The sequence below is a fragment of the Microchirus variegatus genome (assembly GCF_963457635.1).
Source record: "Microchirus variegatus genome assembly, chromosome: 17".
In the NCBI taxonomy this organism is placed as follows: domain Eukaryota; kingdom Metazoa; phylum Chordata; class Actinopteri; order Pleuronectiformes; family Soleidae; genus Microchirus; species Microchirus variegatus.
The window spans coordinates 5492372-5547596 of NC_139818.1; the positions used below are offsets into that span (position 1 = coordinate 5492372).

General features: G+C 39.9%; 2 protein-coding genes across 2 annotated transcripts; one reads left to right on the top strand and one right to left on the bottom strand.

The window, feature by feature from the left end:
- The first annotated feature begins 19795 nt into the window (after positions 1 to 19795).
- Positions 19796 to 31276, top strand: sult1st6 (sulfotransferase family 1, cytosolic sulfotransferase 6). Its single transcript, XM_083904301.1, has 8 exons — positions 19796 to 19886; positions 20032 to 20230; positions 21239 to 21367; positions 21885 to 21982; positions 22147 to 22273; positions 29237 to 29331; positions 30206 to 30386; positions 31046 to 31276. Exons 2-8 carry the CDS (start codon positions 20044 to 20046, stop codon positions 31156 to 31158), a joined length of 930 nt encoding a protein of 309 aa, XP_083760427.1. The 5' UTR covers positions 19796 to 19886; positions 20032 to 20043; the 3' UTR covers positions 31159 to 31276.
- Positions 31277 to 31672: 396 nt separating this feature from the next.
- Positions 31673 to 47805, bottom strand: atp2a1l (ATPase sarcoplasmic/endoplasmic reticulum Ca2+ transporting 1, like). Its single transcript, XM_083904052.1, has 23 exons — positions 47530 to 47805; positions 46687 to 46704; positions 46263 to 46345; positions 45156 to 45260; positions 44108 to 44246; positions 42767 to 42847; positions 42600 to 42685; positions 41462 to 41759; positions 41205 to 41371; positions 41028 to 41116; positions 40241 to 40343; positions 40020 to 40151; positions 39682 to 39798; positions 39368 to 39586; positions 39166 to 39277; positions 38566 to 38789; positions 38240 to 38460; positions 36599 to 36801; positions 36427 to 36512; positions 36173 to 36306; positions 35331 to 35448; positions 34468 to 34585; positions 31673 to 32004 (listed from the first exon to the last, which is right to left on the bottom strand). Exons 1-23 carry the CDS (start codon positions 47645 to 47647, stop codon positions 31988 to 31990), a joined length of 2988 nt encoding a protein of 995 aa, XP_083760178.1. The 5' UTR covers positions 47648 to 47805; the 3' UTR covers positions 31673 to 31987.
- Positions 47806 to 55225: the final 7420 nt, after the last annotated feature.

Below are 55225 nucleotides of genomic sequence, written 5' to 3' on the forward strand. Positions count from 1 at the left end.
AACATCTTTACAATGTTACTTCTGGGCACTCAGTGTAAAATCTTGCAATTATTTCATTGTTTGGAGTTGTTTTCTGTTTTTCTATGTTTATGTGTACATTAGAGTGAGTTAAGCTCATTTGGAGATTTTCCATTTTTTTCTCCTTCCACATGATATAAACCTTAAAAAGTCAACATAACATCTTTACAATGTTACTTCTGGGCACTCAGTGTAAAATTTTGCAATTATTTCATTGTTTGGAGTTGTTTTCTGTTTTTCTATGTTTATGTGTACATTAGAGTGAGTTAAGCTCATTTGGAGATTTTCCATTTTTTTCTCCTTCCACATGATATAAACCTTAAAAAGTGAACATAACATCTTTACAATGTTACTTCTGGACACTCAGTGTAAGATCTTGCAATTATTTCATTGTTTGGAGTTGTTTTCTGTTTTTCTATGTTCATGTGTTCATTAGAGTGAGTTAAGCTCATTTGGAGATTTTCCATTTTTTTCTCCTTCCACATGATATAAACCTTAAAAAGTGAACATAACATCTTTACATTGTTACTCCTGGGCACTCAGTGTAAAATTATGCAATTATTTCATTGTTTGGACTTGTTTTCTGTTTTTCTATGTTTACTTGCGCATTGGAGTGAGTTAAGCTCATTTGGAGATTTTAAATTTTTTCTCCTGCCACATGATATAAACCTTAAAAAGTGAACATAACATCTTTACAATGTTACTTCTGGGCACTCAGTGTACAATCTTGCAGTTATTTCATTGTTTGGAGTTGTTTTCTGTTTTTCTATGTTTATGTGTACATTAGAGTGAGTTAAGCTCATTTGGAGATTTTCCATTTATTTCTCCTTCCACATGATATAAATCTTAAAAAGTGAACATAACATCTTTGCAATGTTACTTCTGGACACTCAGTGTAAAACTTTGCAATTATTTCATTGTTTGGACTTGTTTTCTGTTTTTCTATGTTTACTTGCGCATTGGAGTGAGTTAAGCTCATTTGGAGATTTTACATTTTTTCTCCTGCCACATGATATAAACCTTAAAAAGTAAACATAACATCTTTACAATGTTAGTTCTGGACAATTAGTGTAACATTTTGCAATTATTTAATTGTTTGGACTTGTTTTGTTTTTCTATGTTTACTTGAGCATTGGAGTGAGTGCACATTTGGAGATTTTCAATTTTTTCTCCTGCCACATGATATAAACCTTAAAAAGTGAACATAACATCTTTACAATGTTACTTCTGGACACTCACTGTAAAATTTTGCAATTATTTCATTGTTTGGACTTTTTGTCTGTTTTTCTATGTTCAGGTGTACATTAGAGTGAGTTAATCTCATTTGGAGATTTTCCATTTTTTCTCCTGCCACATGATATAAACCTTAAAAAGTGAACATAACATCTTTACAATGTTACTTCTGGACACTCAGTGTAAAATTTTGCAATTATTTCATTGTTTGGACTTGTTTTCTGTTTTTCTATGTTTATGTGTACATTAGAGTGAGTTAAGCTCATTTGGAGATTTTCCATTTTTTTCTCCTGCCACATGATATAAACCTTAAAAAGTGAACATAACATCTTTAAAGTGTTACTTCTGGACACTCAGTGTAAAATTTTGCAATTATTTCATTGTTTGGACTTGTTTTCTGTTTTTCTATGTTAAGGTGTACATTAGAGTGAGTTAAGCTCATTTGGAGATTTTCCATTTTTTCTCCAGCCACATGATATAAACCTTAAAAAGTGAACATAACATCTTTACAATTTTACTTCTGGGCACTCAGTGTAAAACTTTTGCAATTATTTCATTGTTTGGACTTGTTTTCTGTTTTTCTATGTTTATGTGTACATTAGAGTGAGCTCATTTGGAGATTTTCCATTTTTTTCTCCTGCCACATGATATAAACCTTAAAAAGTGAACATAACATCTTAACAATGTTACTTCTGGACACTCAGTGTAAAATTTTGCAATTATTTCACTGTTTGGACTTGTTTTCTGTTTTTCTATGTTTATGTGTATATTAGAGTGAGTTAAGCTCATTTGGAGATATTCCATTTTTTTCTCCTGCCACATGATATAAACCTTAAAAAGTGAACATAACATCTTTACAATGTTACTTCTGGGCACTCAGTGTAAAATTTTGCAATTATTTCATTGTTTGGAGTTGTTTTCTGTTTTTCTATGTTAATGTGTACATTAGAGTGAGTTAAGCTCATTTGGAGATTTTCCATTTTTTCTCCTGTCACATGATATAAACCTTAAAAAGTGAACATAACATCTTTACAATGTTACTTCTGGGCACTCAGTGTAAAATGTTGCAATTATTTCATTGTTTGGACTTGTTTTCTGTTTTTCTATGTTTACTTGCGCATTGGAGTGAGTTAATCTCATTTGGAGATTTTCCATTTTTGTTCTCCTGCCACATGATATAAACCTTAAAAAGTGAACATAACATCTTTACAATGTTACTTCTGGACACTCACTGTAAAATTTTGCAATTATTTCATTGTTTGGACTTTTTGTCTGTTTTTCTATGTTAAGGTGTACATTAGAGTGAGTTAATCTCATTTGGAGATTTTCCATTTTTTTCTCCATCCACATGATATAAACCTTAAAAAGTGAACATAACATCTTTACAATGTTACTTCTGGGCACTCAGTGTAAAATCATGCAATTATTTCATTGTTTTGAGTTGTTTTCTGTTTTTCTATGTTTATGTGTACATTAGAGTGAGTTAAGCGCATTTGGAGATTTTCCATTTTTTTCTCCTTCCACATGATATAAACCTTAAAAAGTGAACATAACATCTTTAAAGTGTTACTTCTGGACACTCAGTGAAAAATTTTGCAATTATTTCATTGTTTGGACTTGTTTTCTGTTTTTCTATGTTAAGGTGTACATTAGAGTGAGTTAAGCTCATTTGGAGATTTTCCATTTTTTTCTCCTGCCACATGATATAAACCTTAAAAAGTGAACATAACATCTTAACAATGTTACTTCTGGACACTCAGTGTAAAATTTTGCAATTATTTCACTGTTTGGACTTGTTTTCTTTTTTTCTATGTTTATGTGTATATTAGAGTGAGTTAAGCTCATTTCGAGATTTTCCATTTTTTTCTCCTGCCACATGATATAAACCTTAAAAAGTGAACATAACATCTTTACAATGTTACTTCTGGCCACTCAGTGTAAAATTTTGCAATTATTTCATTGTTTGGACTTGTTTTCTGTTTTTCTATGTTTATGTGTACATTAGAGTGAGTTAAGCTCATTTGGAGATTTTCCATTTTTTCTCCTGTCACATGATATAAACCTTAAAAAGTGAACATAACATCTTTACAATGTTACTTCTGGGCACTCAGTGTAAAATGTTGCAATTATTTCATTGTTTGGACTTGTTTTCTGTTTTTCTATGTTTACTTGCGCATTGGAGTGAGTTAAGCTCATTTGGAGATTCTCCATTTTTTTCTCCTGCCACATGATATAAACCTTAAAAAGTGAACATAACATCTTTACAATGTTACTTCTGGACACTCAGTGTAAAATTTTGCAATTATTTCATTGTTTGGACTTGTTTTCTGTTTTTCAATGTTTATGTAAACATAAGAGTGAGTTAAGCTCATTTGGAGATTTTCCATTTTTTTCTCCTGCCACATGATATAAACCTTAAAAAGTGAACATAACATCTTTACAATGTTACTTCTGGGCCTGTATTTATCAAGCGTCTTAGAATTACTCCTAAGAACCCTGCTAAGAGTAGACTTATGAGTAAAAAAATTCTTCGCTGAAAGCTGCACTTAAAAGTTAGTTATCAAGCGTCTTACTCACACTTTCAGCGAAGTGTAGGACTGAATCTTAAGTGTCACTCTCAGAGCTGAATTACGACAGTACTATGTGCCGTAAACTGAATTTTAGGTGACGTCACTTCCGTGTCCATAGAAATGACCAATCACGAAAGGGAATCCCTTGTCTAAGAATAAAGAAATATCGCCGATTCCGTGGGTGCGAGATTGTTGAGCACTCACATGTGCCAGCCTACGCTTGTCATTGATTTATTAATGACCACTAACTATCAACGGGTTGCATTGTAATGTCAGAAAACCTATCTGCGGTCCACAATGGACCAAGACTGAACCACCACAAGACATTGTAAAAGAATAACAACCTGGAAATAATAGCGCACCAGTTTATAAGACGCACCGCTACCAGAGGAAACATATTCGTCACCAAGAATTAAAAAGAATGGTGAGTGACAAAACAACAAATTAAATATTTGTTATAGGATGTGTCAGAATGGTTTTGAATTGTGGATTTGGTCCATGATTTGCGTTTATTTGAGCCTTTTTGCTGTAGTTTTGGTGGTTATGATGATTTCTTTCCGTGTGTGTAGTTAGTAACACTTTCGATTTAACCTACATTTGTCTCATTAAAGACAGTTATGATCATTGACAGTATAATCAGGTTTTTATTAATTAATGAGTGAAGTTGCTGTGAGTCAGTAGGCTGTTATTACCTAAAAACTTATAGGCGGTTACGGTAGCTACACTGTTCAATCCAGGCTGTGGTGTTGGGTTGTCGATTTTTCTTTTTTCTTCTTCAGTCGTTTGCGTTAGGGTTGCATAATTGAGATTAAAATCCTCTTATGCATCACCAGTGTGTAGACTGTGTTTGTGAAAGAGATCGTGTCCGTGTGCGTGCGTACGTGCGTGCGTTCATTGCGGCCGCTGCTGTTAATTGATCTAATGTGTTTTACTATGAGACGAATGTGCGCGTGTCAAAATAGCAACAATCATGCAAGCACGATGATGAGCACCCATCAGCAAAAACATAAATCGGTGCCCCTGACATTTGATCAGCTGCTCGTCATCAAACAAAGCCAGGACATCCTTCTCACCTCAGTGCCATCCCCTGCTGGCAACTCCTAACCACTTAATACACCTCTGGAGGTCTCTTAAATATCTGGGAGAGTAGGAGTGATTCTTAGACTTAGGAAAGTTGATGAATAGCTTTTATTCTTAAGTTTGAGAGTAGGACTAAATTTCACAAATTCTCAGGACTAAAGTGTAAAACGGCACTCTAAGACGCTTGATAAATACGGCCCCTGGACACTAAGTGTAAAATTTTGCAATTATTTCATTGTTTGGACTTGTTTTCTGATTTCCTATGTTTACTTGCGCTTTGGAGTGAGTTAAGCTCATTTGGAGATTTTCCATTTTTTTCTCCAGCCACATGATATAAACCTTAAAAAGTGAACATAACATCTTTACAATGTTACTTCTGGACACTCAGTGTAAAATTTTGCAATTATTTCATTGTTTGGACTTGTTTTCTGTTTTTCTATGTTTATGTAAACATAAGAGTGAGTTAAGCTCATTTGGAGATTTTCCATTTTTTTCTCCTGCCACATGATATAAACCTTAAAAAGTGAACATAACATCTTTACAATGTTACTTCTGGACACTAAGTGTAAAAATTTTGCAATTATTTCATTGTTTGGACTTGTTTTCTGTTTTTCTATGTTTACTTGCGCATTGGAGTGAGTTAAGCTCATTTGGAGATTTTCCATTTTTTTCTCCAGCCACATGATATAAACCTTAAAAAGTGAACATAACATCTTTACAATGTTACTTCTGGACACTCAGTGTAAATTTTGCAATTATTTCATTGTTTGGAGTTGTTTTCTGTTTTTCTATGTTTATGTGTACATTAGAGTGAGTTAAGCTCATTTGGAGATTTTCCATTTTTTTCTCCTTCCACATGATATAAACCTTAAAAAGTGAACATAACATCTTTACAATGTTACTTCTGGGCACTTGGTGAAAAATCTTGCAATTATTTCATTGTTTGGAGTTGTTTTCTGTTTTTCTATGTTTATGTGTACATTAGAGTGAGTTAAGCTCATTTGGAGATTTTCCATTTTTTTCTCCTTCCACATGATATAAACCTTAAAAAGTCAACATAACATCTTTACAATGTTACTTCTGGGCACTCAGTGTAAAATTTTGCAATTATTTCATTGTTTGGAGTTGTTTTCTGTTTTTCTATGTTTATGTGTACATTAGAGTGAGTTAAGCTCATTTGGAGATTTTCCATTTTTTTCTCCTTCCACATGATATAAACCTTAAAAAGTGAACATAACATCTTTACAATGTTACTTCTGGACACTCAGTGTAAGATCTTGCAATTATTTCATTGTTTGGAGTTGTTTTCTGTTTTTCTATGTTTATGTGTTCATTAGAGTGAGTTAAGCTCATTTGGAGATTTTCCATTTTTTTCTCCTTCCACATGATATAAACCTTAAAAAGTGAACATAACATCTTTACAATGTTACTTCTGGACACTCAGTGTAAAATTTTGCAATTATTTCATTGTTTGGACTTGTTTTCTGTTTTTCTATGTTTACTTGCGCATTGGAGTGAGTTAAGCTCATTTGGAGATTTTACATTTTTTCTCCTGCCACATGATATAAACCTTAAAAAGTGAACATAACATCTTTACAATGTTACTTCTGGACACTCAGTGTAAAACTCTGCAATTATTTCATTGTTTGGACTTTTTTTCTGTTTTTATATGTTAAGGTGTACATTAGAATGAGTTAAGCTCATTTGGAGATTTTCCATTTTTTTCTCCTTCCACATGATATAAACCTTAAAAAGTGAACATAACATCTTTACAATGTTACTTCTGGACACTCAGTGTAAAACTTTGCAATTATTTCATTGTTTGGACTTGTTTTCTGTTTTCTATGTTTATGTGTACATTAGAGTGAGTTAAGCTCATTTGGAGATTTTCCATTTTTTTCTCCTTCCACATGATATAAACCTTAAAAAGTGAACATAACATCTTTACAATGTTACTTCTGGACACTCAGTGTAAAATTTTGCAATTATTTCATTGTTTGGACTTGTTTTCTGTTTTTCTATGTTTACTTGCGCATTGGAGTGAGTTAAGCTCATTTGGAGATTTTCAATTTTTTTCTCCTGCCACATGATATAAACCTTAAAAAGTGAACATAACATCTTTACAATGTTACTTCTGGACACTCAGTGTAAAATTTTGCAATTATTTCATTGTTTGGAGTTGTTTTCTGTTTTTCTATGTTTATGTGTACATAAGAGTGAGTTAAGCTCATTTGGAGATTTTCCATTTTTTTCTCCTTCCACATGATATAAACCTTAAAAAGTGAACATAACATCTTTACAATGTTACTTCTGGGCACTCAGTGTAAAATCTTGCAGTTATTTCATTGTTTGGAGTTGTTTTCTGTTTTTCTATGTTTATGTGTACATTAGAGTGAGTTAAGCTCATTTGGAGATTTTCCATTTATTTCTCCTTCCACATGATATAAACCTTAAAAAGTGAACATAACATCTTTACAATGTTACTTCTGGACACTCAGTGTAAAATTTTGCAATTATTTCATTGTTTGGACTTGTTTTCTGTTTTTCTATGTTTACTTGCGCATTGGAGTGAGTTAAGCTCATTTGGAGATTTTCCATTTTTTCTCCTGCCACATGATATAAACCTTAAAAAGTGAACATAACATCTTTACAATGTTATTTCTTGACAATCAGTGTAACATTTTGCAATTATTTAATTGTTTGGACTTGTTTTGTTTTTCTATGTTTACTTGAGCATTGGAGTGAGTTAAGCTCATTTGGAGATTTTCAATTTTTTCTCCTGCCACATGATATAAACCTTAAAAAGTGAACATAACATCTTTACAATGTTACTTCTGGACACTCACTGTAAAATTTTGCAATTATTTCATTGTTTGGACTTTTTGTCTGTTTTTCTATGTTAAGGTGTACATTAGAGTGAGTTAATCTCATTTGGAGATTTTCCATTTTTTTCTCCTTCCACATGATATAAACCTTAAAAAGTGAACATAACATCTTTACAATGTTACTTCTGGGCACTCAGTGTAAAATCATGCAATTATTTCATTGTTTTGAGTTGTTTTCTGTTTTTCTATGTTTATGTGTACATTAGAGTGAGTTAAGCGCATTTGGAGATTTTCCATTTTTTTCTCCTTCCACATGATATAAACCTTAAAAAGTGAACATAACATCTTTACAATGTTACTTCTGGACACTCAGTGTAAAATTTTGCAATTATTTCATTGTTTGGACTTGTTTTCTGTTTTTCTATGTTTATGTGTACATTAGAGTGAGTTAAGCTCATTTGGAGATTTTCCATTTTTTTCTCCTGCCACATGATATAAACCTTAAAAAGTGAACATAACATCTTTAAAGTGTTACTTCTGGACACTCAGTGTAAAATTTTGCAATTATTTCATTGTTTGGACTTGTTTTCTGTTTTTCTATGTTAAGGTGTACATTAGAGTGAGTTAAGCTCATTTGGAGATTTTCCATTTTTTCTCCAGCCACATGATATAAACCTTAAAAAGTGAACATAACATCTTTACAATTTTACTTCTGGGCACTCAGTGTAAAACTTTTGCAATTATTTCATTGTTTGGACTTGTTTTCTGTTTTTCTATGTTTATGTGTACATTAGAGTGAGCTCATTTGGAGATTTTCCATTTTTTTCTCCTGCCACATGATATAAACCTTAAAAAGTGAACATAACATCTTTACAGTGTTACTTCTGGGCACTCAGTGTAAAATTTTGCAATTATTTCATTGTTTGGACTTGTTTTCTGTTTTTCTATGTTTATGTGTACATTAGAGTGAGTTAAGCTCATTTGGAGATTTTCCATTTTTTCTCCTGTCACATGATATAAACCTTAAAAAGTGAACATAACATCTTTACAATGTTACTTCTGGGCACTCAGTGTAAAATGTTGCAATTATTTCATTGTTTGGACTTGTTTTCTGTTTTTCTATGTTTACTTGCGCATTGGAGTGAGTTAAGCTCATTTGGAGATTCTCCATTTTTTTCTCCTGCCACATGATATAAACCTTAAAAAGTGAACATAACATCTTTACAATGTTACTTCTGGACACTCAGTGTAAAATGTTGCAATTATTTCATTGTTTGGACTTGTTTTCTGTTTTTCTATGTTTATGTGTATATTAGAGTGAGTTAAGCTCATTTGGAGATTTTCAATTTTTTTCTCCTGCCACATGATATAAATCTTAAAAAGTGAACATAACATCTTTACAATGTTACTTCTGGACACTCAGTGTAAAATTTTGCAATTATTTCATTGTTTGGACTTGTTTTCTGTTTTTCAATGTTTATGTAAACATAAGAGTGAGTTAAGCTCATTTGGAGATTTTCCATTTTTTTCTCCTGCCACATGATATAAACCTTAAAAAGTGAACATAACATCTTTACAATGTTACTTCTGGGCCCGTATTTATCAAGCGTCTTAGAATTACTCCTAAGAACCCTGCTAAGAGTAGACTTATGAGTAAAAAAATTCTTCGCTGAAAGCTGCACTTAAAAGTTAGTTATCAAGCGTCTTACTCACACTTTCAGCGAAGTGTAGGACTGAATCTTAAGTGTCACTCTCAGAGCTGAATTACGACAGTACTATGTGCCGTAAACTGAATTTTAGGTGACGTCACTTCCGTGTCCATAGAAATGACCAATCACGAAAGGGAATCCCTTGTCTAAGAATAAAGAAATATCGCCGATTCCGTGGGTGCGAGATTGTTGAGCACTCACATGTGCCAGCCTACGCTTGTCATTGATTTATTAATGACCACTAACTATCAACGGGTTGCATTGTAATGTCAGAAAACCTATCTGCGGTCCACAATGGACCAAGACTGAACCACCACAAGACATTGTAAAAGAATAACAACCTGGAAATAATAGCGCACCAGTTTATAAGACGCACCGCTACCAGAGGAAACATATTCGTCACCAAGAATTAAAAAGAATGGTGAGTGACAAAACAACAAATTAAATATTTGTTATAGGATGTGTCAGAATGGTTTTGAATTGTGGATTTGGTCCATGATTTGCGTTTATTTGAGCCTTTTTGCTGTAGTTTTGGTGGTTATGATGATTTCTTTCCGTGTGTGTAGTTAGTAACACTTTCGATTTAACCTACATTTGTCTCATTAAAGACAGTTATGATCATTGACAGTATAATCAGGTTTTTATTAATTAATGAGTGAAGTTGCTGTGAGTCAGTAGGCTGTTATTACCTAAAAACTTATAGGCGGTTACGGTAGCTACACTGTTCAATCCAGGCTGTGGTGTTGGGTTGTCGATTTTTCTTTTTTCTTCTTCAGTCGTTTGCGTTAGGGTTGCATAATTGAGATTAAAATCCTCTTATGCATCACCAGTGTGTAGACTGTGTTTGTGAAAGAGATCGTGTCCGTGTGCGTGCGTACGTGCGTGCGTTCATTGCGGCCGCTGCTGTTAATTGATCTAATGTGTTTTACTATGAGACGAATGTGCGCGTGTCAAAATAGCAACAATCATGCAAGCACGATGATGAGCACCCATCAGCAAAAACATAAATCGGTGCCCCTGACATTTGATCAGCTGCTCGTCATCAAACAAAGCCAGGACATCCTTCTCACCTCAGTGCCATCCCCTGCTGGCAACTCCTAACCACTTAATACACCTCTGGAGGTCTCTTAAATATCTGGGAGAGTAGGAGTGATTCTTAGACTTAGGAAAGTTGATGAATAGCTTTTATTCTTAAGTTTGAGAGTAGGACTAAATTTCACAAATTCTCAGGACTAAAGTGTAAAACGGCACTCTAAGACGCTTGATAAATACGGCCCCTGGACACTAAGTGTAAAATTTTGCAATTATTTCATTGTTTGGACTTGTTTTCTGATTTCCTATGTTTACTTGCGCTTTGGAGTGAGTTAAGCTCATTTGGAGATTTTCCATTTTTTTCTCCGGCCACATGATATAAACCTTAAAAAGTGAACATAACATCTTTACAATGTTACTTCTGGACACTCAGTGTAAAATTTTGCAATTATTTCATTGTTTGGACTTGTTTTCTGTTTTTCTATGTTTATGTAAACATAAGAGTGAGTTAAGCTCATTTGGAGATTTTCCATTTTTTTCTCCTGCCACATGATATAAACCTAAAAAAGTGAACATAACATCTTTACAATGTTACTTCTGGACACTAAGTGTAACATTTTGCAATTATTTCATTGTTTGGACTTGTTTTCTGTTTTTCTATGTTTACTTACAAATTTAGTGAATGCAGAAGTGCGCCGCGGCTGACATTTGCAACTTTACGGCCGCTTTTACTGACATGAATACTGAACACAGGGAGACAATCAGGGGCTTGTTAGAAAGCTCTTTAGCTATAATTTCACCAGCAGAAAATAAAGAAAACCAAAAACATTATATTTGAATGCGCACATGCCCAAATGTGCACTCGCTCATGTCGGTTTGCACCATTTGCAAGGTGTTAATTGTTCATAAGTGTGTCTGATGTTCACATCACTCTGATGACTACTTCTTTTCACATTATTAACAGTTTCCCAGCATCACCACTAAGTGTCGCCAAAGGAACAATAGCTTTAGAAACGTGCGTACGCCAGCCATGATGTTGGCGTGGGGCACCGCCAGTGTTGGGGAGTAACAAATTACATGTAACGACGTTATGTAATTTAATTACAAAATTTACGTAATTGTCATCCATTACATTACTGAGAAAAATATGTAACTAAATTACAGTTGCTTTTGGAAATTTCAATGATTACAACTTAAGTTACATTTGAAAAATCGCTACAAAAGCTGGGATTGGCTCTCTCTGGTCATGTGCCATTCGACTCAACCGACAAACCGTACGGCGGCAGTCAGACTCGGCAGCAATAATGGCGGAAGTGCACAGATGTTCCTGTGAGAACCACTCAACCCTTTGCGAGAAGGGTTGAGTGGATCTCAGGCAGCGAGAGTGACAATTCACGCTCCAGCTGGATAGTTGACTTGTGGACCAGTTGAACGTCGGGTTGTGTAGCTCCAGCCACGGAAGACCCAGGACGATAGCAGCCGACGAGGCAGGAATTAGGAAAAGCTGGATCTCCTCCTGATGGTTTCCAGAAAGGGTGAGTGGTATTGTGTGGTGCGTGACTTCTGCCAGGAGGTTGCCGTTTAAGTCGGAGATGGTCTTTGGGTGGGGAAGAGGAACAGATGGGATACCAGCTCGTTCAGCTAATTGTATGTCCATAAAGTTTTCGTCTGCTCCGGAGTCGACAAGGCAAGAGAGAGAAATGGTTTCTTGCCCCCATCGGACCTGACCCGTCAGAGTCACCCGTGACGGTGCAGGACAGGATATGGCCCTGCTCACCAGAACTCCTGCGTGAACTGGTGAGCTCAGGCTTTTGGGCTTTTTGGCAGGAAACGATGAGGTGGCCAAATTGTCCACAGTAGATGCGGGAGCCCGACTTGATCCGCCGCAGTCTCTCAGAAGAGGATAGTCGTGTGCGGCCCAGCTGCATGGGTTCAGTGTCGTTAGGAACGTTGGTGGGACGTGGGATTGGCGTTGGAAAACTGACTGGCAAACGGGAATAGTCAATTGGGCGCAGAGGTGGAAAACGTCGTCTCTCATGTCGTCTGTCTCTTAGCCTACCATCTAGCTGGATCGCGAGTTCAATGAGGGCCTCGAGGCTAGTCGTAGCGTCATGTGTAGCAAACTCGTCCTTTAACTCATCGTTCAGACTTCGCAGAAATATAGCACGTAATGCGCTATCCGCAGCGGCGTGAATGCGGAAGTCAATTGAATGATCCGCAACGGATGAGTTACCCTGTTTTAATGACAGGAGTTGATTAGCGATTTCGTTACTCTGGAAGGTATGATCAAAGATACGACTTAGCTCAGTAGCGAAACTGGAAAACAAGGTAGGACGAGTGAGAGGGTTACGAAAAAACGCAGCTGCCCATTGTGCCACCACGAAAAAGCAATCTTAGCGTTATCAGACGGATATGTGGTGGGTTGAAGATCGAAGACTAGCCAGCACTGGAACAGAAAACTTGCACATTTATTCAAATCTCCTGAAAATCGTTCGGGAGTAGAAACAAATGGCTCTCGGGTCGGTAACACGGGAGGTGACACTCGGGGAACTGGATTAGCTAGCGTTGGAGAAGAAACAGAGAGAGGCGAACGGGGTAGAGAACCGACACTAGCAGCTAGGTCTCGGATAGCAGAAGCTACATCGGAGAGTACTGCCTCATGGCGGCTAATGGCTTCACCGTGTGCGGTTAGCGCCTGGTTAAACACGTCTCTGTCTGCCGGGTCCATTCTGGTCAGTTCGTAATGTTACGATTCCCTTTACAGGGAAAGATGAAGAAAGAATGGAGGACCCGAATGCAGACAGGACAAGGTAAGTATGTAAAAAACAGTATTTATTTAGCCTGAGGTACAGCAAGCTAGCGAGCACGTAAGTATGGTCAGAGAGGGGATTGTGACAGTTAGCGGGGAGTCGGCAAAGTCAGCGATTCCACAGTGGCAACAGTTCATCAGTTTGGGGTTCCAAGGAACAAACTCACTCAAGGTGGAGAAAGAGGAGAACGGGAATCCAGTGACGAGGCGGCGTGTGCAGTAGCGGAGATTTCAGCTGACGAGGAAGTGACGAAGAGAGAAGGCAGGAGGAGGAAGTGATCTGGGAGGAGATGGAATCCACTGAAGCCTCAGTATCTTCTCGGACGCAGGAGACATGGTGAACTGGAGAGAATGTGCCGTGAGTATTTCTCAGGGAGTCAAGTTTCTAGTAGCAAAGTAAGAACGTCTATTACCAGCTAGGCGAAACAACGAACTGGCGGTGATGCGCGAAGCCCCACCCCCGCCCCCGCCTTATGAGTACTCCTGATCGCTGATCAGAAGCAGCTGGGGAGGAGCTGCGCAGGTGGAGAAAATCACCAGCGTCGTCAGGAAAGTGGGCTAAGAATACCCCCGGGAATGCACCCGGGGCGGGCTTGTGCGTCCTCTGTCCCTTGGGGGACGTGGGGGGGGGCGTACGGGTGACCGTCCTCGGAGGTGGCGTGGGGCGCCTACGCTCGGCTGGGGGGGACTGGGGGGCATTGCTGCTGTCCATCACGGCGCACCTCCCGAGGGGTGCAGTGGTGGGCGGGCACCTCCCGGAAGGTGCGGTGGTGGGCGGCTGACTGCTTACCCGGCAGAGGCTGGCGATGGGCGGCGGCACTCTTGGATGTTTGGTGGGGACCCTGGCTGGGGCGCCGCGGGGTCGGGCATGGCGGCTCCTCGGACCTCTGCTCCCGCCTATGCTTGGGAGCTCTGCCCTGGACTGGCTTGGGGGCCTTCCCGTCTTCCGTCTTTGGGGATCCCCTGGCTTGGGGTACTGTGTGAGCCTCTACCTGCCCCTCCTGGGGATGGGGGACGTGCGGTCGGTCTCTGGTGTGTGGTGGGGGTGGTTGTGGCGGGCTCTGCCCCGCTTTCCCGGTAGGCGGCCTGGGGGGGCTCTGCCCCCGTCGGTGGTGGGCCGGCCCTGCCCCGGGACACTAGTGGGCTCTGGGTGCTGGAGGCCTGGACCTACCTGGGTGTGGGGTGGCCCGCGGCCATTCTGGGGGGCGGTGGCCGCGGGCTCCTCCTGCCCTGCACGGCCGCTGGAGGTCCCGGGCATCGGGGTCCTTACTGGCTCGCTGCTGGGGGTTGGTCGGACAATGGCTCGGTCCCCCACTCAGATTCCAACCACATCTAATGACAACACCTGCACATTTACACACGTGCGCGCTTATGCTTTCTCACACACACACAGGCACCCCACTACACTATAAGATGAAACTGAACTGATATAGCTGTTGCATACCTGGATAACCTCTCTTGATATGGTCGTTAACGATTACTAGAAACCATACCTGTTATACAAATGTATATTATGTTCTGTGAAGTATGTTCAGTATTAATTTGTTGTCGTTCATGTTATGTCTTGTGAAGCATGTTCTATCTATTTTGTAGTACCTTAATTGTTTAGTGTTGTTTATGCTTTGTTCTGTGAAGTATGTTCTGCTTTGTATTACCTTAATTGTTTAGTATGTGCGTATGTTCTGTGAAGTATGTTCTGTCTGTTTTGTATAACCTTAATTGTTTAGTGTTGCGTATGTTCTGTGAAGTATGTTCTGTCTGGTTTGTATAACCTTAATTGTTTATTGTTGTTTATGTTCTGTGAAGTATGTTCTGTCTGCACTGTACTACACTGTCACTGTTAATGTTGTCTGCGCATCTCTCGCATCTCTCTCTCTCTCTCTCTTCCTCCACCCCCCCCCCCCCCCCCTTTTCCCTTCCCCCGTCTGTCCACTCCCCGTCCCTGTCCGGTCCGGTTACCACGATCATAAAACAAATAAATAAGAATAAAAACACTGCAGGCCAAGTATCAGAGACTTGCCCTGCGCACAGAAAATCTGCTTAACACCACAGGGCACGTAGTCAACCATACTACATGTCCCAGGTACTGGGCAGGACAGGTTAAAAAAAAAAAAAAAAAAAGGAAAGTGGGTCAACCACGCCTCCTGCGAAAGAGAGAGAGAAGACCAGGAGCAGCAGGGAACAAAACACGGAACTTGTGGAAATGTGAGAGTGTGGATCGTGACACTCTCTGAGCGTGTCCGCCTACAGATGTTCAGCTGAGGGGATATGCTGCTCAGCGTCGGTTAGTCATTTATTAGGCTATAGCCTATTTACTTTTATATACAGTCAGTAACCACTGAAAGAAGTTGTGCGCTCGCAGCAGGACAGATAATTTAACTTAATGTGGCCATGAATAAATTAAATGTTTCGCCTGTTATGTGTTGCCCAAATGCAAATCTTGAGTAGGTCTACTCTGTTTTCTCACATTTAAAAAGGTCTAGGAAGAGACCTACTTTCATACGCACATCCAGCCTCGCTTTCAATAAAGCACACACTGGCATTTTATAATTGTGATCAGTGAAATATATGCAAACATAAAACACAGTTTAAAACAACAGTTTTTGTTGCTCTAAAGGTTCATATTTAAAAGCAGCTCAATGCAGAGCTGTCAGAAATTAAAATCAGCCTCTTGTCATATTTGCAGCAACACTGTTGCTTCAGGCTGTGATCAGGCTTTTTTGTATCGCTCATACTCTCTCCATTAAAACAACCTGCTCCTCTTGGCTGAAATCAGCCCATTGTCGCTCCATTTAGTGAGGAAGTGAGCCTCCTTCGCAGTACAGGCCTAAAGTCAGACTCATAATATATGGTTAAAAAAAGAGTATTTTATTATGTTGTTTTTATATAGTCTTAAGTACTGCTGAAAGGTTTATCACACTGTAGGTCTTAAAATGTGAAAATGGTTAACAGTTGAGAGATTTCATTCAAAATTAAGAAAAGTAATCAAAATGTAAACAAATGTAATTAGTTACATTACTTTGAGAAAGTAATTGAAATAGTTACACTACTATTAAATTTTCAACAGGGTAACTTGTAATTGTAACCAACTACATTTCCAAAGTAATCTTCCCAACACTGGGCACCGCACATTTCCGGTGTGGTTCGAATGTATCGAACTGTGCGTCAAAAATGGTGATACAAATGGAATCGTGAGTTTGTGTATCGTTACAGGCCTGGAGGTGACAGATATTCAGCTGCAACTTCACCAATGAATATTACTAAATGTTACACACTGTGCCTTTAATATTAAGCATGTATCATCTCATTTCCAGATTATACAGTTTAAAGGATTTTACATGAAGGAAATGTACATGTACATTGTACATTGAAATGAACATTGTACCCTACTATATGAAGTGTTTAGCTGCCATGGAGCTGAGTTTTGTTTATTGAGTAAATACTGGCAGGAAATTGAGTGTGGAAATCCTGGAATGTGAAGTCTAAATAGAAGCCTGTGGGATAACTGAGCACACAACACTCTAAACAGCATGGGGTCACATGTAGTATAATGCATGCAAGAGCACTTCCATATGATAAGAATAATAGATTTAAAAAGAAGTTTTCAAATAGCATGAATCATTTTATATATATCAACTTGCAGATCTTGTAAAAAAAAACTAATTTTAGGAAATAGCATGTAGCCTACTAGATTGTGGCCAGACATTGTTAAGGGATAATTTAGATGACAAAAAAATCCCACAACATTCATCATGATTAGTTTGAGATATAGGGAGAATGTACACAAATAGGCCTACTATAAACTTACCAATCACTGCACAACACTGATGCTGCACACTGAATATTTCAAGTATTTATTTATCCAATTAATTTATTAGTGTGGCAATCCGGGGCTTTGTAATGACAAGGAAGTAACCTCACAATCCTGTCTAAGGTTATCTGTGTCTAAGGTGTGCAAATGTGTGTAGAGTTTGACAAATCACTGTGTGTAATGTTTTGCAAAAAGATTGAAGCAAACATTGTGTGTAATGCAAATCTGTGGAGGTGTTTTTCTCCTTGGAGTAGAATTTAGCAAATTGTGTGGAAATTTTTATTTTAGTGTGTAAACAATCGTAAAAAAAACCCTGAAACAGTGTTTAAAAATAGCTTCTTCACGACTCCCCACCTCAGTCCCTTTTATGACTTTGACCCAGAGTCAGACCCAGAGTCAGAAGACACTGTCGCTCGTGAAACACCTCCACAACGGACGTTATTCTTCTTCTGCAGTTCAATGTACGCAACGGATGTGCCCGGACTAGTGCCCGGAGCAGGACGATCTGCTGTTCAGGAGAACTGGTGTTTACGTAACCAGACCAGGTTTTTCAGAGATCTCACTGAGCCCGAGATTACAATAAAACACAGCGTTCTCAGCAGTGGCTGAACTGTTTGTTTAGAACCGTCAGGGCTTCGTAAACGAGATAATGATGCAGCTACACAGTAAAAAGTGTTAATTGGAACTTCCGGTCTAGGTCCGCTTTAAGTGTCCGTCACTCCTTCAAGGGACAGCGGAGGCGGCAAGAGCTGCGATTGGTCCTCAGGACAGGCTGAGCTAACGCTGCTCTGTGCCGGCCACAGTGCGCACCGAGCGTCCACAGAGGTGGAGCTGATCACCGCCGACAAAGTAGCTGCCAAACTATCATAAATACGTCATATCTTATTATACACAGCACGTGTTTAGACTCTAAATGGCCAATTTCTCTCCTCAAATTATCTTAAAACTGCGTTCCGGGACACAGAAAAGTGAGAAACGGCCACTGTTTCAACAACAACAGTCTTTCTCTCTCGGACGCCCTTGCTCACTCTAGCCAGAAGCACAACAACCTTTCGTAGCGACCCCTATTGATCGGGCGGGAAATTGCAGTGCGTATCCTTTACCACGACGGAGAAGAATGAAGGCTCGGGTGTCTCTGTGGTTACGCAGTCAGAGAAGTATAATGTGGCCTTAAGCCAATGAAGAGTACACTGCTCCAGGTAACAACCAAAACAGCTGTTCTAGCTGCACATTGATTTCCCAATTGCTGTCTACATCATTTCCAAATGAGCACATTTGACTTTATGCTTTTTCATTCAAACATTTTACATACATAAGTTTGAATGTCAACACACTTCAGACAACTTCCGGACTCTTCAAGACACTCCTCACATTACTCACACAAACTCAAAGTCATTTCTGCAGAGTTTTTCCCTAGTCAGTCAGGTCTGTTAGTGCAGTCACAGATTGGATCAGGGAAGTCAGTTCCCCAGTACCTATGTAAATGTATGTCATTTGTTCTCTACTAATGTCAGAAATCATCTGAAGATTTTATTTTTAGTCAGTACTTGTGTTCAACCAAGGAAAGGAAAATACAATTCAAGGTATCATAAAGTACAGACTAAACAACAGTGTTGACAACTTGACTTTGTTGTTATATTTAGTGACTTTGTTTTCTTCACATAAGTGACTAGCGTCAAATCTAGTGAGTTGTCCTAACTAGTTCCAAGAAGGAATTGTCCAGTTCTGCTGCAAGATTGAACTTCATCCAACTGTATTTACTGCAGCAACAGAGTCGGTCTGACTGTAGACAGAGAGAGAAACACTGTGAGCACATCCTCAGTCACAGACAAAAACAAGCTGTGGATGTGCAGTGCAGCGGACTGTGCATGGAACAAATACTCATTTGTTCAGTCAAGTAAAAATAGGTTTGTTTTCTTCACTTTCACTGAAATGTTTTCTTCTTCTTCACTCACAAGTCTGAAGTGTCAGGACGTGTTCGGGTGATATCGAGTGTCTTTTCAGACTGATTTAGTTACGTTACAGTCAAACAATCTCCAAACACAAGAGTATGATTCCAACAACAATGTCAAAGACAGAGACAGTGAATGCCAGCAAGAATGCCCCCCCCCCCCCCCCCCCCCACAAAAAGTAGTAATTTTCAGCTAATGTTTTACTGAGTTAGGTCATTAACTCTGGGTCCAAAGGTATGTTTCAGATGGACAGACAGTGCCTCTCACAGTAAAGTTTACTTTAGTTTTCTTCTTGGAAAGGAATTTGAGCTCAGAGAAAAATATGCATTCCTCTGTGAGATTCCCTGGTGTGTGCGTGTGTGTGTGTGTGTGTGTGTGTGTGTGTGTGTGTGTGTGTGTGTGTGTGTGTGTGTGTGTGTGTGTGCGGCTCTGTTAAGAACCTCCCCATGTCTGTTTTTTCCTCATATTACAGAGGAAGCATGAGATGGCAAAGAAACATTGAATTTGCATACCAGTTGGAATGTTACACAAGAGCACTTTAGTGTAGGTTCACCAGTGCGCATTTCAGTGCTCGCAGTCAGATAAGAAGCTGATACAAGTGCTGAGCTCAGACAGGCAGGTTATAAAGAGAGGAAGAGGACAGATCAGGACACTTCGTAGGGAGGGACTTCTTCTGGATTCACAGGCTGCACAGACTTTGGCTGAAAACACAAAGACTTCAAGGAGAACGGAGTAAAGAGAAAGAGAAAAACCCAACAGGAAGACAATTGAAAGAGTGATCAGAGGTCACGTGCAGTGATTGTGGTTCCTGATAATCAAGAAACAGGAAGAGGCACTGGAATTTAAGGTGATACCGGTTGAGCGCAAGCCAATAAGTCTGTGACAAAGGAATCACAGTCAGCTGAGAGAGAGAGCGAGAGGAAACGTTGCACTGGTCTTGCTCAAGTGCTTTTGAAAAGTTTGTCTTCCCCTTTTTTTTCCTTCTCCTCCAGTGATCTCCAGTCATGTCCGAGGGAACAGAGATGTCCTTTAAAGAGTGCATCGAGAAGGCCAGCGCCTCCATCACTCGCTTCCCCCTCATCAGGGTCAGAGGAGTCCCTCTCATGTGCTACATCGCCAAAAATTTTGACTCAGTCTGGGATTTCACCCCTGACCCTTCAGACATCCTTATCGCCACCTACCCCAAAGCAGGTACTCACACTGCTGCACCAATACTGCTGTGTTCTTGGAAGGAAAATACAATTCTCTACAGTGCTTTAATTAATGTACAATGAAAAAAGTTGTCAAACTTAAAAATGTGACTCCCATTGGTAACACCTAAATTAATTAATTCATTTGACTACTTATTGACGTAAGCTTCTGTCACTGTTCAGAATAACATTGTGCATACAAATAATTAGGGTCATGAATTGATTATTAATCGATTATTAAATAAAATGTCAACCATTTTTTTACATTTAATTTCATTCATTCATCAAAACAAACTATCAATAATGAAAGGTGAAATTATTTAAAGGGACACTGTGTAGTATGTATGGGTTTATATAACCCAAAATCCACTTTTTTTATACATATTATGTGCTCCTGCATTGTCTAGTCGCTGTATAATATTTTTTGTTTCATTTTCGTAGTGTTTCAAAAAGTCATGTAAAATAACATGGTCGCGGGCCGCGGTTGCATTGCCACTGTTAGCAGCGAGACGCCATGTTTCTACCGGAGCCTGTAAGGACAAACGCGAGAGAACAAATCAAGCGTCTCTTTACTTGTAGCGGAAGTCCCGCCTCCACTCTCTCCGCTTCGTCTGCTACGGCCGCGGTAGCTCGCCCTCTCCCTCGCCTCACGAACCTCATCTGCTGACACGGAGAAAGACGTCGAGGACGACATTTGACCGGCTGAGGATACCGTAGCGCTCAGGGAAGGGAGGGGGTGAGCAGAGGAGCAGTTCTTTGTTGTAAATTTCAGCCTCTCCTCTAGATGGCACTATAAACTACTTACTTCACCTTTAAGTGGAGAATGAGGACAACTAGAAATTCTTACCAAAATAACAAAAACAGAACAAAAACATTTACTGTTATAAGGCATAAATAATTGATTACTTCCTTAAAATAATGAAATGCAACACAAAGTCTGTATCTTATTCTGTCAGTTCTTTGTTGGTTGGTTTATTTGTTTGTTTTCTTGATGATTTTGGGACACCAGGAACCACATGGACTCAGGAGATCGTGGACCTACTTCGTCACAATGGTGATGCAGAGGCCTGCAAACAAGCGCCCACGCCTGTCCGCAGTCCTTTCCTGGAGATCAGCTCCCCACCTCCCATCCCCTCAGGTGTGTGTGGTCACAGTCATATACATACATGCCTATATATGTAGTGTGTACTATATATATAGATATACATATCCGTATATAAACATACATGTATATTTATAAGTGTATGTGTGTGTGTGTGTGTGTGTGTGTGTGATTGCATTTATGCGTTTTAGTTAAGTAAAATATTCTTTAGTAGTATAATAAATGTAGCTTTCTGTGGTTGAGCTGACATCCTGTATTTTCTGCAGTCCTGCAGGACATAACACTCTATGCCAAATCAAATATACAGATGTACAGATCATCCGCTGTAGTGACGCGTAGAGAGAAAAGCCAAAAGAATAACAATGAGGTTTTAGTGATATAGTTGTAAACATCAATCAATGATTGAAATTATTCTTATTTATGTTGTGATTTGGGTCAACATAGTTTGTCATATTTAAAAAAATGGGCCTCCATTTAAATCAGAGTCTATGCCACTACAGAGAAAGTGACAGTGTGCTTCATTTCTATCCATTTCTCCAACTTCACTTGTCAGGTCTTGACCTTCTGAACAAAACAGATCCCCCAAGAATCATCAAGACACATCTTCCTTTTCAGTTGGTGCCTCTTGGATTTTGGGAAAACAAGTGCAAAGTAAGAACTGATACACCAGCTAGAAAACCCTGCAGTCAACTTCACATCATCACTTTAGCAACATAATTTACAACACAATGCCATTAAACACACGTTAATCAAATGGTCTTTGTATTGTTGTCATAAATCCTTCTCTATGTCTACCTCCTGCTACTTTTGTAAAGACGATCTACGTGGCACGCAATGCCAAAGACAACCTGGTCAGCTACTACTACTTTGACCAAATGAATCTGACCCAGCCTGAGCCTGGGCCCTGGGAGGGCTACATCCACAAGTTCATGAGAGGAGAGTGTAAGTAGATTCATCCACATTCCTCAGTGTCTTTTTACCTCAAAACTGGTTATATCTCTATTTGCACAAAAGCCTCTAACCCTGCAAAGAATTCACCAATCAACAAAGCCTTGCTACTAATTAGAGGGAAATAGATTTATAATGAATACCTTTGGTGTTATATTACTATGAATAAAACAGCTGCTATACTCTATACACCTCTACAGATACATCTATAGCTCGATCTCAAAAGTTCTTGTTGGACATTTGCTGTGTTCGTCATTTTCTGTGGTGAACTGTTAACTACGTCACCGCCCGCTCTACATACAGTATATTCAGACATTTTTTATCTGCAAATTTTGCTTGCAGTGTCCTTACTTTTATTATTACTTTTACTGACTACTGTACTATATAGTGGGGGGGCTCCAATGTTCCCTGCTGTAGGTCCATCTGATATCCACTTTCTATTGAAGCCTTTAATTGAATTAAAGGTGTAGTGCATAGCTTTTAAATATAAACAATTATATTTTACTTTCAAATTATTGACAAATGAGTTCACAACAATGCTGATTAAATATGAAGTTTGTGCTGGTAAAACAAGACGGCTGCAAACAGATTGGATATTGACTGAAAACAGAGAAACACTGACAAAAAGTTTCAAAAGTGAATTTTACTGCTCAGCAGTTTGATGGGATAATACTGTCCCCGCCCACTCCTGCACTGCTGCTGTATACACAGAAACAGTCAGGTCTGATAGTATTGCTTGACAGAGCCTGTTTTCAGAACACAAATAATATTACATTGTTTCTGTTGAAGATCAAACAGAGGCAGAATAATAACATAAATCACCAAAAGTCACTTATCGCAGCTTTAAGTGTTACCACAGTGTAAATTATTTCATAACAAGCAATTTAACGGCTAAAGACCATGAAATGTCTCTCAGGTGTTTTACGTAAACATTTACATGTGGCGCTTTTCCATTATACAGCTCTAGCTCTATTTGACTACTTGGTTTATTCTCGACATGCCATTTTCCTTTACTTTATAGCTCCTCCTCAGCATGTGCGGGGTCATCATAGCGCGGCTGTGCGAAACTGCCATGACATGGTTTTATACGCAACACAAACACACAAAGCAGTAAAGCAGTTGTTTTTCAGTGTAACTGAATTATTAGAATACATTCATTCATTCAGTACTTCCTGTATGACTGGAGCCCGTCTAACACGCTTAATAGACCAGAATCCACTGTTAAATATTGAGATTTTAGACATTGATGATGATGATCCACTGTATTCTGCAGCTCAGGTAGTTGTAGAAACAACCTCTGGCTGCATTCGGTCTTTCTTCATTTATTTCCACTGTGTCTTTTTTCCTGCAAGCTGCCGTAGCTCTCTGAGTTTCTTTGCAGTTTTTAGGTTTCCCATTCCTTTGTTTTTGAGGTCTGTTCTCAGGACACTTGGTAGGTTTGTGCAATGTCTTCCTTTCCTGGCCTTGTATTTGTTGCACCCCACTGTGGCAAATTCTAATGCCTTGCTGGAGTGTCTTTGGGCAGACGGAGGATGTGCCCAAACATGCACCACCTTAGGTGGTTAACTTTTGTTGACAGTTGGGTGGTGTTGCACATCTTATATAGTGCTTTGTTAGAGATCTTGTGGGGCTATTGGTACCCTGTGATCTTCTGTATGTTTCCTGCACCTGTTGCTTTTTTGCACTCCTAGGGTGCTGGTAGCTGACTGCTCAATGCATTGTTGTAAGGAATCTAATGCTTTGTTGGTCATTTTGTAGGTGTTTCCGATGACATGCATCAAGTTTGTCCAATGCTGCCTTTGGCACTGCCCAGCTGTTGCAGTTGTATAGCATTATGGAGACACATATTGCATTGTATATTTGCAGCTTTTTTGCTAGAGGAATATTTGATCTATGGATCCACAGTTTCCAGAACGATTGGAAGGCGATGTTAGCCATGATGCAGCGTGCCTCTATGTCTGAGGAGCTGCATAGTAGCGATCCCAGGATCTTGCTCTTCCTCCAACTCTCCACTCCTCGTAGAGATCGTCATTCTCTCCTGTTTCCAGGTGGATGTGTGTGAATTCTGTCTTGCCCTCGTTGACAAGCAGGTTTGACTCTTTCAGGTTTTTGGCAGCTATTGGAAGGAGTCTTTGTAATGTGTCCTTTTCTTCATCAACAAAGTCCACGTCATCCGCATATTCCATCTCTAGTGGCATGCCTAGGTCGGAAATTGGAGGGTCTGGTCTTGATGAACTCCTCCGTATCGATGACAGTGCAGATGCAGGGTAGAAGGTGAACAACACCGGGGATAGACTATCTCCTTGTGGGGAGCCAATAGTTGTTTCAAAGTCTGCCGAGTAGGTGCTTTTGACTCTAAGTTTCAGCTTGGTTCCTGTCAGTAGTAGTCTAACCAGTCGGAGTTCATCATTGTTGCACCCTGCCTGATCCAGCACTTCCAGGATTTTGGAGATTTGATGGTGTCAAAGGCTCGGGACATGTCTATGCCCAACTTGTAGAAGTCCCAGTGCTTGATCATGACCACAGAAACAAGCATACTTTGGGCCCACAGCTGCGTCCCCTCTTGAACCCACTTTGAAAGGGTCCTGTGAAATTGTCTATTTTGTTCCTGGTGCGATGGAGAGCAACAGTAGACAGGATTTTCCATATGCTGTTGAGGAGGACAATGGGGCGAAGGTTCGCAGGTGGACCAGGTGGTTTTTTGGGTTTGGGCAGGGCGATCAAAGTGCCTTGACCAATGGATTCGATTGGATGGTGATGTTCAAAGAAATAGTTAATGATGGAGGCAATGATTGGTGATATGGCATCACTCCCATACTTATATAGTTCATTGCTGATTCCGTCCGGCCCCGCTGAGCATCCGTTGTTAAGGGTCTTTATGGCATTTCTCACTTCCATCTCTGTGATCGGTGCTTCCAGGGGTCTCGGTTCTTCTAGGAACGGTTCTAGTTCTTCCCTGTCTGGGTCTGAGAACTGTTTCTGAAACATTCCCTGATTGCTTCTGCCTTTCCCATGTCCGCTGCGATGAACTGGCCTTCTGTATTGTGCACTGATAATGTTGGTTGAGGGAGTCCAACCTTGAGGGCACGAACGGCTTTGAACATCTTTCGACTTTCATCCGTGGACGCAATCTCATCTGCCAGAGCATCTGCTCTAGAGATCTCAAGTTCCTTGAGGCGCTTGTTTATTTTATGAAGGATGTTATTGCGTTCTTTGCGAAGGTCGTTTTTGTTTTTGCTGTGGTCTTTTTGGTAGATGCGTAATCTCAGTGCCTTTTGCATCGCTGATAGTTGCATCACTAAAGTAGGGCTGCAACTAACGATTATTTTAATAATCGATTAATCGGTCGATTATTTTTTCGCTTAATCGATGAATCGGATAAAAAAAAGAAACATTTGTAATTGCCACATCTTTATACAAAAACGGAACATTTCAAATTCACAGTGCAGACTAAAGTGTAAAAACAACTGGTTATTATATATAGTATATATATAGTATATAGTATATATAGTCTCTGAGCTATCAAAAGTAATATTAAATGATAAAAAAAATCAAAACTTACTAGAATAACACAAAAAAACATACAATGTATGATATACATACATTTACAGGTTAAAGTAAACATGTATTTTTTTATACTAATTTAAGTATATTTAATATGTTGATTTTGACACTGTCTGACAGCCTAAGCTGTAAGTGCTTATACACACACACACACACACACACCCATCCCCCCTCCACACACACACACTTTAACCAGCTTTCGTTAGTTTAATAAACTGTTCATGTTTGTAAAGCTGAATAATTAATAAATTAACCCACTAAACGAGAAACATGAGAGACTAATGCTACATGTCCTTACTTCCTTACTCCCTTCCTTGTCACGGAGGACTCCGACGTGTTTTCTTTTTAGGTGCTGGTTAATCACCGTGGTTCTCCCGTGCCACGCCATTTCGCTCTTGCAAAGATTGCAGCTAACACACTTTAGGTTCATGAATGGTAAAGTGTTCCCACATTTTAGAAGATTTCGGCGGAACAGTTTTCTCCGCCTCCGCCGTGTTTCAAGTCTAAAATATAAGTTGTCGCTCACTCTAAAACTTTCGCACGCACACAAGGCTCGCTGTGGGCGTGCATCAACCTGCATGAAACACTCGGCATCTTTAAACAGTTCCGCGCCTAGGAGTGACGTATTAATCGCGCGACTCAGAGAATCGATAATTAAATTCGTTGCCAACACTTTTAGTAATCGATTTTTATCGATTTTATCGATTCGTTGTTGCAGCCCTACACTAAAGGGTCTTCTGTATGTTTCCTGCACCTGTTGCTTTTTTGCACTCCTAGAGTGCTGGTAGCTGACTGCTCAATGCATTGTTGTAAGGAATCTAATGCAATGTTGGCTATTTTTTCTTGCAGGATTTTCTTGTACTGCTCTTGTGTTTTAGGGTCATTGACGAGCTTTGCAAGGTTGTATTTGGTTGGGCCTTTCTGTGTTTTCTTGTTGACCAAGTAGATTTTGTCCATCCTGATGCATGTGACTACAGGTTTATGGTCTGAGTTTAGGTCTGTTCCTCCGTATGTGCAGGAATCCTTAAGTAATGGTTTACTCTTCAGTTTGCAAAGTATGAAGTCTATTTGGTTGAATATAGCAATTAGCTATAGCTGCCCCTGTCTTGTGGTCAACCCTGTGCCCAGTCCAGGTTGTTCTATGGCGGGCCGGGTGTTTGAGCGCTGTGTTTGTTGCAAACAGGCCATTGGCACTGATAAAGGATGCCAAGGGCTTTCCCATTGTTATTTCTCTTGCCTATTCCGTAAGACCCTATGCACATGCCTAGTCCTGCTTCTTCGTCAGCTTTGCTGAGTTTTCCTAATTTGGCATTGAAGTCGCCGCATACGAATAGTGACCATCTGGCTGGAACTTTAATGGTGTAGCTGAGTGCATTGTAGAGTGTGTCTACAAGTGATGGCATCTCTTGGGCTCTTTCTGATGTTGGACCATATACATTGACTAATCTGCATTTTGTGGTTTTGCCATTTCTAAGTGGAAGTGATAGGTCAATGGTAGCTATACGGTCACTAATGCGTCCGTGATTGCATTGTTCAGTTTGATTCTTGTGTTGGACGTTGTACTTAAGACTCTTACAATGCCTGTTAACGCCACATTTTACTCTCGGCTAAGCTCATTTGGAACCTCGCCAAAAGCCAAAAAAATTTGTTGAGTTGAGGCGTGTAGTGCTAGAACTATATCATAGAAAAGTGCCAATAGTCTCTGGGTCTGATAAGTTAAGCCAAAGAGGAAGTGCCTGAAACCGTTATTCTCTTCAATTTCCATCAGGGGGCAACTCCACTAGTTTGTAAGTAAGGGTCCCTCTATATCTTCTGTTTTCTGTGTCCACAGAGAGCTGATTTTCTCACCTCCACTGCTGCAGTTCCATGCATATTAACATATTTCCCCACATGTGTACTTTCCAGTCCAGTAGTTGCAGTGACTTACCAAGAGTTCACTCCACGCTATGACCTTGTATAATTTAAAAGAGATGGGATGTAAAGGATGTAACTAGCTCAAGCAGAACAAGAGTGACCCACCAATTAGAAACATGCAGGAATATATGAGCTGCTGTTTGAAGCAGCACATGCTGAAAATAACTGTAACATTTTATCACACTTAGCTTCAAACAATGTTAATGAAAGTCATTTTTTAGCACATTTACAACAGTATTTGTTCACTTAGAAATGTATTATATAGTTAAATCTAAAAATGTTACACCTAAATGTTAATTGTTATATTAAATTGAAATCTAAATCCTTAATATACATGTTAAATCTAAATCCAAATATAAATATAAATGCGTAATATCAATTGAAATCTTAATCTTAATGTTAAATGTTAAATGTTAAATGTAGATAAATATTTAGCTAATATGCAAATTCACACTGCCGGTAACCGGACGTACCAAACTAAAAGCTCGAGGAGTTCAGGATGTGTTTAAAGAATCAAATAACGAATTAAATAAACTTGAACATACATTACCGTGATAACTTCCACAGTGACAATCTTTGTTATGTGATTCGGTGCGTCACTCAGTGAATACACTATACATAAACATAACAGACAAAATGGCAATAGTAATAGTAATACTTATTCATATTTAATATGTATTACCTTTATCTTAACTTAATCTCCCCTTAAATAACTGTCATCATCATTATTCTTTTACCACTTGATAGTAATATGACCACTGAGACCATCTTTTTCAAATAATTTGAAGTATTCCATCTGATTGGTATGTTGGACCATGTCTCTTCATTTTTCTATTTGCAGACATATTTTTTAATCCAAAGGCACCAAACTCCATAACTGAATTGTTTTTTTAATAGCTGTCGTGCTGAAAATAAAAAGTTCACTGACCATGAGCAAATGAATAACTGTCAGATGGAGAACAAAGTGACATCTACACATATATAAATAAAAAATAAAAGATCTGACCTTCCCAGAATAAAAATGTAAACCATATCATTCATGTCATATAAAGTCTTCTCTTTTTTTGTCACAAACTACCACCAATAACCAGCTTCAAGGTGTTGAAATTTTAAGGTCAATTTTATAACCCCTGAAATCTTCTGTCAAGGAGGTGACATTCAGATCTCTGATCACAATATCATGATATTTCTTCTCCTGTGACGCAGAGCTACATGAAGTCCATTAACGCTGTAATATTGAGAAACACAGAGAGAGTTGTGTTAAGACTCAATCACCATCGTATGAACTCATTTTACATCTTTTTATCTTTTAAAGTTACATATTACAATTTTACACTATCACCATAAAAAGTGTCATAAAAATAGAACAATATTGAGCAACAAGATGGTAACTGCTGGACAAAGGATTTCCAATCATAAAGTGAATGACTGATGAAATGAGTTATATGACTGCCTGGGTGATTGCTGTTGTTTGTGCAGTGTCTTGGGGCTCGTGGTATGACCATGTGAAAGGTTACTGGCTGGAGAGAGAGAAGAACAATATTCTTTACCTCTTCTACGAGGACATGAAAGAGGTAAGGACACAAAGACAGACGTGTACATAAGCAAAAAAGTAGCACAACAATGAAGTGAAAAGATGACAGTATAATTAAAACAATGTGTCCCTATTATCAATGAATAATCATAAATGATATGTATGTATGATAGATCAGAACTCTATTAAAACAAATGTTTTAAAGGTGCCATATGTAAGAATGTGGCCAAAAACAGTTACTACAATCAAATTCAAAACACCGAGGTCTTTTAGGTTTGGTTTTCTGACGTTACTGGCAACCCGTGGTTGCTCTGCAGCTGAGACTCTACTGACTGCAATGACTGTCTACCAATCATTGCAGTCAGTAGAGTCTCAGATGTAACTAGTTCAGGCAAAACAAGAGTGACCCACCAATTAGAAATATGCAGAAATATGGAGGTGCCGTTTGGTTGGTAGGTGGCGCCACATGCTAAAACATGATTTCAAAACATAAACATGATGTTCGTGTGACGATCATGACGATCGCAGTCTGCAAAATATTTTTTTAATGCGAATATTTTGTCTGTACTGTTGTTGTTGGTGAGTTCAGTTTGTTATATGAACATTATTACTGAGTCTCTGTGACATATTAGGAGGATTTTATGGCCAGTTGCTTTAGATTTACATAATATACACATACATAATGCACCTTTAAGTGATCATCCATAAGGAAATTGTACACAACACAACTCTTCTTGACTTTGACATTATTTGGATAAGAAATGCAATATATATTAGAAATATACTAGAAATGTGTCAGAAATATTGCTAAAATAGTGAAAAGACATATATTGAACATTAGTGAATTAGTTATTTGTAAAAACCCAACCTCCAATTGTATTTTCCCAAATCCCCATCTCATGCTTCCTTCCCAGAATCCTCAGCGTGAGGTGAAGCGCATCATGAGGTACCTGGACCTGGACCTGTCTGATGAGGTCATCAGCAGGATTGTGGAGCTCACGTCTTTCAAGACCATGAAGGAGAACCCTATGACCAACTACTCGTGCGTGCCAGCACCAGTGTTTGACCAGTCTGTCTCTGCCTTCATGAGAAAAGGTGATTCACTTTCCTCCACAAGTCATTTATTAACATCCTTTAAAATGTGTTGCACGAACCATGAGCCAGAGCCAAACTTTCTTTTTCCCCCTGAAACAAACACACTACTGTGTGACAGCTGCAGTGAGCTGCTGTCTGCTGGCAAAGATAGATGACTGTTTGACTATTGTTAAAAAAAGATTAGTCACGCACTTTATGATTGGAAATCCCTTTGCCCAACAGTTACCCTCTTGTAGCTCAATATCATTCTATGACACTTTTTAAAATACTCACAGCCAGTGACAGATGAACAGAGACAGTTTTTCCATCTCTTTTTTTTTTTCAAAATAAGCAGTTGAAGCTGGAGTATTGATGATTCCACTGAAGTATGCAGAGGTGTTGTGGAACCAGGGGCAGTTGCTGGTCGTTGAAACTTGATTCTGAACCAACTGTCACGTAGTTCATTGCAATCTACCAAACTTTTAGTTAGGAAATGTAAATACAGCAGTACATATTTAAAACATTTTAGAAGAAGCAGAGCTTCTCTTAGTGTCGTATATGAACACCTGCTCTCTGTGCTGGGATTGGTCAAAGCCTGGTGTGCGTGCACACAGTGTAGATGTAGATGATTTATATGAATAATTAAACTTGAATATATTCTGTCATGATTTGGTATACAGGTGAAGTGGGTGACTGGACAAACCATTTCACACCTGAGCAAACCAAGATGTTCGATGAAGACTATGAGAAGCAAATGAGGGACGTCAACATACCGTTCAGGAGCCTCATCTGAAGAAGTCATATAAGCTGATGCAAACCAAAGACACTGTGCAGCAGTGCACTCAGAGGAAATGAGCCAGTATGATAAAAATCAAAACATAGAACATATATATGAATGTTAGCAGCTTGTGATGTGCAGATGAATAAAGACGTGCTCCAAAGTCCAAGTGCATGAGTTTGTAATCATCACTTTATTTGCAACTTCGCGTAAACAATATATAAGACCAAAAGTGTTGTGACTGAGTGGACATGCCCATTTAATGTCACGAGACCCCCCGAGCGTCCGTTCACTGACTGCATGAAGCCTATAGAGAGCGCTGGCAGCTGGAGGCGTGTGGTTTCTCTTTTTTCTGCCCTTTTTTCTGAAGTCATTATGTGACTCTACACCACGCTGTACAGAGTCCAGCCAAAAGCAAGGAGGCTGCACGAGACACACGAGCGACAGAGACTAGTAGTAACAGTAATCAGCTGGAAAATCAATGATAAGAAAATGGACAGAGGACACAAAAAAACAGCTGAACAATATCCAAGTTTAACAAAAACAAAAATTCACTTTTAATACATACTTTATTTCTTAGAATAAAATCTTAAATATCTTTTATCAGTCTGGATAGTCGTGTACCACCTTTTTCAATTAACTCTTCTTTTTCTTATATAGAGGTTTTTTTTATAGTTTTTTATAGTTTTTTTTAACACGTTTTCCTGTGTTTACTCCTCTTTCTTCTATTTGGTTGGCTCACTATGGCTCCTTTTTTCGGTTGTGATCTCCCGCTCTCTCTCTCTCTCTTTTTTTCGCCGCTTCCATCTCTCCGATCCTTAAGATCCTCTTCATCCGTTACATCCTAATTTCTGCTGCTTACTGTAGAGATACAAACAAATAAATCAGTGAGGATGTACAGAGTGAGCACATAACACAACAGAGTTATTAAAATATATACATTTGAAAATGTAGCTTGATCTAGGCAGGAACAATCGAACGAAGCGCGACTCTCCCATGGGAAAAGGTTTTATTCCTATCAAAAAAATCTCAATACTGTATCAAAACATGAACATAACACATAAACAAGTAGAAAACAGGTAGTACTTAACTATATGTAAGCATTAATTAAGCATTATTGGATTACCCTTTATTAATGCTCCTTGTGACCCTTATTTTGAAGTAAACATCATTTCCTTAACTATGACTTCAATGTATGGGAGTAGAGAAAACATTACTTAACCATTTATGAACCATTATTACTCTTTATTAATGCTCCTTGTGACTCTAATTTTTAAGTTTAAAACATGGATTCCTTAACTATGACTTCATAAATGGGACTACAAAATAGGCACAACTTAACTATTTTAAGTATTTATCAACCTTTATTAATAATTATTACATTTATTGATTTGATTATTGACTATTATTGATTTATCTGACCACAACAACCTTCGCTACAGGCTGTGACAAACCCAGTGATCCAGATGGACCCTGGCATTTAAAGACTTTTCACTTTTTATTCTTTGTCATTGTGTATTGTATGTTTTGGGTAACATCTACTGCACGTCTGTCCGTCCAGGGAGTGGATTCCTCACCTTTTGTTCTCCCTAAGGTTTCTACTTACTACCTGTTATAAGGGTTTTTTTTCCCTGGTAGTTTTTCCTTACCCTGGTCCTTACCCTGGTCCTTAGACCCTTCTAAGGACAGAGGATGTTACCAACCCTGTGAAGTCCCGTGAGACAAACTATGTTTTGTAAACTGTGAGCTATACAAATAAAGACTGATTGATTGATTGATTATCATTTATTAATGATCCTTAATAAATACTGAAGTATCAGTGTGGAACTACTTCCATAAACAGTAATGTTACATGTTACCTGTCATTTAGCAGACACTTTTATCCAAAGCGACTTACAATTGAGTAAAACCAGCCAGGGGTGGATTGTACCATGACGTCTTAGACACTGAGCTACTCCACCCAACCATTACCGTGTTCACTGATGTTACAAGTAGCTTTAATTAAATGTTAAGTTAAAGCATTAACTAACAGTTAGTAAAAGCTGATTACCGCATTAACTGCTGTTTATCAATGTACCTGATGAAAAGTGTAAATGAATAAATAATAACAACGATTATGATTTAGGCCTTTGCAAGACCGAGAGCAACACCGGACACACATCTGCAGGAATATGGACAGGAAGAACCTGACAGACAAGTTGCTATGCTAAGAGCAGCTGTGGAAGCGGCAGCAGCGCCTCGTCCCACTGAGGCAGCTCATGTGCCAGTATAACATGAGAAGTGACCACAGACAGAGAGCTGAGAGGAGGACATCAGCAGCACCGTGGGATCTCCACTCACTTCATTCATACACCATACGCCACCGTGTCAATTTGGGACTGAAAACGGTATCTACTGTTGTTGTTGTTGTTGTTGTTGTTGTTGTTGTTGTTGTTGTTGTTGTTGAATAGTCAGGAAGAGCCCAGAGCACACTGACAAACAACACAGTACAAACACACACACTTGGGTACGCAGTGATATAGCCACAAGCAGCTGGAGCTGTGGAATACCTTGTTTTAGTTTTAGTTACAGGCTAATGGTGGCAGGTTGACTCAATTTACTCTGGAAATAACAGGAAGGTTAAGTGAGCTAATGGTGAAGAAGAACAGGCAGGTGAATTGTTAGACAGATCCAACAAAAGAGAGTTGACAAATACAAAGTGAAGGATTGTACTTGCATATTAATGAATAATTAATAGAAATATGATGTATTAATCACTTAATAATCATTAAGTACATGGTTGGGATTATGGGGGCTCCACTGTGAGACACAGAGGGGGAGCTCAGTCTAAAACATCCTCCATTTTTGTGTCACAGATTACAGACTTTGAGTTTTATTGAATAACAATAACAATTAAATGCAATATAACATAACAACGTTTTTTTGTCTGATGAGAATAACTAGTACAACTATAATAATTTGATATTGTAAAAACATCTATTTCATAATAATTACCAAAACAAAAAAATACAAACATGTATTTTATTTTTCAAAGATAACTTCAAATATAAAGCTATATTTGAAATCAAAACGTGTATTTATTTTATAAAAATATCTACTAAAATAACATAATATGTCATAATGACACACACACAGGTGCTTGCTTGTTGTGAGAGGAAGACATCAGTGAAATGACAGGAGAGTGACATGAGACACACAGAGCCCCCCCAAATGTCCCAGTGTTATCCCAACACTGATTAAGTTGAGGTACAGTTCATCATGATGGACACTGTGAACATACTCAACATGTCTGAGTTGGATGCACAAAAACTCAAGGCTACTTACTCTCAACGTAGTTACGGGCCACGAACTTCAGCACCTCATCAATGAGGATGACGGGGAAGGAGAGCTTCAGGACCATCAGCCATTGCTCGGTATTCAGATGGGTCAACTTGAAGACCATCTGTATGAGACGGCAAAAGAGTGAGAATCAGAATGGGTGTCTGTCTCTGTGGAAGCAGCGACAACAGACAACAACATTTAAGTACACAAACAGCTTAAATCTCCAGTGTGTGACAAGTTTTAAAATGAAGGGGTTTATTGGCAGAAAATGAATATACGTCCAATACGTATAAGTGTTAAATTGCTTTAAAATTCAGTATTTTGGGCCACATGGAGTTATAGTGGCAAGCGCTGTTGTCTGGCAGCAAAACCTGAGTTTGTGTCCCAGTCTGACCAAGTGTGCATGTTTTACGCTTGTGTGTGGGTTTTCTCTGGGTTCTCCGGGTTCCTCCCACAGTCCCATGACCATACCAACACAACCAATGGTTGTTTGTGTTGGTTTGACTCCAGTGGCCACACAATCCTTGTGGTAGCATAATGAATTCATGAATTAAGTATCTTTTTAAATGATGTGTTGTAGGTAAGGGCTTGCTTTACGGAGGCAGCTTTCAGCCATCATGTTTCTACAGTAGCCTGAATGCTTATTTGCTGTTTGAAGCTTATTGTGCAAACAACATCCTTTCTGGTCGGGATGAGCTGATATTCAGTATCCGTATCTGACCAGTCTGATACTGGTCAAAATCACTATCTTAGATACTAGAAAAGGAAAAACAACTTGGGGTCATTTTTCCATGACTTGGTAGCCCCAATAGTTGAGAGCAGAGTTACAGTAAAGGTGTAGACTCGGGTGTGGATGTATGACTTACGGGCAGAGGGTCAACATAGATGATCATGAAGTGCAGGGACATGGAGAGGGTCATGGCAGAGAGCAGCCAGAAGTTGCTCCATGGGGGCATGCGGACCAGAGACTGGTTCTCAGACAAGCTTCATAAAAAAGGACAAGGAAAGGGGTCATGTGATGTGTAAGCAACTCGAGTCATGATTGGAGTACTGTCATTTCATGAATCATGCACAGCAATACATACTGTTGGGAACAATACGTGCTAGATTAACTGTAACTTTAACTTCTTGTACATTATTTTTTCTAAATGGTGTTCAATAGTCTCAATCCTCAATCAATACATTTCTGATCTCCTGACCCCATGTTCACATCTTTAAAAAAGACTAACTTAGATCGTCCTTTAATGTGGTATAATAACACAGTACTAGTATATTATTAGTGTATATTAAATTATTGTACTATAGTGGTCATACTGTGTGTATTTATATATATATATATATATATGTATACATATATAGTATATACATATATATATAGTATATACATGCGAAGGCCTTAGATTTTAGATTTGCTTTGAATCAATGCTAAAATTACCATTTGTAGTTATTTCCATATCTCTTTATCGGACTAAAAAAATCCGATTCTATGGGATGAAATGTCAAGTACTAGGTATGACCTTCAATGCAATATTTTTCGTTTTTTCTATCCCCCTGAATAGCCTCCCATCCCAGTCACATTAGGTCTCCATCGTTTTTTTAAAATTTTAATCTAAGTGAAAAGTCTTAGATTTTTAAGCTTGTGTTTAATCCTTTTTCATTTTGACTCTGTATATAAAGACCTGTAAGTAAGGTGAGTTGCATTGACTACCTGTTGAGGGCGTTGCACATCTCAATGGTGACCAGCACAGACAGGGCCATGGTCATGGGGGAACAAGCCTCAAAGATCTCACAATCCAGGCCGGTAAAGTCCTCGTTCTCATCGTGGCACTGCATGAAGTGGGACTGCACAGAGGAAACAGAAATGGAAAGAGGGAGAGAGCGAGAGAGGGGGAGAGGGGGAGGTCATGAAGTATCTGTATGTGAAAGACAGAGAATACACTGTAGAAAGTGATGGTTACGTACCAGCTGGTAGTAGGTGACCTTGGGACCAGTTTGATCGTACATGAACCACCAGGCAGCACCACCAACAGTGGCGGCACCAACGTATCCTGTCAGGATGAGGTAACAGTGTCAGTGCAGCCATGTCTCCTTCCTGCTTTTAAACTACATGCAGCAACACGATGAAGGCACGTACCGCCAATGGCCATGTATCTGAAGAACAGCCAGCCAGAGATCAGGGGCTCCTTGGGGGAACGTGGGGGCTTGCCCATGATGTCCAGGTCAGGGGGATTGAAGCCCAGGGCGGTGGCGGGCAGACCGTCAGTCACCAGGTTGACCCACAGAAGCTGGACGGGGATCAGAGCCTCGGGCAGACCGAGGGCAGCGGTCAGGAAGATACTGAGGGAGTGAAGAAGAAGAAAATATTGTCAGAGACAGAGAGGAAGGCGGTGGAGAGATGGTGTTTACATGAGGATCAAAGCGTGTGTGCTACACTCTTAGAAATAAGGGTTCAATAAGATAACGGAAATGCCAGGGCAAATATCCATGTTTTAATTAAAGCGGAACTAGACCAGAAGTTCCTATTATCGCTGTTTTTTTTGGTGTGTATCTGCGTCATTACCTTGTTTATGAAGCCTGACGGTTCGAAACAAACAGTTCAGCCATTGCTGAGAACGTTGTGTTTTATTGTAATCTCGGGGCTCAACGAGATCACTGAAAATCCCGTAATAGTTACGTAAGAAGCGGTTCTCCTGAACAACCGATCGTCCTCCTCCGGTTACGTACATTGAACAGCAGAAGAAGAATAACGTCCGTTGTGGAGGTGTTTCACGAGCAACAGTGTCTTCTGACTCTGGGTCTGACACCGGTTTAAAGTCAAAAAAGGGACTGCGGCGGGGAGTCGTGACGAAGCTATTTTTAAACACTGTTAAAACAATGTTTTGATAATGAGGAGCAGTGCATCCGCCGTTCCAGAGGGGGGCGCTGCGCTTCTGAGAACGGATGTGCTGGATAGTACTGGCCAATCACAAGACTCTGTCTCCTGGGGGTGAAAGTTCACTCTGAAACATCGCGGCTGAAAAACACTGTCAGAAAAGAGGATTTCTATCGGCTAGTTTACAGAAACTAGGAGGTTTTTGACCATAAAAACAAGTTAATATATGTAAGTAGACCTCCATAACTTACATTTATGTGCAACAGGACCACTCTATGTGACCTTTAACAAATGAAGGCGCTCTAAAGTAAACAGTCCTGCAGGTCAATGTGATTGACAGCTGGTATCGTCCTATAGGGGCCTGGTTTAATATGCCACACTGCATCTCAAACACTGACATCATAATTTTCCCAAAGTAGTGTACTGGTTGTGTACATGATTAAAACACACTTTAGCAGATTCACTAGGACAAAGTTTTTGTGTGCACAGCCCCTGAGTACAAGTCTGGAAAGGGTGTAGTCTCCCCGCCCTCCACACTGTCAAGAGGCGTGGCCATAGATGATCATTTATAACAGACATACAGTCAATCAGACCAATGACCAGGAAGACGTATGCAAAGCGCGGAAAACTTGTCCACAGATGTGCTTGTTGTCATTTCTAGGAGCGATGCCATCTAGTAATGGTGCCTAATGACTTTTGAGAAAAAATGCCAAAAAAAATCCTAAAATGGAAGCAACAGCTGAATAGAGAGACAGCTGTTCTTCGGTATGTATACAAAAGCTGTTAGACGTCACTCTATCATCTTTTTGCCCCAGTCACGCCGGGGGGGGGGGGGGGACATCTGTGATTGGTTCCCTTTCCCTTCGTCAAAGTGGGCATTCAGATTCTTATGGGGCCACTCACCAGACGACCTCACCAACGTTGGAGGAGATGAGGTAGCGGATGAACTGCTTCATGTTGTTGTAGATAGCTCTGCCCTCCTCAACAGCAGCCACAATGGAAGAGAAGTTGTCGTCAGCCAGGACCATCTCAGAGGCAGACTTGGCAACGGCAGTGCCAGAGCCCATGGCGATGCCGATCTCGGCCTTCTTCAGGGCAGGGGCATCGTTCACACCATCACCAGTCTGAGGAGAGGAAGCACCACCGTTATTACTGTCACTGCTAGAAATCCTCAATAAACCCAAGGACAAAACCAACAGTTCATTATCCTGTGCTGCAAAAACTCTTACCATAGCAGTAATGTCATCATAACTCTGAAGATACTCCACAATCTTGGACTTGTGAGCTGGCTCCACACGGGCAAAGCAGCAGGCCCTGCGCACAGCCTCCCCCTGTTCATGGAGGGGCAGGTCGTCAAACTCACGTCCGGTGTAGGCCCTGCCAGAAACATCCTCGTCCTCAGCGAAGATGCCAATGCGGCGGCAGATAGCGATAGCAGTTCCCTTGTTGTCACCTGGAATGTGGAGATGTGGAGATGTTGGATGGAGGTGAGTGGATACAGGGGTTTAAATGATTAATATTTATTTCCAGTCAATGCCAGGTTTTTGTAAATATAAAATCTATAGTGAAGAAGACAGTTCTTTGAGTTGGGAGTATGTGATATTGTTTCATGTTAAATAAAAGTGGATTTAGTGGTGAATTGTCATTATTTTTACATTAGATTTTAGATTCTCATTTTTCTCTACTTACCAAAATGTAAGAAAAGATCATTTCAGTGTGTTCCAATTTTAATTTAAAAACAAAAGTGTGAAGCAGATTTTTACAGTGACATTATAATGAGACTTGCTACAAATGTAAAGTAAAGAATTCATCCAGCCCATAATACTAACCAGTGATCATAATGACACGGATTCCAGCGTCTCTGCACAGCTCAATAGAGCCAGTGACCTCCTTACGAGGGGGATCCAGCATACCCACGCAGCCAACAAAGGTCATATCAGTCTGAGGACAGAAATCATTAACATTAACAGTCATTACAGTTGTGTTCAAACATTCTCTGGAACAAGTTCACCAATAATGGTAGACTCTCACCTCGTAATCAGCGAACTTGGTTGAGTCCTCAAGGACCATCTCCTCTGGCTTCAGTGGGTTGTCATTGGTGGCCAGGGCCAGGCAACGCAGGGTGTCACGACCGGTACCCCAGTCCCTGATCACAGACAAGATCTTCTCCTTGATGGCGTTGGTCAGGGGGACACGGGTGGTGCCGACACGCACATATGTGCATCTCTCAATCACGCCCTCAGGGGCACCCTGTGGAAGAAATGGGTTGTTGTTGTTGTACAGTTCAGTCACAGAGGAAGAGCGTGAGAGAAGGTGGTGAGAGGGAAGACGGGGAAGTAACTGACCTTCACGAACATCTTGGCACCACCATCACCTTTACCGGGGGTGCAGTACACGGACATGGACTTCCTGTCACGGGAGAATTCCAGAGTGAAGTTCTTCTTCATGAGGTGTTTGATGACCTGATGGATGAGTCAGAGAAAGATGCTGTGGTTAGACAGGCACTCCCTTCTTCACAGAATGGGCTCGTTACTTATAGACTGATTATTTTTTGGGGGGAAAATAAGATTTATCAAGGGTTTTCAAGTGAATCAGAATGAGCTGGATTTAAAACTGAGAATCATCTTGGGGTCAACATGTTGCCGTGGGCCTCTTAAGGGTTATAGAGAGACAGACTACTCACAGAGCAGCAGGTGTTGGCTCTCTCAATCCTGGACAGGTTCTTCACGTTGGTGTTGAACACATTCATCTTCTCAACCAGGCAGCACAGAGCAGTCTCAGTAGCCTCACCAACCTTCTCATAGATCTTCTTGGACTGGAGAGAAGGAGAGTGATGGACACATTCAGACAACCTGTGTGAGGGCAGTTTTCAGTAGGATTCACTGTACATCGTTCTGACTCTACCTCGTTGAAGTCCAGAGAGGAGTCGTTGCACAGGGCGCAGATGGTTGCCAGCTCAACAAGGCCGTCGTATGCACTGCAGTTGGTCTTGGCACCGCCCTGAGAACTGATTAACAGAGAGGGAAATTAGAAACCAATAAACAACTGATTGTTTGTTTACATATAAATGTCCACTATGTAACATTTAGTCAAGTTTATTGGCAGAAATTAAACATGTTACCCAAAATTATGTTTGAATAAATGTATTATTGTTTTAAAGCTGCAGTTCGTAATTTTGTTGTTCCAATCAAAATCGCAACTGTATCCTGGGCTAGACATTGTTAGCCATTGTTAGCAATACCTGTCGATAACAACACTCTACGTGGTATTTTGCACACAGAAACGTCGTATAAACATGTCTATGGTAAATAATTAAACACATTACTATGTGTACGACTGATTTACTGTTAAACAAATATAACAGATGTGATATTAATGGTAAAAGTAAAAGTAGCAGTCTTTATATGGTGGCAGCCATCTTGGAATCCTGATGTGAGTTTTCAAGTTAAGTTGAGGGGCGTTCCCTCTTCAGGAACACCCTGTGACCTGAGACATTACCACTTTGGAACGTAGCATGCTTTGTGCCATGCAAAGGCCAATGCAGTTCCCTCGTGTGCTTGGGGACATAAACAGGGGAGGAGAGGATTCTTTACTGTGTTGCAGTCTACAGCCTCTACCAACCACTAGATGTCTATACTTGTCATACATTGGACCTTTAAATGTCGAGAAATGGCAATGAAAGTCAACTTACACCTCGCCCTCGGGGGTGTACTTGGAGCCAGAGATATCAAAGGCATCAAGGTCAACATGTTCGCTGTCTACATGCTTGACAACAAACATCTGTGAAGGAGGAAACAAGAACAGTTGTTTATGTGCAGCTGGTGAAAGGTTGTGTGTAATGAGTTAGTGGAGTAGATGAAACACTCACCTTGGTCACACACATCTGGTTGGTGGTGAGGGTGCCGGTTTTGTCTGAGCAGATGACAGAGGTGCAGCCCAGGGTCTCCACAGAGGGCAGGCTTCTGACAATAGCGTTCTTCTTGGCCATACGGCGGGTACCCAGGGCCAAGCAGGTGGTGATGACAGCGGGCAGACCTGAGAGGCATTACATAGAAAATGACTGTGAGTGTAATTTAAAAAAAAGTATATAAAGGCATGCTGTTTCTTCTTCTTTGCCTCCCTCACCCTCAGGGATGGCAGCCACAGCCAGAGCCACAGCGATCTTAAAGTAGTAGACGGCACCACGGATCCATGAGCCTCCGTGGACGGGGTCATTGAAGTGGCCAATGTTAATAGCCCAGACAGCAACACAGATCAGGGAGATAACCTTAGACAGCTGCTCGCCAAACTCGTCCAGCTTGGCCTGCAGAGGAGTCTTCTCCTGCTCGGTGGCGGCCATCTGGTCGCGGATCTTGCCGATCTCAGTGGCGACTCCAGTGGCCACAGCCACGCCGATGGCCTTACCAGCAGCGATGTTGGTGCCCTGTGCAAAAAAAAACAGTTTAGAATAAGACAGAAAAATAACATATATTGATATGTTTTGCTCATATGTAGTATGTGTAGTATTTTTTGCTCATTTTCTTTTTTCCCTCCATCTGATAAAACTGTTTAATGACAAATACTACAAAAATACTACTTAACTTCAGTAACCAGTTATTGAACAACACCACTGGGTTGTCTCTACCAGTTATATTTTATGTCAGCACTGCAGTGACATTAAATACAGTATTTTCAATAAAAATAATAATAAAGAATCTACATATTTAATAGATTAAACATGTCATCAAAAACTTAAAAAATCTGCATACATTTTATTGATTGGCCAATGCCAGATTAATTTTTGTGTTGAAAATCAAGAATCCTAAAAAAGGTCTTATAAATCTTGAGGTTCTGGATTGAGTGGAAAGATGCAGACTAACCCCTGTGGCACTTCAAAAATAAGGATTGTATGTGGGTGAGCTCGATTTTCACATGAAATATAAATAACTTTTTCCCAGTTTGGAGGCCAGGGAATTATGGGTTAATATTAATGGTTATTTGGAAATAAACTCTTTATTACACTATTTATTTACACTTTATTTATTATTATTTATTTTTCACTTTACAATTTTTTTAACCAGACACAACAAGTGGTCACTCGAAACTGAACAAGTTTAAGATTTACAAAAATCTTAATCCTTTTCAAAAGTCACCAATTACATCATTTGGAAGTGCATTAAAATTTTAAATAATGGAATTTAAATCCCTGTCCAAAAATGTTCACAGTCACGATGTGTGATAAATCATATATCATGTGATCCCTAGATGGCAATGGGGGACTTACAGAGAAAAGCATGTTCTTCTTGTCCTGGTTGACAGCTCTGAGGTCGGGCACAGACTCAGTGTGCTTGATCACACTGACAGACTCACCTGAGAGAGAAAACAAACACTTCACTCAAAGCTCAAGCTCAAAACAGACAACATATAACAAAGGTTTGCTGGAGAGCTGACCAGTGAGGATGGACTGGTCAACACGCAGAGTGGTGGACTTGATGGAAACAAGCCTGATGTCAGCGGGGACTTTGTCACCAACTGTGGTAATCACAGAGAAAAACAATCCTTTTATTGTCAATATACAAATATTGCATCAAAATAGCTATAACAATCGAAATCGCACAAATGATTTAACTTATACATATAACTGTATAAAACAAAGCTCAGACAGCTTGTGAAATGTCTGCAATAATCCATGGGTTTCATTGTGGGGCAAGAGTGACATATGTGACGTCCAATCAGAGTGACCTATACGTGTGTGTGTGGGGGTGGGGGGGGGGGGGGGCAGCTGGTCCTAGAGGAACAGGTGTACACTGACAAATGTATAGAAGTGAGCAGCGGCAGGAAGGCGTGAAGAGGCGTGGCAGGTGCTAGTGAGGGTATTTATATTCACAGACTGTGTTTTCCTTCAGTCAGCATGTTTTCACAGCAGAGCCTTAAAAAGACACAAGGCTCCACCGTCCTGCTTTACCACACACACACACACACACTACATGTCTCGCTTTCTCTCAATGGAAATTAAGGCTGAATTATTATTATTATTATTATTACTATTTTTTGGGGGGCTTCATTGGCATTAGCTATTATTAATATTAATTAATACATTAATATTGAAGATAAGATAAGATACTGTGACAATTATGGTATACTTAAGTCCAAGAATGGGGAAATTGACACAAGGTGACAAAATCTATACATGTACTTGTAATAAAGAAATATTTTCCTTTGGATATTAACTGTGTACAATATTAACAATATGATGGAGCGTTATCACATCAGATACCATCAAATATGAGCTTCTGATGCAAAAATATACCTTGCTTCCAATGTAATGTTTTGGCAATGTCAATTTAACACCAGTTCAGTTTGGGATCAAATCCACTATTTAGATTTAGTATAGCAAGTTCACGTGTGTGAAATGTAGCATGGTTTATTGGCAGAAATGAATATATTACCCATAATTATATATGAATATTGTATAATTGTTTTAAAGCGGCAGTGCGTAATTTTGCTGTTCCAGTCGGAAACACAAATGTATCTCGGGCTAAAGACATTTTAGGATTAGTTTTAAATGTAACTCATTTAGTATTAATGTAACACTAATATACACTAATACCAATACACTAAAGTGTCAGGTCTTTTTTGGCACTAGTGTTAACACCGTAAAATTTACTGTAAATAGTTAGAAATAATTTTAAAAGGAAAACAATGACGGATTTATCTAACGCACTGTGACCATAACAGGGATGTTATTATCTTATCAGAGCAGGCAGATGATTAATGACAAATCTTAATTACCGGACACTTCCACAATGTCTCCAGGGACAATTTCTCTGGCCTTGATCATCTGCACACTCTTTCTGTCAGAACGGTAAACCTTGCCCATCTCAGGCTCGTACTCCTTCAGAGCCTCGATGGCGCTCTCAGCATTCCTCTCCTGTGACACACACACAAATACACGCACAAAATCATGAAATCTTCATTTTGCGGCCAAACTGATTTGCAAACTTGTACTTGTGACACATGAGTAGGTTTAAATATACTGATGTTCACAATGTTCATGATGTTTTTTTTGTTTGTTTTTTTAGCAGAATTGTGCATCATCCTTGCATTTTCATGGATACAACAATATGCTGCGTTTGGAGTTTGTTTGGTCTATTCACTTCATATCTTTTATTTAATTTCCTTAGTTGCCCTAGCTTGGTCTATTCTATCTCTGTTCCTGTAATTGTATACATATACATGTATACTTATTTGAATAAAGATTATTTATTTATTCATTTTAGTACATCGTGCACGCTCAGTGTCTCCTTGTCAATTTTTGGTGTATTTCTAGAGCACCATGTACAGGCCTGGCATATGTACTACCACTTTTGGATTTGTTTGTTTCCTGTGGCTGAAGATACCAAATAGGGAATAATTCCTATCACTAGTTAGAACATGATAGATAGACATGATAGAAAATGATGCCAATTTTGTCATTTATGTTCTGATTTTCAGGAAAATAGACCATAAAGCATATAAGTGGACACCAGTGAGAGTGACAGCTGATATCATCCAATAGGTGCCTGATCGCAAGTGACTTCTGTGAACTTGGCACCAGTCAAATATTGAGGCTTTGAAAGTGGAATTTGTTTTGTAACCAGAACACAACATCCAAGACTTTTGATACATGTGCAGGTAAATAATATTAGCTCACAACCACATGCACCATTTTGACCTTTAAAGCTGCAAAAGTGACAGACTCCCGATTGAGCAACTGAGGCCAGATTTGAAAACCTGTCAGTAACTGGAAACTGTTTACCCCACTTATTGCTCAATGTGCTGCAGACGCCTCATCACTGACCTGCCACACTCCAACAACAGCGTTAGCGATGAGGATAAGAAGGATGACGAAGGGCTCTACGAAGGCGGTGACAGTCTCCTCGCCTTCCTCGAACCAGGCCAGCACCTGAGGTCACAGTGGTCAGGATTATAGGTCAGTGAAGAGGAGACGACAAAAAACAACATGCACCATCATCGTCAAGTAAACACTTTCATTTGCACCTGACAGAAAATCATCATGAAACTCATGAATGACATGATGCTCATGTATATGATATTGTATATAATGGATGGAACTGAAAAGTGAGAGGGTGCATACCTAGACATTGTGAAAGGCTGCAATTAGGCAGTTGTGTAGGGTATGATCACTTAATAGCTCAGTTATAGGCCTATCATGGCTGTTTATTTTGATTATAATTCATCTGATTATGCAATCCCATAAGTCACTGCTCCTCCTGACTTCAGCCCTGTTCCTGAGGCGACCCTCCGTTCCTTCCTTCAGGCCTGACCTTTCCTGACGGATTCAGTTTCTCTCCTCAGCTCAGGGCTGTCTTAAAATAAACCCCTCATCCCCCCATACTTCCCTGACCCCCATCTCTCACTGGCTCCTCAATATTCGCCTTCTAAGGCCATCGTGACAGCTGCCCAAAGGAGTGAACGCTGGGCACTGGAATTAATACACCTCCGACAAGCCTTCGCAATCTGCCTCCCTCCTCTCAAGTTGTTGCCCTCAAATTAACGCAGGAGGGTGGAGGGACTTTAAGGAGTGGGAGACGTCCTGTCAAGTCTCCAGACAACTACAGCGTGTCTGCTGTTCACTGAATTAGTTTCAGTGACACATTAAAGGCAATTAATTGCATGTTTCCAGATGATACACAAGAGTGTCATAGGGGCCAAAGGTCAATGTGCCATGAAAGTAAAACCACAAGTTAATTTGGTGAGTTAATTTTGGTGTCAAGACTAAGAACTTTGAAAACTGCGTCATGATGGACACTCATCACACATCAACTGGGATTATTCTAGTAATACAGCTCAAGTTCAACATGAATAAAATGTGACAGGGAAATTCCAGTTTGAAATGTGTGACATACTGTAAGTGAGAAATGATAACTTATAAATGTTGACTTACAAAAGAGATGCAGGCAGCCAGCAGCAGGATCCTGACAAGCAGGTCCTCAAACTGCTCAACAACCAACTCCCAGATGCTCTTACCTGACAGAGACAACAAGATGAAAAAAACAACAACATTAAAATCAATAGATAATGAACAGAAAACAGGAGCTCAGTTAAGACATAAATCACTGTGTGTACATCTGTGTAACAGGCACAACCTGACTTTATGATGCTTTTGTGTGTACAATAACAAAGGTTGAAAAGGAAGATGGATATAATAGACTTTATAAATGCTATATCATTAAAGTGAGGTATTCTGCCTTGTTTTTTATTACAAAACATCTGTGGAGCAGGGTGTTAATGTCATCCCATGTAGGTTAAATAAGGTGTGTGGAAGTTCTCGTTGTTTTTTTTGTAAATGTGGCTGAAAGAAATCTTACCCTCCTCAGCTGGCAACTCTGGAGAAGCACATCAAAGTGAAGAAGGAAGTGGAAGAGGAAACAGGAAGAAAAGGGGAAAAGTTGGTAAGTTAAAATGATTCATCATCATCATCTCACATTTGTAACTCTGCGCTTTGGAAGAGAAACTGTGTAAATGTGACCCTGACATCCACCTCTTCACATTTCCCAGAGGGTTGAAAGTGAATGACTTCAGTTAAAAAGCCATTTTTTTGTTTTAGTTCATGTTCTTTCAGTAACGTCTGATCTAGGCCTCGTAAAAACCCAAAGCAGCTGCTCATTTCTTCACATTCAAACTTCACTGCTGCTCGCTAAAACAGAAAGACGAGAATGAAAACAAGAATATTGCCGCTATTAAAATGAAATACCATATCAAATTAGAGCCAGTCCATGGATTATTGATAAGCAATCATATTAGGGATCATTTAGCCATAAGCCAAGGACCTCCTCTTTTTGCCCGGCCTAAAATTATCCACCTCTCCTGTTATAACGCCCGCCCCCCTATATCACCCAGGAAGCTTCTTGAGCCGTCACCTGTCTCTCTCGCTCTCCAGCCATCTTCTTTGGCCATCTTTAAATAGCTGTTCAAAGCCCTCAAAGTCTCTGCTTCTCAATGTCTGCATTTCTACCAGCTGTTGCAACTCCTCTAAAAAAGCATCCGATGCAAAAGCTCAACCCAGGCCTGATTCGACAATCATCTGTGCACAAACACTTTCAGTCTGTCTTGACAAAAATGGTTGCAAACACTTGCATGCTTAACTGTGAAGTGAGAAGTTTCTGGCTTTCCTCCCTCCCCCTCACCATCCCTCATGCCCACACTCTCACCGTTGAAGCCATACTTGTCCAGGTTCTTCTTGAACTGGTCTGGAGTGAGGCCGATGTTCTCGTTCACCCCAAAGTACGTCAGGCATTCTGCCGGAGTCTTTGCGTGTGAGTTCTCCATCCTTAGTGGATAGACAAGGGATTGACCTTCTAACCGTGCCTATCCGCGCTCTTCTACCTCTCTATTGTTCTCTGCAGTATTCACCCTTGGTCCACCACCCTCACCTAGTGTGGCACCCCCCAATTCAGGACTGCTGGTCTGACAGAAAGAGCGAATAGGCTCATGCATGTGTGGAGTTTTATACTTCCCCAAATTGCTTGGGATTGGTGGACACCACACTGACACACGCCTCCAAAATTCCAGCATGGGACGACACGGTGGAGTGGCGAGGGTGGGGCTAGAGGGGAGGTGAGGTGGACTTGGACAGGAACTGAGGAGCAGGCTTGGCCTTGGAAAGGAGGTAGTGCAGGAGGAGTGATGGTGCGGGGGGGGGGGGGGGGGGGGGGCAGGAGTTGTGGTGGTGGTGGTGGTGTCGGTGGGGGGTGGCTGTCGTACCGTAGATGAAAATGAGATCTGTTTTTGGAACATGCATGGTCAGTGGAATAAGACGAAGGGAGAAGGTGAGAGAGTGAGACAGGAGATCGTGCGGGGGGTGGGGAGGTTGTGAGGGAAGGACGTTGGGGGGGTGGTGGAGTATTTTGCATTGAGTGATAGCTGAACTGGTTTCTGCTGGGAAAGGGAAGGGACACCGAAGGAGGGAGATGTTAGACGAAAAATTCAGTACAAGGATTAGCTGGCATTTTTTTTTAACATGCAGAACACGAGTTAGACACGAGTTAGACACGTCGGCACGGCGACACTTGAACTTGTCAAGTAACTGGAAACAAAATCATCATCATCGACATTTGCATAAGTGCTACAAAGCAAATAATTGCTCATAATTACAGAGACACTAGACCTGATATAATGAGTTATTAGGGATCATAGATTAGACAAAGCATCTAGTGGATCAGTGACTGCTGGTGGACAGGAATACTATGAGGTCAGCCCACATGTCACACTGAAGCCTGGATGCAGAAACAGGAGGATCAGGTTTTATTTCTCTCTTTTTTATGAGGATGGGAAGGCGTTAGAGTGAGTGAAAGAGAGAGATGGCTCAACTGGAGTAGATACAGGACATTTGATCTTTCCACCAACTGTCATTCAGTGAGGCACAATGGCCTCTTGTGGTGAATTCAGAGCTAGACTGGGGAAGCAAGTAGCCACATGGTTTAACGGAGCAAATCATAACTTTACATTTTGTATTGATAGATTATTTTCACCCCTGCCAATGAGCGTGCATGGGCAAAAATACATCAAAAATCTAATATAAACTACAAAATGCAGCAGCCAGATCATTAAAATATAATACTGTATTTCTGTCCTGCCAAATGAAAGTAGGCCCCACACACTTCTGTTTTTAAGTTGTATTTTGATAGAATATATCATTTCCACTCAAAAGTACAAATTACAAAATAGTATTTTGTATTTTAAACACATACATCAGAAATACACCCCATTCCTGCCAATGAATAATTATGATCATTATGGGATGGTTATCCTGATATGAAACTGAGCAGCCTCTTTTAATTATTGCATTAAAATTAAATTTAAAAAATGTACAAAAAAATACTTTACATGTCTAAACATCTAAGAGATATTACTTGTTTTAAGGACAGTATAATGGGCAGCTGGGTGCTCTAGAGCTGCTGTGAAGACAGGAATTCAAGTTGTTGTTGCTAATCAATACAGTGACAGGTGCTTCTCTAGAACAGCAGTGCTCACTGCTCACCACGTCTGACAGCCACGGGACACACTTTTCATCTATTCATCTATTTATTATCTGTGATGTTGTTGAAAGGTGTCATCAACATCTGTCTTCTGCATAAAATAGGCCTTTACTCTGAGTTGTTAATACAAAATAAAGTTAATTCTCCAAAGTTCAGTTGGAATAAAGAAATCAAGTGAAAACCTGCTGTATCTTTACATGTAATAATTACGTAATACATAGTTGTCTGATAGTAAGATTTATTACTTTGACAAATACATTTTCAACAAATAAAAACTTATTTTAAATAACCGTTTTCATTTGGCAACTGACAAAACACTGGTGATACAAACTAACATTGTCTATGTATGTAATACATATGATTTTATGTCCTCATCCATATTAGCATGTGTGAATAATTTCAAAAAGCTCTATCCTCGTTTACACTCTACAAAACCTAAACCAAAAAAAGTACTGCAACTCTTCTAGACCTAACACTACAATTCTACAAAACCGTCACAACTGCACTAAACCTAAACTGCTATAACTCTACAAAAACTCAACTACAGCTCTACAAAATCCAAATGGCTGCTACTTGACAAAACCTAAAATACAACTCCACAAAACATTGACTTCTATAACTCAAAAAAAACCTGAATACGACAACTTTACAAAACCTAAGCTGTTACTACTCCACAGACAGCTGGACAGACAGACAGACAGACAGACACATTATTTATTCAGTGACCATAATAAACAGAGGAACTTGTTCAAGAACACTCCAGCTAACTATGGAGGCTTTACCTCCAGGTTGTCCAGCTGATCAACAGGTCTGTCAGCTATTTTTCACCAAATTACAAATAGAAAAAGATACTTAAAAACACACACACACGCACGCACGCACGCACACACACACACACACACACACACAAGAATACATTATTGTACAGCATTTATAGTGGAGACACTCATATACATAGGTCTAGTAAATGCCTAACCCTAACCTTTAACCTAACCTTGACATAAACCTAATTCTAAGCCTAAAACCAGGACACACACACACTGTGCAATACATTAGTGCAAGTTCATTTGTGTGCAATCCTTTAGACTAGTTAAATTGTATATATGATTGTATTATGTTATTATGTTTAGAATTGTATGCATTTTTATATTTTCCATTGTTTTTCATGCATTCTTACCTTTAAAAAAAAAAAAAATCTATTTGTCCTGCTGTAACACTTCAAATCTCCTTGAATCAAAACCTCAGATATTGTCAGTAAATGTGTCATTACATGTCAGGACATAAGTACAGTGTCTACAGCACTGACCTATTTGCAACCCAAACCTGCTTCTGCTGCCCATCCACACAGAATTTCTAAAATTGGAAGCTGTTTTTGTGGCAGCTTTCATGTTTCCAATCAGCTGCTCATCCGTTGACTTGACCCTCAGGCTTCCCTGTGAGGGCCGGCTCTATCTGCAAAGGGAAACACTTCGTTTAAGCACTGGAAAAGCTTCATACACACAAAATGGTGGAATAGACAAAGCTGCACAGACACGTATTATTTAAAATGCAATTATTTTGTACACCATAAAAACAAAATGGTACTTCAGTTGGTAACAGCTAAACTCAGTAAGTTAATTGTAAGCTAAAGTAAGCAATTGTCTTAATGTAAATTGATGACTAGTTTCAATAAACCTAATTCTTTTAGTGTTACCATTGTTTTGTTTGTCAACCATTTTCTTTTTCAAAACCATATTTAAATGACACTGAAGCCACAAAACATCATACTGTAGTATTATATTAAATTAAATTAAATTAAATGTATATAGTTTTCTTTGACTTAGATGTGTAATGTACAGTCAGTGTGTAAACTCATGTAAACCTACTATCACAAGATCTAGTTTCAATTAAAAAAAAATATTTATTTGTCCCCAGAGGCCAATTCAAGTCATTCAAAAACATAACTGTAACTCAAACAAGAAGGAACATAAACACAACATTGCAAAGTATTGATTTGTCTGACATCTTATTGGTTAATTTGTCCCTTGTTGATTAAACATTTGGATTCATTCTGTTGAGCCATCTCTGTTTCACCCTGCTGCTCTCCAGGCCTCAGCTGTTCTACAGCCGCTGTGATCTCTGAGATTTGGGGGCTGTGATAGGGGTCGGCCTGTCAGTGTCTCCCTCAGGGCAGAGCAGTGACATTTAACTCAATATCCCAGAAGGATAAGGTTTCTCCCACACTCCTCTCCATCTTCCATCTCTGTCTATTCCACAAGTGTTGGTGGGCCTGCTCCGAGTGCAGGGACTACGAGATTGTAACCCCCCCCCCGAAAGCTGGGACACCCATCGACTCTTACACCCAGCGTGGTACTCGAATGCCACACCTTCGTGCCAGACTGAGGGATCACCATGTGCCGTCTTAGCCCTCCCTCCTCTGCTTGTGCACTCTATATATGTTCCCAGTTCAGTGCAAGTGTTAAGTACTGTGGAGCTACAGCTGTACACACAGCGATCTTATGCAACTAAGTCCGTCTCTGCTGACTTGCATGTTTCAAGCAAAGTGAGAGGGACACGGCGACATTTGTCACCTAAAGACGAGGATATGGGATGTAGCGACACACAGGTCCAAATGCCTCAATGTGGGAAATGGTTCTCATACTTCTGGAGCACATTGCATTGTCATGAACATGTTTTATTGTCCTGTTCAGTCTGCTGCCCAGCTCATTCATTTCATAAATGTGTGGAAAAAAAGATGATGTCCAGTGAGGGCATAGCTGTTTAAAAGCTCTTAGCCACAAAGTCTCTCACTCATTCCTGTCTAGTTTTATCAAATAAAACCCAGATTAACCCATCTGCTAGGCTGTTTAATCCTCATGTTTTAAACAGAACATTAAAGTGATAGTTTGGGTTTTTTTGAAGTGTGGATGCGTGAGGCACTGACTGAGCTGGACTACCTGTGTCGAGACCCATCCTGAGACAAACAGAAAACACCGACTTCAGTCTACAATACCATATGAATGTTCTGGTTCCATTTCTCAAAGTTAGACAACCGTTTCTAACTGGAAATTTAAGTTTCTAAATGACAGACTTTCCCCCACCAAAGTCAATACCTAGAGTTAAACAGCATTTTTAGCTCACAGGGTCACAGTAGCTGCTGGTGTACCGCTGATTCATTTGGTAAGTTTAGGTTAATTTGGTGAATTTGAAAAAAAAAGGTGCAAACACTGAAGTCACAAAATAACACTTAACAGTTAATGACGAAGAGCAGCAGGGGATCAACAACCCCCCTGAGCTGTGATGTGAAATTGCCAATTTTCTCAACAGAGTTTGGTGTAGGAGAGTGAGCAGTTTTGAAAAAGGCTGATTCATGGCAAGATAAAGTGGAAACCATATTCTTAGATAATGGTAGATGGGTGGATGATTAACTGTAACACACTATGACATCAGAAATTCCAAGTTCCAACTAGTACCGCAAGCGGTATTAACGGTTCAAGCTTGAATCGCGCGAGTCGATGTGCGCCCACCTCGACACTTGCGCCCTGAGCTCGTCTCTCGTTCAGTCACTGTTTGCTGTTGATGTTATTATCAGCGCCGTCCATGCGGATGTTGGGCTGTGGAGGAAAAGTCATATTTTACTTCCTGTTAAGTGCGTTACACTTTCTGTTGGGTGGACATCGTTTGCATGTTCAGGATAGGTCCCTGGTCTCACATATCAAGTTCCGTGCAGATCAGTCAATGTACGGTAAAGTTAGAGGGCACTTCCTGTTTAAAATGGCTGACTTCCTGTTGGGTCAGAGCGTGTCCATAACATGTTCAGGGAAGTTCCCTTGACTCACATATCATGTTGCGTGGAGATCTGGCAATGTATGGCAAAGTTACATTCTACTTCCTGTGTAAGCGGTTCCACATCCTGTCAGAAGGTCGTCTTTTGCTGACATGGTCAGAGGGGTTTTGTGGTCTCACATATCACGTAAGCAAAAGCACCATTACATGCACAAGCAAAATGAATGATGCTGTCAAAGTGGTCACTGACAAACATCAAATCAAATCAAATCACATCACATAGGACACGAGTGATTGAGAGTGAGGACATAATTAACACTGGGCTATCAGTCAGTGGATAAAAGAGCTAGAGCATCAGTGTTCGCTGGATACTTGCTACAGTATTAGCTAATAGTAATAATAGAAGTGGCAGCTGAGTCTCTGAATCCAGAATTCCTCACGAGATATAAATAGCGCAGGTGACATGTTGCTGCTGCTACGTATAGCACCACCACAGCTTTGAGGCCTTTATATTCCAAAATGCTGGATGTTTAGTTCAGGCGCAGAAGTCTAACTAATTCATCAATTTGCAGAAAATAATAGTGTAGGATGTTGGAAGGCACATGTGACCCTGCTGAGTCATCAGTGTCTATGTGGCACTTTGGGCCCAAGGATTCCAGGTTGTTCACACCATTCCTCACACTTAGGCTGTACTATATAAGCCACGGGGGAGCCAACAGGAAAGTGAGCCTGTTGATCAAAAGTGACTTTCATTATACTAATGGAGGCTCAGTCTCTTGACTCTGCATGATGTTGTTCTTTTCCAGGCAAAAACATTTCACTTGGACAACTCAGTGGATCACATCACATACATTCAGCTGTTATTCCACTGCCTTATGCCTGCTAAAGGGTCACTTTAGCTTTTTTGGAGTGTGATTGAATAAGGCAGTGAAACACAGTCTGCACCATGGCTGCCAGTGAGGACACAAGGCCAAACAGGTTTTAATCACTTTATAGAAAGTTCACTTTCTAAAAAAAAAAAAAATCCATTCCGTCTTTTAGAACGCTCATTGCACCAAATCTCATTGAGCATATCAGTGTTTTTAGCTCACAGGAGCTGCTGGTGTACTGCTGCCTCATTTGGTAAGTTTGTGTTGCTGAGGTAAATCCAAACCCCAGGTCACAAAATAACACATTTGAACTTAATGATGGAGGCAGCAGTGGCTCAACACCTACTGTGTGCTGTGACATAAAACGGCTGATATTCTCTACGGACTTTGGTGCAGGGAGTGAGCAGTTTTGGAAAGTTTGATTTTATTAGAAAAATCATGATAATTCATGTATCATATATACATATATACTATATGTATATATATGCTTGTATATCTATTTCTATATTTATATGCGTGCATTTTATTTGTGAAGTATTTCCAATGATTTAATCTGGCATTGGTTTAGTTATTCTTTCTTTATTTTCAGTTTTTTTTTTTTAGAAGTGTACACAAATAAATCATCCCGGAGCTTCATAATAGCAGTCATAAATCTAACAGTTTTGTGTTTCATAGCCGTATGAAAGAGTATGTACAGGATTTGGTATCATCTGAAAGAGGAACACTTGGAAAGATATGACATCTTCAATGTCTCGTCTATTTTGAGGAGCCTTATCTAAGCGAGACTCTATGTTGGCATCGATTACTGTGACTGATGTGAATGCAGCAATCACAAAACAGGACTGCATCCAATAATCTATGCAGAAGAGTTAATAAATAAATAAAAAAGACTTTTGTTTTTCTGAATATATGGATTAGCTAATGAAGACACTCAGAACAAGGTCACACCAGAGTCTGTGAGACTCACAGAGCGACATTACATTTGGGAACATAATCCTGTAGAAGGGCCACAGTAAGAATTTGAGACCACAGCCACTGACAAATTCTGATGACCAAGGATGACCTCAAGTCTCCATTGACCTGCTATAAATGTCCAGAGGATTGTACTTCTCAAGGAGAATGAGGTTGATCCTGCATTCTATCACAATGGCCTCTGCTCTGAGATGTTAACAATTCTCCTTTTCTTCAAATCAATTTTCTCACCATTCTTAAATTTTGAAGACTTTTAAAAGGAA

Coding starts and splice junctions, on each gene's coding strand:
- sult1st6 (XM_083904301.1), top strand. CDS start 20,044: ATGTCCGAGGGAACAGAGATGTCCTTTAAAGAGTGCATCGAGAAGGCC. Junction 20,231..21,238: donor CGCCACCTACCCCAAAGCAG/GTACTCACACTG, acceptor TTGGGACACCAG/GAACCACATGGACTCAGGAG. Junction 30,387..31,045: donor CTCTGCCTTCATGAGAAAAG/GTGATTCACTTT, acceptor TTTGGTATACAG/GTGAAGTGGGTGACTGGACA.
- atp2a1l (XM_083904052.1), bottom strand. CDS start 47,647: ATGGAGAACTCACACGCAAAGACTCCGGCAGAATGCCTGACGTACTTT. Junction 40,344..41,027: donor TACACCCCCGAGGGCGAGGT/GTAAGTTGACTT, acceptor TCTGTTAATCAG/TTCTCAGGGCGGTGCCAAGA. Junction 39,587..39,681: donor GTGCCAAGATGTTCGTGAAG/GTCAGTTACTTC, acceptor TTTCTTCCACAG/GGTGCCCCTGAGGGCGTGAT.